Below are 72,089 nucleotides of genomic sequence, written 5' to 3' on the forward strand. Positions count from 1 at the left end.
AAGTAAAAAAGATTGGACTTTTTTTTTTTTTTTAAATCTACCAGAGTGGTCTTTACAGTTCAAGTGACAGCATTGCATATGAAGAGTACGCATTTTCCATGCATGACAGAGCAGCTGTGTTTACTGTGTGCTGTCCTCTATAAGTAGAAAATAAATAGGCTTGCAATGGAATGGAGCTTTCTGGGCAACAGAAATTACAAATCAATGTGAGGATAGACTCACCAGAATGTCAATATATAGGAATAAGCTGTGGTCACATGGCCGGTCTGATCCGATCATTTAAATCTGCTGTATGTTATGTGAACATATAACACTAGTCGGGTGCTATGACTCTTGGTTTACTACCACAGATTTTCATCAGGGCTTTTAATGATACCAATAATGTTCTGAACTCTGCTATGACAGAAATTCATTTCACAAAAGAGAGAAAAAGCCCTGATGGTGTTCCATCCATCTGTTAAGGCAGCCCTTCTCTGTAGTGAGGAATTTATGAAAAAGTCTCTAACAAGTTTGATTTATGTTTATGGGCTTCTAAACAGACAGGTAGTCAGTGGAGCCCGGGGAGCGCTAAACAGAAGTACATAAAAACAATGGAGAAGGGATTGGATCAGCTCAGCTGAAACACATTTGTCCTGGGGGAAAAGCCCCTACGGCAGCAAAAGAGCGGCACGGTGCAGGGACAGTATATCTAGGGAATGGAATCCTTTGACCGTTTATTAATCAATAAACACATTGGGATGCATCAAACCATTACGCATTTTGGTCTGTTTTTAATGTCACTGATTAATTTTACTGGGGGCCTTCGGTGGTGCAGAGGGTGACAGCTAACAAATTGTGTGCGAGCGTGTGTGTGTGTGCTGAAACTGATGTAATAAATACTTTACTGCTGTGCAGAACCAGGATCAGAATGGCTATAGCATTATCACCTTTTCTATTACTGAGACTGAAGACTTTCCTCATTACAGTTTGTCATAACCAAAAAAGATTCTCTAATCTGAGTTAAAGCTGTTTGGACCGGAAGACATTACAGCATGTATGTAGCTCGTATGCTTGCATGCATGTGCACACACAGTACGCGCATTTCTCTCTTGTGCGAGGACCATACTGTGGTGCAGTGCATTATGGGCTAACTTTTACAGATACAGTACAGAGCCAATGCCCATATATGGCGTCTCTGCGTGTTGACATCCAAAGCTCCTCTATCTCCTGAATCTGTTGGCCAAGGCATGTAAGTTGGAGGCTGGATGAGATTGGAAGTGAAAGCCTTCCAGTTTTATTTAACCCTGTCCCTCTGATTCAATATGAAGCCTGCCTGTGTGCAGATGATAACTGAGAGCAAAAGGTTGACATCAATAGGACTGACTGACTGTCTCGGCTTGTGTGTGTCTGTGTGTGTGTGTGTGTGTGTGTACGTGTACCGGTCTGCCTGCGTGTGTGTGTGTGTGCATGTATGATTGCGCACATGTTTGAGGGTGTGTAAGAGTGTGATTACATGTGAGCGTCCATGTGTACAAGCGTGTGTGTGTGTGTGCGTGCAATGAGTTCTTCACACAGACGACAATAGCATCCCAGGCAGACAGAGGAAGACAAGACTGCTGGCAGAGAGCCTGTCTGTCAGCGAGTGATTAGTGAAACCTGCTACACCAATAATCCTCCTGTAATAGTTTTCTCAGAAGATGGCCTATTTGATTATTGGAATTCATTGGGGCCTTTAATTACATGCGCCAGGCATTTCCAGGCTAATTTGTACCTCCGTCCCGTTTAGCATTTCAAAGCGGCAAATCGTTCTCGGCACCTTATTAGACATCTCCGATTCCTAACGCAATATTCTCTCCAGCCTCGGCTACATCAATCAGCAAGTCTTTTGGAGAAAGTTGAAATTAAATAAGCGATTAGGTGCGAGAGGACATTGAGGTAACATGAAGAGGGTGGATCAGCAAACAGTAATCTCTTATTACAAGCCAACCTGCATGGCTAACAAGAATAACATCCTAGTAGCACTGTTGAAAGAATGATTCAGTAGTTTGGATCTGTTTTTACAGTATATTGCACACTGCACAAAAGATAATGCAAGGGTTTTAGAATCATTGAATTTTGAATGTTATTTTTAGGTAGTATTGTTTTGCTAGATTTGTTAGCATACAACTGTTGTAGTCTGCAGTACATAATCCCTGGGAACCTTTTAAACCTTTTCCTTGATCAAACACGTTAAAGCATCATTTGTTCTCAACATATTTAGCATACAAGGGCTGCGAATTGTCCAGCCGGTGTCACGGAGGTTCAAGTTTCTGCTAATCAACCTGGCATTCATGCAAAACTTCAAAAACACTTCCCTCTCAACTGGATTTCTTTTGTTGCTAGATGAAAAAGAACCTCCACTCGTATAAAAATCTAATAACATTCATCTCAAAGGGAGTTATTGAATTTTGATGTTCTCCCTATGAGCGCCATTTATATAACTTAGCAGGAAATCAAAAGCCGTTTGACAATCCAAGGAATCAAACAGCGCCGCGCGAGCTTATCGTCCTCATCTGCTCTTGAAACTTTATAAAAGTCTGCGGTTATTTCTTCATTTCCTCTTCCTTCGTTTTTTTTTTTTTCCCAATCACAAAAGCCTCTCGGGCGTACTTTTGTTGTGTTTTTTTTCTCCCCCGTTTCTCTGACTTTTTCTCTAATTGTTGTACCTCTGCCATTACAGCCATGAATTACTCCCTTTCCTCCCTCCTGGCCGTAGATGCTTGCAGTGATTCCTCTCCCTGCCTACGCTGATAAGGTGTGGGAGCCTATCTGATGTCGCTTGCTGAGGAAGCAAGATTACATCTAAGCTATGAAGTCACTTTAGTCTCTAAAATAGCCATGAGGCAAAAAAGCTCTCACCATACAAAATGTAATCTACAGGACAAAACGGTCACACAATGCTCCATACAATGTTCAGTCTTCCATGAACATGGTATCATTGAAATATGGTGATATTCTTCGAGCAATACAGCTTCGCTACTTGGTAAGGAACATGATCAAATGATTTAGTGCTTAAAGGTGCTATTTTATTCAGTTTTCATGATTTTGTTTTCAAATATGCTCAGGATAAGAATATTCTTTCTGATGTTTTGCAAATAAATGTTAGTTAAAAGTTGAATTAAATTAGTTCAGTCGAATGAATTTGAGGACTATTTGTGCATTCATGTGCTATTGGGTATATAGGAAAAATGTATTTCCTATTTGGAAATTTTACATGAATGCCCTCCAAAGTCGGACGATTAAGTCAGAAATTCTGAGAAAATTTTCAAATTTCCGAATAATTTTCACTCTGAGATATAACAATTTAAACAAAATTAAATTTGAACAATAACTTCATTAAACATCTTTGATCATCTATGTGTATAAATAGAGAAACATTTGAATTCCTATAATATGGGACCTTCAATATACTGGGGAAAGAAATCACAGGAGGCCTACATTCTTGTGATTTTGAAAATGTGATGGCTGAAGCTGCATTGTGAATGAGACATCAGTAAGCATCCATGACATTTTCAAAAGTCAAAGATAGAAGATTGGAGTTTTAGTTGCATAAACATTTCTCTCTGAGACAGTTTTGAGTTATCTATTTTTTTTCATTCATTCACGACCATGGCATTCATGATGTTGGAAGGTCAGCAGCTAGCTAACTAGCTTACCTAGACAGCTATAAACTAGTATGGCTAGTTTGAACTTGGAAGGTCAGCTAGGCTAACTAGCTAACCTAGATAAATTAGTGGGGTTAGCTTGTTTTCAGTTAGCAGCAAGAGTGCTAGGCTTCATAATATTAGCTTCCTCTCCTACCTTATTTTCACTTCAGTCTAGCATGACTTAGCCAGAAAACTGTGGTTTAACACAACCAAAGAGATCATTCTGCCTTCAGAGCAGCTCTGCCTCAGAGAAATGTTTATATAACTAAAACTCCAATCTGCCAAAAATACAATTAAGAAAGTTCATAAATGTAGAGTTTGTAACTTGAGGCTGTGACTCTTTAGAAAGACGGAAAGTCAAAACACTGATATTTTTTTAAGTAACTGGTCATAGTGGTACATTAGCAACCACATATGAAATAGCAATTTTCCAAGCTCAAATAGAGCTTGTCAAAACATGCCTCTCTGTTATTTTAACTTCTCCTTCCACAGTTCTGCTTTAGCCTACCTTAGCACAGGGCTTCACATTAACTTTGGCTATAAGTCCCAACTTGTATTTCAGCAAGTGTACATGATGGTGGTCTATCTTGTGGCCGTGGGGGTAGAGCGGCAAGACTTTGACTTCTGGTTCAAGGTTAATGCCTGTTGGCTCACCTCTGGACACACACGGCTGTGATTGATGCATGCTCAGTCGCTATGCCTGAGGGATTAACACTACCCGAATAACAGCAGCGTTTACATTCAATGACCTCTCGCATCACCTTCCCACTCCGGCATGGATTACTGTCACAAACGTTGGCACTGGCGCTCGCTGTCTACCTTTGTTTTCCAACCAGAATCCAAATGTGTAAAAAAGATAAGGGAGCTTCACAAAGGCTTTGTCTCTGAAGGAAACGTGAACTGAGGAGGAACTTTTTAAGGGCAAAAAATGACCATAGAGTATATATCCATATCCATAATGTTATATCCATTTGAAAACAGAGTAGATGTCTTTATTTTCAAATGGTAGATACCTCATTTTGGAATGAAACTCTTCAATTACAATCGGCATGAGAGCTCTTCACACTTACTGTAAGCGACATCAGATGAGCATCGACTGACCTGTTCGAAAATATGATCCAGGAGGAGTCGTCCATGTGATGCGGCGATTCTATCACCTTATAATGTATGCGAAAGGTAAACCGGGCCTCTGGGCGATGGACATGCTGCGTGTGTATTGCACCATGCGAGAGTCGATCACAGGCCATCTGGTCAGGCCCAACAACAGCACCGCCTCAGGCGTACTGTACAAGCAAGTCATTTATAAGTGTCGCAGGTGGTCCCCCGCGTCCTCAAACACTGTAATGAGTAATGAGGGTTACTCCGTCGAGGATCTGTCTTCCAGCAGAGGCTGCAAATGCAAGGACACCGAATTCACCAGCAGGTATGAATTTGATAATGCAATATGTGAATATGACCGGCAGGCTATGCATTAATGGCACAGTGACCTTCATTTCTATGATTTATAATGCGTGTTGCTGCAGCCGTTTCTGATGTTATTGGAGATGAATATCCAATATTGAACTGATAATCCACAATATTTTCATATAAATGAAATTCCATTTCCAGTCCATTTTGATACCCTCTATTGCCGATTGACACAATAGTGATTCAACCGATACCCAGGTTACGTTTCCGGCAGCAGCAACAGTTTATGCTGTTGCCAACTTATCGACGTTAGATATAGCCACTTTTCCTCAAACGTTTTTTTTTCTCAGAAGTTATAGCGACAAATCTAAGTGATTTTGATCTTTTAAGAAGCCAACAGCTACTTTCCTTGGAAGACACTTGGCAACACTGGTTTGGAATAAACAGAAGAAGAACTGGGTAGTTAGCATGAGCAGTGATAGCCGCCATGGCTGAACAGACAAAGAAAAGAGAAACTCAAACTGCATCAACAGAAAATCCAAGGTGATCTCTGGGAAGTGCAGTGCAGAAACACCACAGCAGAGCTCTGAGCACCAAAGATGCCACCAAAATAAAAGATTTTGGCGATTACCACTACCTTACCGCTACATTACCACTTTAAGATCCGCTGATGATAGAAAACATTGTGCCCCACGGCTGCCCCACCCCCAGAGAGTTCTGCAGCATAGATCACATTATATCACGGGATCGCGATGTCCTTCCTCCCCCCTCTCCCCCCGCCACCATCTCCCACTCTTCCTTTTCTATATCTGAGGACCTAAAGACTGGTGTCCCTGGCTAATAATTGCTGACACGCCAAAGCCAACATAGCCCAGCGAGCCTTTAATAGTTTTCATTTTTCTTCCTTACAGGATGGCCTCTAAGGTGCCATCATGAATGATCAGCGTACAGCCGCCACTGCAGCTCCCCGTGGAGGCTGCAGCTCTCTCTCTCCCTCTGTTTCTCTCTCTCTCTCTCTCTCTGACCCTATCCCCATCCCCAGACATCTCTCGGCTCTGGCCATTACTCCCTCTGTCTCTTCCTCACCTCTCATCTCCACCCCATACAGACAATTTATATAAAAGATTTTCCTGCCCACAGCTTTCATCACAGGGCCCAAGTAGCAGGCCTATTTCGCATTAATTCTCTCCCCCTCTCTCTCTCTCTCTCTCTCTCACCAAAACCATCAAAACACTACTTCATAAACAATTTTTTTATCCAATTTATCAGATCCTGACAGAATTTTGCACAAAAATAAAGAGAGGATGGTGGCTGGTTGGCCTTCCCTACTGCAGCTCCTCAGCACCTCACCTACCAATTGATCACTGTTTAATCCAGAAGTCTCTGACAATATTAATGAATGGAATGAATCACTGGAACACTTTTCTGAATCTTCGGAGCCAGCGAGACCGAAATAATCCATTTGGGTGAAAATGTCTGTGAGGAATTGTACGGTCGGCCTTGCAAGTCATTAGCGGTCCGGTATGCATGGGTGGTGAAGTAGCGGAGCATGGAGTCCCTGCAGACGCCGATATTTCCCTCATCACCACTTGGTTCCCGGAGTGGAGGCGAACCGCAACACTTCCCAACAACTTCACCATCTGAGGCTGCTCCTGTGGTTAGTCATGTTATTACTCACAAACTATTCTTGTAAGCCTTTCGTAAGCATCACCTTCATTGGTATGGAGGGGTGTATGCTGTGTGAGCAGGACCTTAAAGCATAACTCTGGACCCGATTTTCCCATCTTTTTTCCGTCATACCAATCAATTCGGACCAAAATTTCGTCAATTGATTCACTATAGAGCAGCTTCCACCTCGCTTGCCTTGGTGCGCGGCTCTCCAATACAGTCTTATAGGGCCACTGGACAAAATCAACCCCAAAAGCACCCAAAGGATGTCTTTTTTATGCTTTAAAGCCACAATATGCAACTTTTCTCCTTGAGGCAGTAGCTGTATTGTTTGTCCCTAGCCCCAAAGAGTTGCTAGATGGCGTCAATTTTTACACTACCATTGCTAGCATCCCAAACACTTCTATACAAAACAACCTATCATACCTATCATGCGTACCCCTCCTCTCTCACAGGTTTTGGTATATTGCCGAAGGACTTTTATTCTGAAGGGCTTCGTGAACTGTGGGTGCAGCAGTGCAGAATCGATGTCATCAGCGAGCTAGCATTAGCTTTAGCTCTCAGCTCCCGAAAGCTGCGTTTTTGGGAAAACGAAAGGCCACCAGAGGCGTTGCAGAGGCAGACGGTGAATGCAGCCAACCTGCAATAAAAAGAAAAAAATCAACACTTATGTTCACTGTGTTTTGGAACGGGTCTTGTCTGCTGTTGTTGCTGTTATTTTCTTACTTCTTTCCTCCATTGTTGTTGTTGACTTCCCTGCTCTGTCGCTGCTAGCCTCACTTCGGTAGCCACAACCCAGCCCATATGACATGCCCACAGCAAATACACGCTCCAAAACATCATTGAAAAGCCAATTTATTGTTAATTTCATGTCAAAATGTTGCATATTGCAGCTTTAAAACCAAATTTCCTAATACTTCTGAATCGCTATCAATCAAACCCAACTGTCAGCTGTGGGAAAATTTTGATTGTTTATGATGACAATATGCAGCTTGTTTGTCATTATTGATTTGCATCAGCACTCGAACCCTCCAACCCTGACATCTTCCCCATCCTGTGTGTGTCCTCCCCAGTTCCCCTGCCCCTCTTGGGCTTCCGGAGCTCAGCCAGCGCTCGTGCTGCCGGGGCTCCTGGCTCTGTCTTCTCATATGCTGGGGCTCCGTCTGTCAACCAGGGGCAGGCTGGGAGACAAATGCCAATCTGATTAGTCCTTCTCTTCTGACACTATCTATTTTAACATTGGAGGCTGGCTTGTTTGGCTGTACGTCGCTGGTAGGCTTTATGTCAGGCCGGATATAACAGGATGCGGTGTCAATAATAATCCACAGGAATGTTGCTTTTTGATTTATTTGGGAGGAAATGTGAGGGATATCACTGTGATTATTTTGCTTTTTGATTTATTGTGATTGTTGCTCAATGCTTAAAGATATAATTACCACAGAATGGAAGCAGCTTTTTTTAATCTATCTGTGAATGATCACCTGATATTTGTGACTGATTTGGGAAAAGTGCTTCGTCAGGCCTGGTTTAGCTAATGGGACAGGCAGCGATGTACCTAAGATAATTGCTGAGATGAAGTTTTACGTCATTCCGCCGTCTCGAAAACCCATCCGCGGGAATGCTGGGGCGTTTCACGCAGGAGCGGATACTTCTCCGAGATTGATCGCTCTGCTTATAATTTCCTAATTTCCAATCCACTGGGGGACTTAACTGGAAGCAGCCATTTTTCCTGAGCACCGACCACGTTCCTTTTATTTCCGCACAGGGCTAAATGGGAAGAATCTTCCAGCCCATTAAGCAGACTGTCTGTGTCATAAAAGTTTGGTGGCAGAAGCTCTCTCTCTCCTTCCCTCTCTCTCTCTCTCTCTCCTTCCCTCTCTCTCTCTCTCTCTCTCTCTCTCTCTCTCTCTCTCTCACACACTCTCTCCATCTCCCTCTCTCTCAGCAGTAGAATGGAATAGTCTGTTTGATCTGCAGGCTGCAGGTTAATAGAAATCAGCCTGCTCATCAGCAATAGTGGATTGAACTTAACCACCAACCTCCGCCCTGTCAATTCAAATTTGGAGAAAACCCACTAACACCGGCCATACTCTCATTTGCCTCTGTCAGGTAATCAGTATTTCACTACAGTCCTTTTCAGGAGCAAAATTACAATGACCTGTCCCCGATTCCCGAGCCAAAATGGTGGGTCGGATTTTGGGAATGCCAGGTAAAGGGTGCAAACAAAAACCCTGGAAGAAAATCCCCCTATGTGCTGATGGTGTTACTACCTCCACTCCCTATGACACACTGCTATTAACCTCTGTCACAAATCACTCCCATTATCTAACTAATATGGTGTAGATACCTGAAATTTAAACTGCAAAAAGTGGAATGTAGCTGAGGCCTTCATGCTCAGCTGATTGTTTTGGATGCCTGTTTCACCTGGCAGTTGTTTCAGGTGAATGATGTACTTATTGCCATGGCGACGACTAATTCAGATTTGAGCATTCAAATACAAATTACATGTAGGTCTCATGCCTCAGGATCCGATTTCATACCACCAATCCACGTGGTCCAGATTAGAATTGAAAAAGTCTGACTCCATGCAGCTTTTTGCTGTTCACACTGATTACAAAACATTAGATCTGTGTCACATGAGAGGGAAACAATCAGAATTGGGCCTCTTTCAGCTGTATTATGAATGAACTCTGTCACTGAGACCTGGGAAGCCCTGAGTTCTCCATTCTCTGACTGGCAAGTCAATCAATGAGGAAGCATCGCCCGCCTCTCGTCAAGATTATTAGCCCTTAACTTCCTCATATGCAGTGGTCGATAGAGTGATGGAGTGACGCTGGGTAAAGAGAGGGTGAGCAGGTCTGAATAACAAAAAGAGGATATGATAGGTAGCGCGGCATCATTAGCTAAGGAAGGACTCCTTAACATCATTAACCGATTAATTGAAATAAATGGAGAGATGATTGTTGGACGGAGGGAGAGGGAGAAGGGATCACTGTATGTTTGCATGTTATAATCAGCTGTTGATTACTGACTTAGCTGCTGATTGAGAGACTTCAATCAGCAAACTAAATACGTCCCCATGAGCAGTCAGGTGAGGGAAACTTCAATCATCATTTAATCATTAATTAACAGACCCTCGTTCACTGTGTTAGCACTGAGATCGGTGATGAGGAACGGATGCAACTCCACAGTGTCCCACTTTAGATTTGGGGTGAAAAACAAAAAAAGCTGGAACGTCTGCAGCTCGTTTTGTCAAGAGATTAAAAGAATCTCCGGAGTTTTGAATCCGTTACTGTTCGGAGGAGCCGAAGCTAAAAAGTCCAGAGGAAGAACTTGAACTTTTCCTGCTTTGGTCTACCTGACATCTTCCCCTTTCCTATTTTAGGTGTGCACATTTGAGTACATCTCTGAGCTGCTGAGATGGCCGAGGAGGAGGAGGAGGAGGAGGAGGAGGAGGAGGAGGGGGGGAACAGGTTTCCTTAACTCCTGCAAATTCACTTTGAAGGGAAGTCTGGGCCTGTGCAGTATCTGGTCTCTCTTAGTGGGAATCCTACTTCATCCCCTTGCATCTTACAGATTTTTTATCGCTTCTTTTCTTACTTACTCTTCTCCATCAGTGTTTGATACCAGTTCCTGGAGAAACCAAGGGAAATATCATTCTGACTAGTGAGTCAGAATGATATTTTATTGTAATTGTCCGCCCACGCAGTGAAACGACACCATTTGGCCTGATGAGGGCGCTATAAGTAAAAATCAAGTCAAAATGAAGTCAGAATTAAAATCAAAATGAAAGTCAAAATTTTCAACTTAAACGGGATATCTCAGATACCACCAGTCTGATTTTGATGAAATTTGGAGTGATGCATTTTGCCATTCTCCTAATGCATTAAAAAAAAAATCACACATATTGACCAAATGGGGTCAAAATCCTAAACTAAACTGTGATATCTCAGATACCACTGGTGCAATTTTGATAAAACGTGGGGGGATGACAGATTTTGGCACTGTGTTCTGGCATTTAAAGCTTAACACTGATCGGCCTGATGGGGAGCGCTAGAATTAAAGGTAAAAATTTTCCAAAATTAAAACCTCTTACAAACAAATTACACTAATTGGCCTAATGGGGGTGCTGTAAGTAAAGGTCAACATTTTGAACTCAAACAGGATATGACAGACACCACTGGTCTGATTTTGATGGAACTTAGGGATGATGCGTCTTGGCCCTGATTGGCCCAAAGCGGTGCCTGTAGTTTGTATGTAGATTTTGGATCCTGGCAACAACTGACACTAACCGGAAAGATTGCCAGCATCATAACGCAATAACAAACATTTGCAGCATTTGACGTGCGCAGACGATAACAATGTTTCCACTCATGTGCCAGATGTGTGTGTGTGTGTATGTGTGTGTGTGTGTGAGTGTGACATGCTGTAGGGAAACCAGACAGGAACACCAGGTGCTGACAAGTGTGTGTGTGTGGGGGGGGGGGAAACTTTGATGGTTCCAGAAGCTTCTCCAACGAGAAGTCGCGGCAGATGCTGCAGATGACAGAGCAGCGCGGGAACAGGCTGACAGACTTCAGCGCGCGTCACAACTCGGCCGCAGCGCACCGCATCCGACGCCGTCTTGTTTGCAAGCTGTTACCGAGCGAGGCCTCGCGCTTCCTCCGCTCTGCAAATCCTAAGTGTGTTTCGTGTCCTGCTGCAGGAAACTGTCGCGTCAAGGCTTTAGAGCTGCATGGCAAAAAAAAAAAAAAAACAGTAAAACCCCATTACAGCTTCGTTATTACTTGATTTGTATTTTCATTCATATGGAATTCATGATCATTATAACCGATTTGACTGTAGTATATAGTATGAATCACTTCTAAATGAATATATGAATTCAACAGATTCATATAATACATGGAAAAGCCATCATACCTGTCAAATATATCAAGTTTTGTATGTTGTAGGACCAAAAAACACTTCTTGGGGTAAGGAGGAGTCAGTGCCATTTGTTACCTTTCAGTGAGGCTCTACTACTCTCTAGTGGTCTTGTGAATACATTGCAGCAGTACAGAAGTTATATTTTACAAAATCAACTCAAAACCCATACGCTTTCTAACATATTTTTCCCTTCACTTATTACATTTGCCATCAAATAACCCCAAAATGCGGTGGAATGACAATAATCTAATTTTATTTACACCGAGAGGTATTTTCCTCACTGAAAACACCATACTCTGCATATCCAGTATACAAATTAGCAGTATTTTTCCTAAAGCCTGTCTACTGGAGTTGCAGAAACCTTGGAAGGAAAAGGGGGAGCACAGTCTGAGCGAGGCTGCATTCCACACAACACCGGGCATTTTTGCCCATTATCATGTCCTAATAGCTTGCTCAATGGTGCAGTGTGTTCTGTGGGTTCACTGGTCAACCAAGACACACGCCATTAGCCCGCGCAAACGTCGCTTTGCAATGCTACACAAAGCATACCTTATTTGTATCACATTAGCTCTGTGCTGTGGCATAGCATATTACTATATCAACAGCTGCAATATATCAAACAATTTTGGCTCTGCTCTGCTCCACTACCGGCACTACAGCAGCAGCAGTGCCACTTCCACCCGTCTAAAATCCCTTCCTCTGTTCCCTCTTTGAGAAGCTGCGGCAGCAAATAAATTAAACATGTGTCATTGAGCATGCTAAATGGCTTGCAACACATAATCATCTAAATAATTATGAGGCTGCCATTAAAGTGAGCTAGACGGATGGCGCATAAGGCGTTATGGAAAAACTGGAGGTAATGGTGCAAGATTTGATATGGGAGAGAGGGGAGATGAAGAAAAAAAAAAAAAAAGGAAATGCAGTTTTCTGTGTAATTCCTTCTGTTAGACATTGGGCTTCTCTTCTTTGCCGTTAAGACCCAGACTCAAAGTGCTGGGGGGACAATGGGGTGATTAGCCCAATCAGAAACAGCAGCGAGGGATTGTGGGTAGGATGTGCCGCCGCTCAGAGCCGTCTTTTTGTCCTCGCGCATTTCATTAATCAGCGACCTGAAGCCCAAAAAAATCAGCTCAGCGGACTGGCAGCTCGCTCATTTGTTCCTATGTGGCAATCAGAGAGCCGCAGAAATCAGTTCACCACCTCTACGCCGTTACCTGACATTAGAAACTTGCAACATTCCAATCATCTTTCTGCATTCTCACTTTTTTTCCTCACTGCTGAAAATATACGTCCCTGAATCCAAATGTGACCTCTATTAACTCTCAGCCGAGGCCATTTTCTATGCATGTTGGCGACAATATTGTAAGTTTAATTTGCTTGTTAAACAGAAAAAGAACACCGCCTGTTCTTAAAGTTAATAATCACCGCGCTAAGACACACAATGTGTTTTCCCTCCATTTAAAATCAGGAGTAGAAATAAGATATGCCGTCAAGCATCGCAAAGTGAAATATTTTAATGAGTCCCATGCATCAGCCTAAATGATGCATCGCGTCACCGGACGTGGGTGACAAGCACAATAATGTTCCCTTCATGGATAATATGGTTCACAGCTCTGTCGCTGCCACTTTCTACACACCATTACTTTATATGTCTACTGTATACTTTGCATGATCCAGCTTTGGATTGGACAAAACAGCGAGAACTAAACTGCAAATGAGTCTTAACTGCAGAAAAAGAAATTCTCAAATTTGCAGTCAGTGACATCACCTGAAGACCACGCTGTCTTAAAGTATGTATTATGTCCATAAAACAGGACTTTAATGCAGCAACACCATGTGCAAGAATTACAGAAATGCATTTCTCCCGCTAAAAATATTTAGTTGTTCTACCTTGTTAATATTCTGCATAGAGCTTAGACCGGCTAAATCCATGTCATCCTTTAATTGCTTGTCAAGACCCATTTGTACAAAAAAAAGCCTTTTCATAATGTGATTTGCAGTGTTTTAAACTACTAATACATAATTTTGATTTGATTTTAGTTTTATTTCATTTTCCCTCACTATTGCGTTGTGCACCTTGTGTATAATGCCAATTCTTCTTCTTCTTCTTCTTCTTCTTCTTCTTCGTCTTCTTCTTCTTCTTCTTCTTCCTCTTCTTCCATTTAGTTTTTTCTGCACAGGAACAATAATATTTCTCATACACATGATATGATGTCACTATGTGCCATCAATCAATCATTGATCATTTGGAATCATTAATTCCTATAACTTCTAACCTGTGCCACTTTTTTAGGTAACGATGATGAAAGGCTGCGCTCTGAACTTTGATATTAAAAAGTTTTCTGCTCGGCATGAAGTATCAGGTCCATGTGGTGCAGCTATGAGGCATGCAGCCGCTCTCCTGGGCCTGGATAAAGATTGAGCTCCGTCCCTCTGAGAGACAACATCTCCTTACACCTTATCCCAACTAAGGACCGATATGAATGACAACCTCCAGCCAATAAACAAGCAATCAATGTGAGCCGATTCCGCCGGTCCACTCAAATTGGGACATGATTTCCCTTGGGACACAACTAGGAACTGGGCAACGCAATAAGGATGAGGTTTGAGCTGTAACGTTACAAGCAGGAGATGTAATTTGACAGAGAGTGAGGTCGTGTCCTCAGGGAGAGGGCGGCCGCTGGGATATGAAATGGTTTCAGGAGTGACCTCTGCTGGGAGGAGACTGGTATAGGCAACAGTCAGTGATGTCTTAAGATTAGATTGATATTTCACTTATCAAGACGATATTGGCCTTTTATAAAATATGGGATATCAGCCAGTCATGTCATTCTCCTCTGATATGATGGAGGTTCCTCCTTGACCACAGCTGCATAAAAATAGTCTGTAAAACCTGCAGTGAAATGTTATTCTCTTTGCACATTTTATTTATTCATTTAATTGTTCAATATCCCAGAGTTCACCCATTGCTTAATAGGTTTTTTTAGTAGGCGTTTTAGTTTTCCCATGATGGTCTAAATGCTGTTTCAGAGGCTTTTGCATCCTGACAAGAAGAAAACTCTGGGGGTAAAAAACTTGTTTTTGGCATGAAAACAGTAAACATTTATAGCCAAATATTCAAACAAAATATTGGCTATCATCAACTAGTCTAAAAATATCAGTATCAACCTTCAGAAACTTATATTGTTTGAACCCTTTAATGTATCAGCGATGGGTTGGCTGGTCCTTTCTCCTTTAGTTTGATTCTACTCCCATATATAACTTTCAAATGGAAAAATAAGCTTTTTTTTTTTTTTTTTTTTTTTTTTACTGTACTGTTACAAAACATACAGAACCAGTTTATTCAAACATGACCAATACAATTTAATAGAGCTTCTATTATTTCACATGGGGCAAATGATTGACAAACATAAATGTTAAGCATTTCATGTAAGTATAGTAAAATGATTTCAATAATTCAGCCTTTGCAATTTCCTCAAAATTACTTTATATATAATACAAGCTGTCATGTAGCCTCACAACAGACTTGTGTAATTAGTTTTATAAAATAATTAGAGACTGAACAATGTCTGCAATTCTATTATTTATTTTTCTGTGGCAGAGCTTCCCTTCAGATTGTTTTTGGTTATTTGAAGTAATAATCCATGATATTATCATGTACATAAATATCTGTTTTGCTACATTCTATTGCCGATTGCTATTATTATAACACAATATTGATCCAACCTATATCCTGTTCATGAAAGCTTTTACATTTGCTGCTCTTTATCCCAGGTTTTTCCTTCCTCTGGCCCACAGGAAGTGATGCGTTTTACGTGTCCTGTTTTGTTTGAAATGAACAGAAGAAGAACTGGATAGTCAGCATGAGCAGCGATAGCCACCATGACTGAACAGAGAAAGAAAAGAGAAACTCAAACTGCATCAACAGAAAATCCAAGCTCCGCCCACACTGTTTGATTGACAGGTGATCTCTGGGAAGTGCAGTGCAGAAACACCACAGCAGAGCGCTGAGCACCGGGAACTTGAGGATTACCACTTTTTAAGCAGCTACATATTAATGCAGCGGTTTAAAATAATGACACTTCACTCAAACGTCACCGGGTTGGAGTTGTTAAAAGCAGTTTCTCCTGCCTGGGGAGCTTTACCCTCCAGACTCCCACAGCATCTTTTCCTCACACGGCACCATTTGTCAGATGTTTACCTCTGCCCCCGAGGACGCCTGAACACACCGCTGAACCTCGCCGACACCAGACCCAGACATGAATGTATTAATTTCCCTTCAATGCGGCTTATTCAAGCGCTCTCTCCTCAGTGTCAGTGTCATTTCCATTAGAGGCTTCTGAGATGAAGCTGCTGGAGTGGAGCAGGCAGAGACAAAGGCTGCGTTTTCCTGAGCGAGGTGGCTCTTTAAATACGCGCCTGTATTTACTGTAGGTCCCCAGTGGAAACAATGCTGGTGGCAACTTGCCAGACAGTAGATCTCTCTCTCTCTCTCTCTCTCCCTCTCTCTCTCTCTCTCTTTTCCCATGTTTTCTCTTATTTATAGAGTTGTCTCTATACCCGAGAGAATGGTTAGTTCAAATGGAATGCTTAGAAATTCTAGCTGTCACTAAAGGTTGCAATGCATGCTGGGTCATGCTGGGGTATAATATAATAGTGTAACCTTTCATGCAATATATGCACTACACTCAGTACCTCCCTTTCAACTAAAAAGCAAACATGAACTTTGTGTATTTATGCTGCATTCATCTGTCACATACTGTAGGATGTCACGATATGTCATTTAATATTGAACTTGCATGCAGATGCCATAACAGATGGCATCGTTGGACAGATACAGAGCGTTCGTACGCGTAGTCGAAAAGATATTTTTAGGCTAAAATTTGATGAATAAAGATAAAATAGAGATGAACAAACCCTACCTTGAATTTCCAGGCTGGCAGCATGGTTTCTGCCGTTTTTTTTTTCCAGCAGACTCATCTCCTCGGCAGGCCCGGCGGCGTGAAACCATATGATTGCTGTAAACGCCTGAGGGGACGGAGGCGCGCTAATGTAAAGGAAGCAATTCCCTCGCCCAGAAATAGATAAAAAAAAGAATAAGAAGGGAAACAACTGCAAGCACAAATAATAGAGTAGTAGTGGAGGATGGAGAACTCATAAGAACCAGAGACAACAGGAAATTGTGAGCAATGTTTGGTAGGTTTTGATGTGTTTGTGATGTGGCAGTCTTGAAGCCAAACATTTTTGCTCATATTCTTCACATATTTCATTGCATTTGCTATTTTAAGTATAGGTTTTTGCAAAAAATGTATGCATTGAAATCAAATTTGGTGATACTGCAGTGAGTGCTGGTTATACAATTTGCAAGAATGCATAAAAATGACTTCTTGGATGTGCAGTGTCTTCAAAATATCCTGTCACTCTCAGAATTTGAGTTCATAAATCTGAAATATGTTGAGCGGGGACATCCGTGATGCAACAATCCTGATATTCGAGATGGATGTCTTTGCAGAGTGGAGAGACCTTGATGTGTGCCTCCGTGACTGATCCCCAGTGCGGCTGCAGGCAGGTGTATTAAATTTATAGCAGCATGTATATGGGATTTCACTCAGTGTAAGCAGTCAGGTGTGGTGTCCCAGCATCGTCATCACTATAGTTAGTAGAATACGATGGTGGCCTTGCATAGATCAGCCGCCCTGTGCTCCCATTTGAACTGAAGACACTAAAAGAAGAGTTTTATATTTGAGAATAAAGGAGGTTCAGCGTTTTCTCTGCATCTTTTTATGAATTCTATTTTTCTGCTATAGATGGGGGGAATGATGAGCAACACTAACTGTAACCCACTCAATATAACATACTGTATATTATATATTAAGCTTGACCTTGTGTATACCTGTGTGTCCATGTATAAATGAAAATTCTTCTTCTACATATTCTAAATAGATGCAAATATATTGAACTGTGGTTAGTTTTTTGTCTGATTAACAGTTTTCCCTAGATGATGTGCAGGCTTGGTACAGCTTGTTAAGCAAAGTAAATAAATAAAAACAATGGTTTGTAATGGGAAATTGAATATTTTACTATGGTGAGGATGTGTTTCAGTTTTGAGAAATGACATTATGTTGAAATTGATTCATTTATTTTCTCTTTTCATTTCTCTGTCCTTGTGAATTTCCTAAAAAAGATTCTGTCAGGTGATAGCCAGTTGCTCTCAAATGCGTAAAAGGACATTCATCCTAGGTGATGGTGAGTGAGTGTTTGTTCATTAACTAATCTTCTATAAATGGATAACTGAAGTTGCATAGTACCATGATGATGTAATATATTCATACATGGGAAGTTAACCAGGTTTCCTTTGGGCCTTGAAAATCCTTTAAAGTTTGTGGATTTGAGGAAAATAAAATAAGGCTGGAAAGTTTTTGAAAAGGAATGGAGGACCTTGAAAGTATTTAATTTTTTTTTAAATTAAAATATAGCCCCCAAATTCATCAATGTGCCTCAGCTCCCAGGGTCAACACTTCACTTCCCGAGGAAAACCCTGCGATGGATGTTTGTTTTGATAAAGCAACAGTCTTAAAATGAATGATTTCACCAGGATTTCTTGACTTGACAAAACTACAAGGCCTCTATGATGTCTAATTGTAAGCAATGTCATGTCTCACCTTGATTTTCACCAAACAAAACCTTGAAAGTGATTGAAAAGTCCTTGAATTCACTTTTACAAGTCTGTGCCTACATTTCTATTTAAGCAATTTACCTGTGTTTTAATTTTACTCATATTTTACTTAAGTTGTATTTTTAAAACAAGAGTGGAGAAAAGAAAGAGTTCCATTATTTATAGTAGAACATACAGTATATTCTGGACTGTACCTCTCATATCTGATACTGATACTTTTTTAACATGAGCTAAAAGGAATCATCTCCAAACCTCTGGCTGGTAATGACCTAAGTACCAATTTCAGTACTCTTACTCTGTCTTGAGTAAAAATGAACTTAAGTAACAGTACAGCTACTTGAGTATAATATTTCAGTATACCTCTGAGCACCAGTGTATCTTATGTTGTAATTTGTGCTTCAAGCCACAGGATGGAGACAATGGACTATGCTAAATCTACCCCAGTGCTGTGCAATATTATCAAGAGGGATTTGAGCAAATGTACTCATTACTGTCAAATCTGACTTATAAGACAATACAAACACAGCTGATATTGTCTTGTGTGACCAAAGATCCAACTTTTGATTTAAATATCTGAGTTGTAAGGAAATTGGAAGCCACTGGATTCAGCCAAAACACATGAAGTGAAGATGTGAAGATGAAACTTCACTCATCCTCATGGGGAAATTGAAGCATTGCAGATTGCAGCAGCAAATAGTAATAGGATACATCATACTCACAATTTCAATGCTAGAGCGTGTTAAACAGAAATTTATAAATGAAAAGTATGAAAAAAAATTAGCTGCAGCATTATGAGGGTGTGCAAAATATCAGCTGTAGAGCATACTGATACTAAAAAGTATTCTGTGTTAACTAAGTGAAAAAATATTAAAGTATCATGATATATGCAATATAGGCTATAACAAGAAGAATATTGCTGCTATTTTGCACATCCTGTTACTGCTGGAATTTTTGCATATCCAATATATATGCAAGTGTTGGCATTGTTGGTTGAGTATGTCTATCTAACCCTCATTTGCTATATTCTTATTTATATCATATTCTTCTTTGATATAACTATAACTTGCTGCTGCAACAGCCCAGTTTTCCCATGGGGATCATTAAGGTTTCATCTAATCAAATCCATTGTAATTACCTATGAAAAGACATAATATGCGAGTCATACTATCATTAACATTTATGTCAAGCTAAATATATAGGTAGACAATATACCGCAAATAAAAAAGTGGCTCAAACCGAGTTAGGTGGGTTTACACTCCACAGCATCCCTAGTCAGAGAATTTGAATGATCCCTGCTGCGTCTGATGACGATTACTCCCTCCCACGTATCCACCCACAATGCTTCCCATTGGTGGAAACACCAAGGAAGGCTACGTGAACCAAGAGCTCATTGGCCAATAGCAACGCCAATCTTTCGGCCCACTGTCACTCTATGCAAATCGCTGAGTAGATACGGAACAGGGAGAAGGAGAGGATAGCGGGCACCGACTGGAGGGGCTGACGATAGTTGCCCTTCATCATTTTAGCACAATTTCACACTGTTGCGGGCCTACTGTAATATTTTATCGAATTGGATAGGAATATACAGTGAAACGCTGTGAAAATGGCGCAGCCAGACAGCAAGAAGATTTTCTTTGAGAACCTGTCGGGAGCGGGGAAAGCCATCGCAGTGCTGACGAGCGGCGGGGATGCTCAAGGTACCGGGTGACAGTTGACAGAAATGTACTCAGTGACATTGTATTGGTGTGGATAGGCCCGTAGAGGGCGAGAACACGTCCTCAACTATTTGGTGCAGAAGTTGCGATATTGCAGCCAAGCGGCGAGGCATTTATTTTCATCACCATGTATCCACATCATTACGCAGTTAGTAAATGATTAACAGTCGGTGAAAAAAGCACAAGTACCTAGCATCCATCCAGGGATCCCGCCGGTTAGCATGCTAACGTTACCTATCTAGCTAGCCGGCTAACAACATCAACCGCTGTCATTCATTTGGCAGCATTTTTTCACCATTCACATTGACAGCAATTTAATGGGCTGCCAAGGACAAACCGCGTTGTGTTTTGCTTTAAGCTATGACATTCACTGCCAAAATGTGTTATCAGTGGCTGCTGATGATTTTACGTGACCACGTAATTAACATAGCCTCCGGCGTGATGATACATTGTCTCATTGAGTCGTGCAAGTGTGGGCATATTGAAGCCTTAAATCGTGCCACTGCATTGCGGGTGGCCCGTGGTGCTGGTCGCCGTGTAGGCCTAATAGTGTTACATTTGCCAAACAGTATTCATTAAAGTAAAATAAATGGCATGCAGCTAATCGGGATGCGACTGCCCAACCAGGAAGTTGCTGTCAAAATCTTGGCAAGTTGATTGAAAAATTACGATATCATTCTTAACATTTTAATTCTCGGTGAGAGACAAGACTATATCTGTGCTCCATAGTTGAGGTTATCAGTCACAGTATGGGACAGTGCTGCAAGCTTAGGGGATGCCCAGCATCCTGTGTACGTGATGAACTGCATACATTCAGTCATCTCCGCCTCATCTCTCCCAGTCAAGCTTGCGTCAGAGAGGAAACCCTAGTCACATGCTCACTGGCCCTTTCCCTTTATATCACTAAACCAAACGTTATGCACACAGTGGGATGTCTAGCATTAGGTAATCTCATATGGTCTGATAATGAATGAGAAACAAATCTGTTATGTACAGAATACAGCTCAAGTCAATTTCTGTTGCTGAAATCCAGGATAGTACATTGGACCACAGACACATCATCCCTGTTGCCTTTTGTCTCACATGACATTGCAAAGCACTCAAAATCGGGTAGGACTAATATGGATTTCTGGCCGAAAACAATATTTCTTGGACTGAAGCTGCCAATAGCTGATATTTTGTGCCAGTATGACCATTTTCATGTCAAAAAAGTTCAACAAATTCCAAGGATTCACTGTTTCCATCCGAGTTTTATTATTGTCAGGGTGGTGACGCCCTTGAAACAACATTTGCATTGAAACCAATAATAATAATTAGCATTCATTCATTCAATTTCCATACCCACTTACTCCTATTCAGGGTCATGGGGGGACTAGAGCCTATCCCAGCATGCATTGGGTGCAAGGCAGGAAAACACTCAGGACAGGTCGCCTCGCCATCACAAGGCTATAATGATAACAATAATGATACTACTACTACTACTAATAATAATATTAATAATGATAACAATAATAGTAAAATAACATATTCAAGCATACGCGTATCATATGGAATGTAATCAAAATGTTGCTTTAGAATTAATTCCTGTTAAAGGCTTCCCATAGACAACCAATGTACTATTGATCAATTATACAGTAATTATGTAATCATACAAGCTTCATCAAATCCATCATCATGACACTGACTTATCGATCTGGCTTTTAATAAAAAGCCAATATCAGCCTGATGTATTAGTCTAAGCCTACTCAAAACATATAGCCTATTAGTCTATTTAGTGCTCTCAGCTTCATTGAGGAGGGTTATGACTTTGGCAGGCATTCATTTTCACTAACATCATTCTACTGTATTGGAGCCTATAAACCAGTGGTTCTCAAACTTTTTCACGTCAAGGACCCCTAAACTGACACAAATTAGACCATGGACCCCCATTTGATAAGATTTTGTCCCAGGGTCCCCCATCTGATAAGATTTTTGCTTTTAGATGTTTTATTACAGAAAGTGTATGAAACCCATGACCAAAATAGTCATACATTCTGTCATTGTGTTACTTATGGATGGAATTATAGTGAAAATAAATTATTCCCCTTTTTGCTGGGGACCCCCTGGAACCCCCTCAAGGACCCCTGGGGGTCCCCGGACCCCACGTTGAGAACCACTGCTATAAACAACTACACTATTCAAACAGCACACTGCACCTTCAACTATACATGCAATGCCCCTTCCCCAGCTTTAAACAAGATCTTGAGAGGCACTGCAGTTTCCTGCATGATAACCACCAGTCAAGTTATTTACTGTCCTCAGGTCATAAGAAATGAGTTGATCTTTTATGGGTGGCTTTAGAATGAGAGTTCAGTGTTATCTACCTGCTGCTGGGCCCCCACAACTACTACTACTACCCACACACACACACACACACACAGAGTCAGAGAAAAGCATTTAGTTGGCCCCAAAACAAACTAGCTAGTGAAGCTGTGGCATGCGTGACAAGAGCTGAACCTCAGTGTCAGAAAGCATTGTGCAGCCTTGGCTTAGTCCTTTTTCTCACTCTGCATGAGGGGCGCTAGGCAAGTAAGCGTCAGTCATGCATAATGAGAAGGCCAAACTTACTTACTGCCTCCTACGACTAAGATTTGTAAGCCTAGTAATATAAAAAAAATTTATAGATACAGGTCCTGGATGGTCTCACATTCTTGCTCTCTCTCTTTCATCCTGTCTTTCTCTCCTCCCCTCTGTCTTCTCTGAATGTAATTAAAACTAGGCCATTCATCTGAACATTGTTACGTAACCAGAGAATGTGTCATGGGCTGTCAGCCTGGACAGCGATGAGAACGTAGCTGATCCTCTTCAGATGGCCATGGAGGGACTGCTGGTTTCATGGCTTTCTATGTATGAAAGAACAGACTTGTAGACTCATTTTTGAGCGGTTCTCACTTCTCAGTAGAGTTTATTTAGGCAGTTTTTTACACAGTCTTTTCATTTTCTCCTTTTCTTTTGTCGCTTTCTTTCCCACCATCCTAATGGCCAACAGATATCTAGCTTTCTGTTGCTTAGTAACTGCACTTCTAAAGCTCGCCTACCATTAGGGTTGTAGTGTTTGCCAATTTGGAGAGAGCAAGGAAACTAAATCCTTTGTCCTGTTGTTTATACCTCCTCTAGTCGGCCAAGTTCCACCCTGCCTGCCGTGGGTAAAGCATTATCCATTAATCCCACTGTCAGAGTTAGGCTATCCTGGTATTGACATTCAAGGCACAGAACAACATCTTATTGGTTACTGAGTTCACTTGAAGAGCCACTGAGTAACTGATAGAGCCAGGAGGAGGAGCTGAGAAACATTTTGACCAAACATGGCAGTCCAGTCTCGCTGTGGAGGAGAGAAAAATTGGCCAAAGCCACAGATACACACTGTAAACACAGATAATTCCTGTGTGCGCGTGCACACACTCTAACACCCACTAGCACACATACACACTTAGAGAGGAAATTCAAGTTGTAGAGCTGAAGCAGCTTTGTGACAAAATCAAGATTCATGCAAGTTAAAGTGTGGCACAGCCATGCAAATCAAGATTTTACATTGATTTGCTGCAGTGGAATCCCATGTGATCTCCCCATTCAACTCTTACAACTATTAACCTTGCCCAACACATTGTTGTTTTTATTAAAAATATGCAGTATTGGACCAAGCTTATTTTACTTTCTAATATTCAGCTTTTCTTACGTGTTTTCTTTTGATTAGGGATGAATGCTGCTGTTCGTGCCGTGGTTCGAATGGGAATATATGTGGGAGCAAAGGTTTACTTCATTCGTGAGGTGAGTCTCACTACAAAGCGCCAGTGCTTTGTCCACTCCTGCCATTTGGCTTACTGCATTATTATTTAGGCTTTCCTGTCACAGTTCTTAGTTTCATGAAATCCTACAGTGGGCCTAGAGTAGAGAAAGATTATCTGCAACACGCCATTTTTAAAGATGTTTTAAGACATTTTTCATGCATAACATTCTGTTAGGTAAAGCGTTTAACTGTGAACATCTCATTTCCCACATTTCTTTATTTGTGAAAGGTAGAGATAGAGAAAATTAAATTTCTTATTGGAGAGCAAACTAACAATTCTATATCCTTTTTAACAAGTAACAGTTCCAAGCTTCGTAATAGAATGTTGAAGATGTCTGCCGCGGTGACAAGTCTTAAATTAACGGTTATATTTCACGGAGGGATGTGCACTTTTGCTGCATACAGACTTACAAAAACAGCATGCCTCAGTCTGTACCTAAGGAGCACTAGTCTGTGCTATTTATTCTCACACAGCAGATGTTAGCAGAGCTTTGGGGGGGGGGGGGGGGGGGGCGTATTATGCTTGCTCATTCTGTGATCCCTGCACATCTGTACATGGTGGTCCTCATGCAGTGTGCTGTTACATAACTGGCTTGAGGCTTTAGCAGACGCCTCGCATGCAGCTCCCCTCCCACTCAGGTACCACAGCACTCTGGCTGTGCTTTTGCGTGCTTCAGCACCATGAGCTGATGGACAAAGATACAACCTTAAGTTTCACAATGACAGGTTTGCAGTGTATTGTGGTTTAGCAGTTATTTGTGTTAGGCTATGTGTTTAATTCTCGACAATGATGACCCACTGATGCGGTTTTTCAATTCACTGTTTGGTGTATTTGTTTTGTTTGGAAAGCTTGTATTTAGTATGTAAGAAGCTTATTGTTTTCTTTCCAGGGATATCAGGGCATGGTGGATGGTGGGGACAACATAAAGGAAGCCTCATGGGAAAGTGTCTCCAGCATGCTGCAAGTGGTGAGTAATGATCATGGGAAGCACACCACACAATTAGTCTAATATGGGGCTTGAAACAGTTGCACTTTCTTGGTGCCTCCATTGCTTTTCTATTCGGGGGTGAAATGATTTCACAAAAATACCTACAAATACAGATACTTTCAAACGTTTTACTTTACAATAACTGAAACTACAGCCTACAAAGCCATTATAACAGAGAGCAGAATGTAAAAGAGAGACATGAAAGTGAAATAGAATATAATAAGATTAGGTTGGCCTTGTGGTTAGAGAGACTATCCCCTAACGTCCCCATAACAGCCAATGTGTGTCCATCAGCAGCCTTTAATCTTGTCAAAGTGTCCTTTAGCAAGATACTGAACCCCTAACTGCTTACTCATTGTCTATTGCTCTGAACAAGAATATCATCTAAATGGCTAAAATGTAATGAAAAGAGAAAACATTTAACATTTTATAAGTGAATAACTGAAATGAAGATACTAATTTGGCTCACCTGATCTCCTGTAAGATGTACAAAAATAACGAGTCCAGCAGTGCAACTTTTCATCCTGTCTTTCCTTTTGCACGCTTGCCTCGTCGTCATTAGGGCGGCACTGTCATCGGCAGCGCCCGCTGCAAAGAGTTCCGCTCCCATGAGGGGCGCCTGAAGGCGGCCCACAACCTGGTGCAGCGCGGCATCACCAACCTGTGTGTGATCGGCGGAGACGGCAGCCTGACTGGAGCCAACCTCTTCAGGGAGGAATGGAGCGGACTGCTGGGGGAGCTGGTGCAGCAAGGTATGGAGAAAGCACTGGAAGTTAGCCTCCTTTCCTCTTCACCCTGACACTATTCTCCTCAAAGCAGTAGCTGCCACTACAGTACTGTTTGTAGGTACAACTCTCAGACACTCACCAGAAACTTCCACACAGCCAATATGCTCCCATACTAACTCTTGATGATCAGAGACAACTTTCTACCAGCTTTTCTGTCTCTACTTTCTCCATTTGAATCCAGATTGATCCATGTCATATTAGGGCTGGGCAATATATCAATATTATATCGATATCGTGATATGAGACTAGATATCGTCTTAGATTTCGGATATCGTAATATCGTGATATGGCATAAGTGTTGTCTTTTCCTGGTTTTAAAGGCTGCATTACAGTAAAGTGATGTAATTTTCTGAACTTACCAGACTGTTCTAAAATAGGGAAGGAAACCCTGTCTTTGCATTGTATTTTGATCACAGTCTTGTTTTAATAAAAGTGCTTGTGACATCTCACATGTGGCTTTGACTTACAACTGAATATTTAGCCCACTTCACAGAAAATACCGAGATATATATCGTGTATCGCCATTCAGCCTAAAAATGCAGAGATATGATTTTTGGTCCATATCGCCCAGCCCTATGTCATATGTAATCCTCTAAGAAGTTAAACTGTTATTAATTTAAGAAAGTGCTGCATTCTACCTAAAAAGAAGCCAGGTGGAGTGCTTCTTCAAAACCGGCTGCTTTCTGACAGCCTTGCAGCTGCTCCCCATTAACATTAATATAAAAAAGGCACTCGCAGTTTAAAAATTGAATGGTGTAAATGCAACTTTAGGCATGCACAGGGGATGTGGACCCTTATGAAACACCCTTATGATACTAGGTACATCAACATATTTGAAATGTTCAGATTAAACATTCACACCTAAAAGTGACCTGAGGAAAAGACTTTACACCTGAAAAGCTGCACAGTGGAGATAATCCACTCAGATCGGGCAGAAACAGAACATAAAACAATCATTCAAAATACAAGGATGTAATCTGGTGGGATTTGTATTGTAAATCAAAACCTCTGCTGTCAACATGATGTTTATCACAATACAAAGGACTATTTTGGATTGTCCCTGACCTAGCAGTTTCCAGTTGTCAAAGCCATGCTGCTCATCTTGTGACCACGCCGAATAGCACTGAACTTCATGGCAAATATTATGGTTGACAACATGCTCCTGGAAACCAAGACGTTTTTACAAGGCGAGGTCTGTCTTCACAAAGAGATCTTATAGTGGGACTAAAGTGGCTGAGTTGGATCGATAAAGAAATAGAAGACACCGTTTGATCCCTGAATTCCTGATCCTCTCAGATTTGATCGATGCCGATGCCGCTCAGAGATACTCAGCCCTTCACATTGTCGGCATGGTGGGCTCCATCGACAACGACTTCTGCGGAACTGACATGACAATCGGCACCGATTCGGCCCTGCACAGAATCATCGAGGTGGTGGACGCAATCATGACAACTGCACAGAGGTGAGGAAGAGGAGGGTGGGAAAACGGCCATGTTGTTGAAATTGGTACATCCTAAAGTACCATGTAAAGGTTGAATAATGCTGCATTGTAATTACAACATCCGTGTGTTACAATGCTGAAAGTCATCAAACTTAAATGACTCTTGAGGATTATAAACATGTTAAAAGTAATACTGTGTAGTGTTATACAGTATGTCACCATGTTGATGTGACTTCAGATATCTGCATCAAAGAAAATTCGCAAATTGAGAAATCCTGCTTGGAATTCCGACTTGAAGGCAAAGGAAGATGTACAAAGAAGTGATATTGTAATGATGTTGATGTAACAGAATACATTTGAAATTGAAATGGTACACTGGCCATATCACTATGTCGAGGCTAATTTCAGCTCCATTCAGCGTTATCTTTCAAATGTCTCTTCTTGAGTAGCTCAAGAAGTGCTGTCATATTTTCTGTTCTTCTCTTTCAGTCACCAGAGAACATTTGTGTTAGAGGTCATGGGCAGACACTGTGGGTAAGAGCGCACTTGATAAACTTTATAGCCGATTCACAAACATATGATTCGGATGGTATAAACAGACACCAGTATCACCCCTGTTTATATACATGGTGTTCTGTGTATATGTGTGTGTGTGTGTGTGTGCAGCTACCTGGCCTTGGTGAGTGCTCTGGCCTGCGGGGCAGACTGGGTGCTGATCCCTGAAATGCCCCCCGAGGACGGCTGGGAGGATAAGATGTGTCAGAAACTGTCTGCGGTAACGTGATCTTTTTTTTTTGCTCCCCTACAATAAACCCAATGAACTCTATACTGCGCCAGTCTCAAATGCTGTATAATGTTTCTCTTCATGTATTGACAATGAATCCGGACAAGCAGAATGAACTAAACCCAAGCATTTTTTTTATCAGAGAAGATTTGCGCGAAGGATGAAGGTTGCGCGAAGAAGACTGTTTTAGTGTACTGTGATGCTTTCTGCTTTGGAAACATGCTTCTTGTTCTGTGGTCCAGACCCGCTCCAGGGGCACAAGGCTGAATATAATCATAGTCGCTGAGGGAGCCATTGACAGACATGGGAAGCCTATAACCTCTAGTATAGTCAAGGATGTGAGTACATGAGTGCAGAAAGGGGAAGCCAGAAGCACGGAGGCCCGACTGTTGAAATCAGTCCACTGAGCCCAAACAGCATGTAAATATGTCATAATTATTGGCACCAATATAATCAACAGGACGTCTATGAGAGAAAGTAACAAACCTTGCTTCAGATAAGGTAGTCACGCCATATGGATCTGCTCAGCTCACGATAAGGCAGCGATGATAAGTAATAAGGTAGTCAGGATATTGCTGATTACAGCGCGCAAACATGAGCTGTCAATGACATTCAGGCTTTATTATGAAAGGACCGTCTCCCCGCTCCCGGGCTGCTAATCATGGTCTGGCCCCCGTGCTTCTGAAAGCCCATGTCAAAGCCGTTGTCTCAATTTTTCTGTCATGTCGTCTCTCCACCAACCCCTCCCCCACGTAGAACCGAGCAGGGATGAAAAGGCTGAATATCATAATTGTAGCCGAGGGGGCGATTGATCATAACAACAAGCCCATAACCACTGACTATGTTAAGAATGTAAGTACAGCGCTTTTTGTGAAGTGTGGCGGGTTCCACTGTTAAAAGTCCAGCTCCGACTGCCTCCTGTATGACCTCTACTACTGTACTGCTGCCCTGGTGTGGCTTTGACTCTGTCGCTGTGCCTTCTGGAATGCTCTCTCAGACACACTGGCTGGTTTGGTAAGGCAGCTTTCACCTACACTACTAAAGCTGCAAGACCCTGACTAGATGTTGTCCCCTCTGGTTTGATTCTCTGTCACACCTTAACTAAACCTGACACATAGACATCTAGTGTTATTTATCTGTAACTTTCTCACAGTAAATATTTCTAAATATTTATCACAGTGTAGATATCCACCATGACCCCACACTACTGATTATGATCCTGATGTTAACTTCACGGCAAACATGTAAAGCATTTTGTTTGCCTTGTGCCTGGATATCTCCACTTAATGTAGCATTTACCAGCTTTTGGATCTAATGTGTTGCTGTGCTCAGTACAAGCTTAAAGCAACCCCACTAACATGACCGAAAAATAAGAATGGTTTGCATGTGCTTTGCTGATTCCCTTTCTCTTCAGCTTCTCTACTGTGTTTGTGTTTCTGTGTTTGTGTTGTTGGGTGTATTAAGTGTGTGTGCACATGTTTGTATTTGCATCGTCATGTTACTTCTTAGTGTACTATCACTGCAGACATAATTCTACATTCAGTAATGTACATAAAATGCATTAGATTCATTAGTATCATTTCATTATTTCATGTACAGTAGTATTTCCCATTACCATATTGCTCCTCATAGCTTAACATTGCTAAGATCTGAACTTTTCATCCTCCTAGCTTGTTGTCAAATGCTTGGGTTTCGACACTCGAGTGACAATCCTGGGTCACGTCCAGAGAGGAGGGACCCCATCTGCTTTTGACCGCATCCTGGTAGGTGCACTAATTTAATAGCAAACAGACTTAATGTGCTTGGTATCCTGAGTATTGTGCAGTTATATATGATTATTATAGAGTTGATCACAAATTTTAAAAAAAACTCAAAAGAGGCAGACATTTCACACATCACCAAGACATTGTATGATCAGTTTTTGCCTACAATTTAGTGTGTGAACTTTATACATAAAAGTACATACATATTGATACATATTTAACCTAATGTAGATCAATGCAGTGAACTCCCTATTGCAACAATTTGACTTCATTTGGTAGCATAAGTCCAGAGCGCTCCCTGTGTAATCCCGTATATGCCATGTACCCTGTAGGTCTGAGGAGAAATGGCCACTGGTTTTAGGTTAAGCACATTAACAGATTTATTCCTCAGCACACGCCGCCATGAAGCGCTCCATCACAGACACCGAGGGGAAAATCTCTCCAGTTATACCGCAATCCACTAAAACTGAAGCGGAGAGAAAGACTGACGCAGAGGAGAATTTACTGTCCAATGAGAAAGCAGAATTTATGGCCCAGTGATGAAGTGGAATTTAGGGTCCAATAACAAAGTAGAATTTAGGACAAGATCATAGGAGCGGGGCAGGAATGCGTTAGAAGAAAAGACTTTGCCTGTGTACAGAAGAAACAAATGAGGTGTTGATAATGATGATGATGCAATATAATCTGTGTGTGTGTGTGTGTGTGTGTGCAGGCCAGTCGTATGGGTGTGGAGGCCGTCCTCGCCCTTCTGGAGACCACAGCCAACACGCCAGCCTGTGTGGTCTCTCTGAGCGGTAACCAATCGGTGCGTCTGCCTCTGATGGAGTGTGTACAGATGGTAGGTACTGGACTGGGCTGGAAACAGGCCAAGACGTCCACACGCACACACACACACACACACACATGCATGCACGCACACAAAAGGAGGAAAGCAGAATTGAAGGGAAACTGCAAACACAAACACTCGGAAATGACTCTGCAAGACTCGAAGGGGCAGAATCAGAGGAAATGGGGAGGAAGAGCTTAAGTAACGATGACAAACAGCACAGTCCATTGGGCCTGGAGTGGCCCTCGTGTCCACAAGAGAGAGCTGTATTGTTGTGTGCGTCAGTTGTTTCTGGTTAATGATTATCTAAAGCATTTGGCAGGGTTGGCGATTCCCGTCTGCAGGATGGTGATGTAATATCAGCCCGCCTCCATACAAACGCACAAAGAAGCTTTGTTGTTGTGCTAGCTTTTCATGTTTGTCTCCACGCCGTTCCCCGCTGATTGAATGTTGACTTGGGGGGGGGGGGGGGGGGGTGATGCATCTCACCACTGTGTTGTGGTATTTTTAAAATGACACTGATTGGCCCAAAGGGAGCCCTTTATTGTTTGTTTGTTCGTTTGTCTATGTGTCATGCGCAATATCTCAGACGACTTGGGGAAATGCCGCACTCACCACTGCATTCTGATGTTTTCAAAATGATATTGATTGACTCCAGGGAGGGCGCTTCAATTACAGGTCAAAACAAGGTTACATATTTGATACTGATTGGCCCAGAGGAGGACACCATCATTCACAGGGGACGACATGTTTACTGTTGTGTTGTTCTCTTTGGTTTCTACACTTGAAGGCATTTGTTCCTACTGCATTTCACCACTAGATGCAGTGTTGGTTGCGCTCATAATAGAGACACTTGAAAGATCACAGAATGAACTTGGCCCTGTTTTTATACATAAAGTAGTAATGCAGTGTATGAAACAATGTCGCAATTCAAACAGTGAAGTACTCCCCTGTTCTCCCTCTCCTTCATAGACTCAAGAGGTCCAGAAGGCCATGGACGAGAAGAAGTTTGAGGACGCGGTGAAGCTTCGGGGCAGGTATGATTGACAGCCTGCTGCGACCAATCCGATACACCGAAGCCATCAGTTCCTTGAAGATCAAGACATGGCAATTGGTTTGATGTTGCTTACTGTGGACAGGTGTAGTAAGAAATGCAAAGTGGATCAGAGTGCTATTTCAGGACGCCACCAGTCAGTTGTTTTTATTCACGAGACAGTCAACAATCAACATGAATAGCAAATTGGGTATGAATCACCATCATATAGAGAATACTTTACTGTGCTGCAGTTCAAATTCAAAATACAGCCCTCAATTTTGACTTTGTATATTGTAAAATTTCAGGAATTTGCCCATTTAGCCCTGCCTGTTTTTAACATATTGAATTTTCCATGTGTTAATGCAGGAGTTTTGAAAACAACCTGAGGACATACAAACTGCTGGCTCATCGTAAACCGGAATCCGAATTGCCAAGCGTAAGTCACCTAAGGACATGCTGACACTCCTCTGGGACTTGTGAACCTGATAGTGACAGTGTTGTTAACTGGTTTCTTGCTCATCCCCAGCACACACACACACACACACACACACACACACACACACACACACACACACAGGCACGCCAAGCGGGAGTTGTTTATTTCACACATAGCAATCACCACCATATCTGGAGTGCAGTGTGTCCTTAGCAAAGAGTCGCATTAGCTTCTCCAGATTGCTCCCAAAATAGAAAACCCACTGGGATGTTTAATTTTTAATTCCACTGTTCTTGGCCCCAGGATCTGCCTGCAAATAATGGCTTGGGTGACTCAGCTGCTGCAGGCAGTAGGAGACAGTGATAACGCATTGTGCTGCTGCTATTTTCAGAGCTATCCTTGAAAAGACAAGACTCAATTATTGAGTAAATTATCCCTGTAAATGAGCGGTTTGGCCCATGAGGCAAATTGAGTAATGTGAGTATATTTCTCTGGGGCCTAGGTGCGTTAAAGCATGTTAGTACTCTGGTCATACTGGGACCCGCCAGAGACGGTGTCAGTCATTTCCTGAGTGATGACTAGGCAATAATAAACGGTTTCTATCTGCCTGCTGTGTTACCCGAAGTCAGTTTGGAGTTTGTCGCCTCCAGTTGCTGTGAAACTCTACCTATCGTTGTTGTCACTGGTCACCGTTTTGGGTTCAGGTAGCCTAGAGGTGGTCTATCCCGCTGTGATATCGGCGAACACCTGGCTCCCCACTGAGGGATGACCGTTCAACCCCGCCAGGAGCTCTTTTCAGCCTGCTTGTCTGTCTCCAGAGGAGGTAGCACTGACTGAAGACCGATGAAGTGTAGAGCCAGCATGGCGGGCTCCATGCTGTGGAGCTAGCCTTAGGGCCTGGCTCTCACTGCATCTGAGATAATGACCACTGCAGGCCCAGCATGTGTCCGTGAGCAGACCAGAAACCAACTATTGAGCCTCTCTCTGCGGGTGAACCTGCTTCTCACACCCACAGCTTGGTCTGCCTTCCCCCAAAACATCTACAACATATCCCTGTTTTATTTGGTGTCATTACTTATGCTGTCAAGGCAATGATTAAGCACTCTGGGTGGAGCAAGGTTTGCTTGTGTAGCACAGTTAACCTGTTGCTGTGTGTTTTCCCCCTCAGAGCAACTTCAACGTGGCAGTGCTGAACGTGGGCGCCCCCGCAGCGGGCATGAATGCTGCCGTCCGCTCAGCCGTCAGGGTGGGCATCTCCGAGGGACACAAGATGTTTGCTGTCAATGACGGCTTTGAGGGGTTCTACAAAGGACAGGTGGGTACTACAGCGCTGTATCACGATGCTGTTCTTGGATGATGTATGCAGTACACACCTTCCATCCTCATTCCCCTCTGATCAAATAAAATCTCTTTATGACCTTTAAGATACAATTTTTCCTGGGAAGGTATCACTGTAAAGAGAAATTTAAGGCATACTAAAAAAAATTCTACATGAAAAAATTGAAAGTATCTTGCAATTTTTTGTGTACCACTATCATGTTTTAATCAGAAACCTGAGCAGGAATTGGCTTACACTGATGAGAGTCCAACAGTAGACAATCACCTAGACTGAAGAAGAGTCAGGAAGACCAAGGAGATAATCCGCCCAGATTACTATAAACCAATTTCCCTCACTGACGCTCCCTCCTCTGCCCCGCTTGGCCAAAGTTGGTGCGATACCACAATAAACCAATAGAGGGCAGCAGCAATTGCTCACAACCCGCCTTTGGCAGGCGATGGAAAATACAGCTTTGGAAGAGGATTACTGATGAATCAGTCGGTGCGACAATTCTCACCTGATATAACTATGGGAGGGGTCTGTGTTTTGAATTAGAAAGGTAAAAGGAGAAACTCTGAGTAAATTGAAGGTGTAAACCTGTATTGTGTGAGTATTTAGACTGTAATCTGACACATTTCCAGCTTTCTTTTCAGTGATAGGTGAAACTGGTTTGACAGGCCTCTCCTATATCCTCTGCTGCCCTTTTCCCAGTGAATATTTTGAAATCCTCTTAGTCCTGCATTGGCTCAAATAAAGAACAAAGAAAATATAATAATACAACCGCCCGGCCATGGCATATATACCGTATATACACTTAATGAAACATTTCAGCATTTATCTTAATCAAATGGTCTGCAGCATCACTGGTTAGCTGAGCATCCTCTGTGTGCCAGCAGCCACTAGCCCACTGGGCAGCTGAAATCAGGCTGCGCCAACTGACCCTAAGAAGATTAGACCAGCAGGAGTAATGGATTTTTTATACTTCAGTGCCCTTGGACTTTCACGCTACACACCTCCCTCTCTCTCCTTTCCACTGGTGGAGTTCCTCTGTTATATAAGAGAGTGTATCCAGCACTTTAACTCTCCTCCTCACGGTCTCTCATCCCTCTGACTCCAGGAGGACGTGACAGATAACACAGAGCTGTAGATAACACAGACGATGCAATATTGACTGTTCCTATATGTATGTAATAGGCATAAACCTCATTCATTTGTAAGCAAGTAGAGCATCGTCTATTTTTAGTCTTCTGAACCAACCGAACAGGCATAGATGCATAGAGAACTTCCTATGTGCACACATCTTTTTATATTCTGAACACGCTTTTGTATGCAATTTAGATATTTTTCATTCTCCCAAGTACTCCGCTCCCAAAGGCTTTAGAGGAACAAGATCCTCCTGTATTCATTTCATTGTAAATGTGTTGATGTTAAGCAGCTATTCAGCATGTATTCAGGATGCTTGAATAAAGTAAGGTTGAATACGTGTGAGGTGAAAAGTGCAGCTCTTCTTACATGTGCTGTTGTCTTCCCCTCAGATCAAGGAGATTAAATGGGCCGATGTCGGAGGATGGACAGGCCAGGGTGGATCTCTGCTGGGAACCAAACGGTAAAATCCTCAAGTTTTTTCTCCAATAGGGACTGTTCAGCATTAAAGACTAGAATGAATGTTGTTAATATAACCGTTACAATATTTTTTACATGCACTCAAACTATTCATATCTATAAGTAAGTAAGGTTTATTCACAAATAACACTTTTGTTTTCTTTCTGTTTTCCTTCTTCAGAACGCTTCCCGCAAAGCACGTTGACAAAATTGCTGAGCAGATGCGACAGCATAACATAAATGCACTGTTAGTTATTGGGGGATTTGAGGTACGTTTACAACTTTTTTTGTCCCTATTAGTAAGGCTAATTTTGCTTAATGATGCTACATTCTCATCTATGATTTTGTCCATTAGCTTGTCAGCTCTTGAGCGTTGAAAATTCATGGCAGTCACTCTAATGCTATACTTCATAGCTGCCAATGTTATGTGGGGAGGATGAATATGTTGTTAGCTCTTAGAATTAAAACATCGGATTTGTTGAAGCATTGCTAATTATAATGTCAGATGTTCATATGTAGATTATAGTAAACACTGTTATGCTGATTATGCTGATGTTGCCCATCCTTTCTTATCCCATTTGATGTTAGCATACCCCCACATGCTTCCATGCATAGTCCCACACATAATCATGCTTTAGAGTCATTTCTCTGGAAAAAAACAAGAGCAGATGAATTGCATATGGAAGATAATTTGGTTCACTGTCGATTTTCAGTGCTTTGAATGCCTTGTTAGTATGGGCAAACATACATCACATCCTTAAGCTGAGGCATTTAAACTACCGAAATGACAAATGAACCAACACTGAAGTTAAATATAAAGACTGCAGTGATTTGGTCTTAGTTAGAAACAGAGAAAACCTGCTTTTCTCCAGCCATTTCACGCTCTACTGTTTAGACGCTCACCAGCTTAATTTTCCTATGATGTATGCAAGTAAATGGGTTTCATGTTATGTGTATGGATGCGTGCGTGTATGTGTGTGTGTGCGTGGACGATTGTGAGAGCGTATGTTCAGTGTATGTGGAGTGGTACCTGTCTGTTTCACGCTGCTGTCCGATGTGATAGACCTGGCTCTTCCCTTGGCACCCTCCTCTTATGTCTCTCCTTCCCCCTTTGGCAAGTTATACCACTCAACCCAACCGACCTGCCAACCTGTCAACCACTAAAGCCCTTGGCTCTGCCCTGCAGGCCTACCTGTCACTGCTGGAATTGTTAACGGCGCGCGGGAAATATGACGAGTTCTGTGTGCCCATGGTCATGGTCCCAGCCACTGTCTCCAACAATGTGCCGGGCTCAGACCTCAGCATTGGCGCTGACACGGCTCTGAACGCCATCACTACTGTAAGTGATGGGGGCTGGCAACCGCAAAAGTTGGAACATCACACGGACAGACATATATAAAGCACACAACTGCACGCAGACACACACCTCAAACACGCTCATGCTAATGTGGCCAGCCAATCGCGTTGCAAGAAGGGAGAAATCGCTCATTCAGTTGCCCAATCACTCGGCGTGATATTTACCAGCATCAGCCATTGAGACATTGAAACCCAATTAACATATATTGGTTTCAGGGTCAAGATAACGCTTTTTGCAATGATCCTAGAATACTAGTGCACCATTGGCTCATAACATGGCTCCTGTTTGCCACATCCTGAAAAATACCTCCATTGAAAACGTAGGCAGGCAGACACAGCGAGTCCGAAGTGTCTGGACTGCGAGGCGTGGCTGGTAAAGGTAAAGCCGAGCTTGCACAGTAGCGTCCCTCCCTTCCCCCGTCAGGTAAGTGAGTGACAACATGGAGGCATGCTGTGACGTACCCATGTGTCGTGGCCGCCATGTTTGCTCCGCCTGCCCTTCTCCCTGACTGTGTGTTTGTGTGTGTGTGTCCACCCACTTCATTCACATCAAGATGAGTGGTCAACAGCTAGCGGGTTTAACACCTTAGTAGCTCACACTAACAGCACAAACTAATAGCCTATAGTGTAAGAGGTACTTCTTATGGTGAGTATCTCCTCTACAAAAAGTAGATAGTAAAATAAACTTCACTCCATGATATCACGTGGTCACATGTGGTACTGTGAAATTGTATGTTCTTTATGCCAGTCAAGAATATATTTTATTATCTGTTTTGTCGCAAGCTTCCAGATACCTCTAATGAACTTGGCCAGTTTCTTGGTGTTTATACTTTTAGACAGCAACTGCACCCTCTGTTTCAGAGAGCATAAACAAGTACTGAGATTTTACATGTAAATATGTAAACAAATGATGAGCCTGAGTCTTGGCTTGGCCACCATCTTCATCTCAGTTCCCCCATCATCCTCCTGTGTGTGCAGACTTGACCGGTGCTTGTCCTGCCTGTGTATAACCTTCCTCAGCAAATATGGCCGTCGCACGGTTTCTGATTGCTCCTCACTGTTTACCCTACTGCAGTGTCACTGCATAGAGCTGCTGACACACACAGACAGACAGATAGCCCTCTGCCTGCCCAGCTATTTTCTGTCCCCTCTCTTCCTTCTTTCTTTCATTCCTTCCTTATCTCCTTCCCTGTCTTTTTCCCGCCTGTCTTTCTTTCCTTGTTCGTTCCTTGTTCTTTCTATGTTTCCTTTTCTCCCACCTTCTCTGGCTCTTCTCTGCCCACTCTTCCTTCTTTCAGTCTGCCTCCACCCACTCTTCACTTTCTTCTCCATTCCTCCGGTCCTTTCCCTCCTCCTCCCCTCTCCACCCTGCCAAAGGGAAGCCATAGCCGCTATCACACGGAAAGAGCCGGAATGGCAGGTCACGCTCTAGCAACCCGAGAGAGATTCACGTCTTTCTCGGCGGCTGGCCCCCAAGCGGCTCTAATGCGTTTTGTGTATACTGCCGCTTCAGGCGTTTGAGTGTCTGCTGCAGCTGTATGAGGCTCGGGCTACCTATGAGGAGTTTTGCATCCCGATGTGTATGCTGCCTGCCACCATAAGTAACAATGTGCCGGGCACCGATCTTAGTATCGGGGCAGACACGGCCCTCAATGCCATCGTGGAGGTAAGGCAGTCCAACCGGCCGCTGAATTCTGCCTCAGTCATATAAGCTTAAATTGTTAGTTTTGTACTTTAAACATAATTTCAGTAAACACTGTTTGAACTGTGAATGATGTGTAAAGTTTACCAGTTGATGTGCTCTCTCATCCTTATGCAGGACTCCAGTCTTATCTGTTGAAAGTAACATTTTAGCCTGAATCTGCCTGAGTTGTTTTAAATGTAGCAAGCTGACTCTTTTGTGCAGTTTTGGGAATGAGCATGCTGGCTTTGAAAGTTGACGCACAAGTGTTACGCTGTCGTTTTTCTGTGGTGGAATGTATTACTCTAACAGTTCCTGACTTATTAGAACTCGTCACACTTCTAACACAAACATTGCTTGAGTTCTGTACACACTTATATAGTAAAACGTAGCTCAAAGTAGCTCAGAGATGTAGACAGAGCTTTTTAATGCTTAGCTTGTAGTAATCAATGAATGTGTACTGACATTAAGAGCATGTGTGCATGTATGTGTCAGACTTGTGACCGCATCAAGCAGTCGGCCAGTGGGACCAAGAGGCGTGTGTTCATCATTGAGACCATGGGGGGCTACTGTGGCTACCTGGCCAGTGTTGGAGGCCTGGCCGCCGGAGCCGACGCTGCCTACATCTATGAAGAGCCATTTGACATCAGAGACCTGCAGGTGACACGCCCTCTTTCACACACACACCTGAACTCTTACATTAAAGGAATATGCTACACATGATTGCCTATAGCTCTGTTGTTTTTATGTCTACTCTTGGTTTACACATTATTCCTTCTTTATGTCTCCCTCAAATTAATAGAGAATCATATCATCTCTCACTTTGTCCACTAGAGGGCATTTGGACTTGATTCTGAGACAATGTTAACACAGAAATGCCTCCACGATGCCATCTGCTGGTCAGCATTATTAATTTTTACTATTAATTCCCACAGGCCAATGTTGAACATTTGACAGAGAAGATGAAGACCAGCATACAAAGAGGACTTGTCCTCAGGTAATCCAACTATGTCAGTATAGATCAGACACACAACTGATGATGTTCTCTACTGCAACTTTTTGAAGGTGTGCTAGTGATAGGTCGGTAGATCCGGTATTTCTAGTCCACAGTTTAAGTCTTTGTACAGTAAATAGATTTTACCCAGTTTGTACAGTAAACACATCCACTGCTGATGTCATGAGTTTAAAACCTGAACCTTTGCAGTCCTGCTGTCATTTTGGTGTCAATATAACATGAACCCAAGAACCCAATGTGGGGCAAAGCTGACAAAACAGCAACAGAGACGCCTCCAGCAGCACAGAGGAATAATAGGTAATTCTACACTCCAAAGCCTAACTGTTCTGTTTTACTGTGTGTGTGTGTGTGTGTGTGTGTGCATAGGAATGAGAACAGTAATGAGAACTACACAACAGACTTCATCTACCAGCTGTACTCTGAAGAAGGGAAGGGAGTGTTTGACTGCAGGAAGAATGTACTGGGACACATGCAACAGGTAGGCATGGCCGCACTGGTTCCCATTTACCACAGACTGGCTGCTGCTGGAAATCCTACTGTAGCAATGTCAGTGTTAATGCTTCCTCTAATGAAAGATATACACAATTTATCTATATTTGTGTTGTTGAATTAATGGCATTTTTAGAAAATACATAGATGGATGGGCTGTATTGTGCTTTGGCCTAGTGTGTTTTGAGATTAGATCAGATTAAATTAGAGATTAAAGAAATGAAAGATTAAATTAGATTAGATGAAATTTTAATGATCCCCATAGCAGAAGTGATAGGATAAAGCAAAGAAAATATGGATATGGATAGAAAAAAAAAGAGGGTTTTAAACATAACACAATCAACGTTTCAATACTAGAACATATTAAGAAAAAAATTATAAATGAAAAGTATGTATATGTGTGTAAAATAACAGCAGTAGAACATACTGAGACAAAGCCAAATGAATGAAAAATATGTATGTGTGAATGAAAACGAAAGAAATTCAAATGTAACAAACGAGATAAAAATGAGAAAAGGAAGGTGCGGGAAATAGTTTATTTACAGCATATATGCAGGATGTGCAAAACAAGCAACGCATTCACGTCGGATTGCGTCGGAAAAGCGACAGAGTGATGCCTCTCGGTTCTTTCTGAAAGGGAGGAGCTCCGTCTCCGTTTGACCGTAACTTTGGGACCAAGATCTCCGCCAAGGCGATGCAGTGGGTCTCCAAGAAGCTGGTGGAGACGTTCAGGCAAGGTACGGTGACAGTACGGTAGCACAGGTCGAAACGAGCCGTGGTAGTAGATCCTCCCGCTCCCCTCAGAGGTGTGGTGGTTGTGACGCAGACCTTTACCCAGATCTGTCATGGAGTCACTCAGTCTGGCACTTTGATGTTATTTTTTCTCCTCTCAAATTCAAATTAATTACCGATAATTTACATTCTGCTGCAAACCTCCATCAATGTAACAAAGCACCTTGAAATCTACTTTAATGTACTTAAACTTCATTTATTTTTTTTGCTTAATTACTGACCGACTTTAATGAACACTTGACACATTTAACAATTGCAAGCAATGTTGGATCACAGTTGTAGTCTCATATATCCTGAACCCACACTACACTCAATCTGCCTAAAGGCTAAGGTCAAAGTTGAAATTCCTCTTTGTTTTTTGTATGTCTATTTGCCGTACTCATGGATGACATAAGATGAAGGTAAATCTTTCATGTTTTTTTTTTTCATGCTGGCTCCATGACCATCTACATCTTTATATTCAGCTCCATCTCCCTCTCTGCCATTTCCACTCTCCTGCCATATCCTATAGATGCACACAGCCTGTCTAGACACTTGTGGGGTACAGCTAACTGGCAAGCGTTGTTACTATACCTGATAGTCATACAAAGTAAAAAAATTCCTACTGTTTTACACTATTTTTGGTTCACCAATTATCTAAAATGATGCGTTTTGGATGAGAATCAACGAGCATGAGCTGACAACCCCGCTAGTGTGTTTTTCCTGCTTTGCCCCACATTTTCCTTGTGTATCTATGGCTCTTCATGTTGCTTCAATTACTTCTTAGTATAGATTTCTATCCATAACAGGTGCACCACCCCATTCTAGTGCTCCCTTAGATCTCTACAGACCATAACTAGAAGCTAGAAGATGAAAGACCAATCATCACTTCATAAACCACTAGTAAATGTCTAGGCCAAGCTACTGCATGCTTGTCAGCAGAGAGAGAGAGAGCGACAGCTACAGCATGTTCCCTTGTTTCCACCCCTGACTGCTGTGGTGTCTCCCGCAGGCCGAGTGTTTGCTAACACCGAGGACTCCTGCTGCCTGCTGGGGATGCGCCGCAGGGCTCTGGTCTTCCAGCCCGTGGTACAGCTCAAGGAGGAGACTGACTTTGTGTGCGTATCACTTAACCAGATTGTCTCATAGGCTTATGGCTGCTTACAGTATCCAAACATTGTATGCAGTTTGATTAGATGGAACTTTAATGATCTCCGTAGGGAAATCGGGTCGTTGCAATAAGCCAAATTGTGAGTACTCAAAATACAAAAATGGATAATTTCAATGAAAAATTAAGTCATATTGAAGATGATACAGCAAATCAATAAGATAAATAAGAGATAATGATACAGCATCCTCAGCCTCAGACAGATTCATAGGTTGAAATGGGCGTACAAGTGTGCATCTCAAACGCAAATCTATATCAATTATTGTCACCAAAACCTGATTTCCACCATAGTCCTGCATCATTTTAACCTTTCAATACTCTCTTAGGCTACATTCACACTGCAGGCCTTCATGCTCAATTCCAAATTGCCGCTCATATTTTTTTGGATGATGGTTATTATCCATTCTTGGATGTAACCCATATCCAATGTCAATATGAACTGGCAATGATGTCTGAAAGACACGTGTGCGCAGAGTCATGATAACAAAAGACGTCAATTTTTGTTACAAACACATTTTGGTTACAATATCAGTCTTAGAGTTTTGACTGAATTGAATCTACATCTCTTCAAATACCAATCAAAATCAAAATACCAAGTCAGCTATTTCACTTTCTTTTATTGTGTCACTTAGGTTGCATGCCTAGATCCAGTTTTGTAGGACATATCCATGTAGTCCAAATAAGAATAAAAAAAAAAAAGCGAATCCATGCAGCTTTTCCCTGTGTCCAGAAAAAAAAAATCAGAATTAGGACAGTTTGAGCTGCAGTGCGGACGCAGCCTTTTGCCATCCTGCTGAAATCTCCCCCGTCTGTCCGCAGCCACAGGATCCCCAAGGAGCAGTGGTGGCTGAAGCTGCGTCCTCTGATGAAGATCCTGGCCAAGTACAAGACCAGCTACGACGTGTCCGACTCCGGGCAGCTGGAGCACGTCGTCCGCAACCGGCCCAAGGAGTCGGACGCCTCCGCGGCCATGTGAAAAAAAAAAACCCACGTCGAAGGCTAACTACGGTGGCCCGCGCGGCCCGGTCCCGCGTGTACGGCCGCCGGTCCCGCGAGGCGTCGGTCCGCATTGTAAAAGAGCACCAGTAACCGCTTGAAAAGACCTCTCTGTTTGGCCATGTACTGTGTTCATTCTGTCTCCGTCAGTACCTTGTATGATACAGTAAACGTCACCCTTCCCTTTTTTTTTGTTGCATTCTCGACAAACTCACGTACTGTATAGCTACTAAGGACTGTAACCTAGCCTCTGCAGTGCTCCTGATGTCAGATACACACACACACACACACACACACACACACATACACACACTGACATAGCTTCCCCCGCGCTAATGACAACCTCTCATCTGTGTGTCTTCGTCGGATTCGTCGTCACCGTTGTTTAAATTTGCACTTTCTCTGTCTCCGATCCCCGAAGCAGGCTCGAGTCCCGAGAGCCACGCGAAGACAGAACACACACCGTTATCTGCTGTAGAGCCAGTGTGTGTGTGTGTGAGTCTGCCCGGAACCAGTGAGGTTCAGCATATTTATGTGAGACTGACGCAATACAGCTCTACTACTGTCGAGTCATGAAGTCAAGAGCACTGCTTGCTGTGCTTTACATCGAAAAAAACATATTTTACTTTTTAACATTTTAACACATTGTTTTTGCTTGAAAACATGGATATAATATTATGAACTGTAGGCACTGCTGTACTAAGTAGGCGTCTATTGTATTGCACCATTAATTTAAATGTGTAAGACACTGTTTCCCATAAAATAAAAATCAGACATGAGAAATATATCCTACTGATAGTGTGCGTGTGTTTGTTTTTGTGCATAATCTAAGAAAAGATGCAGCTTGATGATGGTATATTGCCATTGAGCATGCAAACACTATAAATACACTTTCTAAAAATAATGTGCTGAATAATTTTGGGACATAAGTTAAGAATCATCTCAACTACGGTCTCATTTGTTTACAGTAATTATACCAAATTAAGGTGACAATAATATATTGATATTTAGAAAATGATACACCTATGAGTTTATTTTATAGGTTGTAGGAAAGACTATATTCTGGTGTCTTTATGCTTGTGTCTAGGTTCACCCAACAGCCAGCAGATGGCGCCAAAGTACTATGCTTTCCTTCCGGTCCGGGTTCACCAAGTCCACTATGACACAAATTCCCTCCATCACTTGCAGTCCAGCTCTGCTCTTGACAATTTCAGTGTATGGCGGCTTATTACCAAAGTAGATTAACTGTGCGAGTGTGTTTGTGTGCACGCGATTGTGCATGTGTGTGTGTGTTGCCATAATTAGGAATTAATCTTATCATTTGAAAGGAAATTTCAATTTCCCATGGATGTATTAAATGTGTATACATGTAATTGGGCCGCTATTTCCCGTCTAAATGGACCTTTTTTTCTTTTTTTTCCACCCACAAGCAATTCCATGCATATATGGCGAGGCTGCGGCCATTGCTCGGTGACATGAAATGTAACGTGAAGAAAAGCCACCTGAATCACCCAGATTCCCCACGGACCCTCCTACTGTAATTATCATCCTTTAACTCAAAGCGGTACGGTTAATTTCACTTCACACCCACGCCTCCGCACCGAAAGATGCCTCTTCTCCCGTCACTATCATTTCCTCGGACCCCGGCGGGCTCGCGGTTCGCGGTTCGAGGCGTTTTCATGTTGCCGGCTCCTTCTCTCTGAGCATGAAATTAGCAAATCCAATAATTTGGGCTGATTTAAGAATGCAAGGGGAGCCCATGGGGTCATATGCACATAGGTAATCAATACTAATTACCATTTCATTTCTCCCCTCCTCCTCCTTTTCTTTTAGAAATCGCATGCACATCTGATCTCATTGGACTGATTAAAGGTTGCAAATGAAGGGCCCTCACTCCCCGGTTCCCCATCAAAGGCCAACCACATGCTCAGTAACTTTGTCTTCATTTAATTCTACATTGTCTTCAGACAAGGCCCCAATTATAAGCTCGCAGTGAATCTCCCAAATAGCTCCCGCAAATTTACCTTTTTAGATTAAAAGCACATTCTCTGTCTCTCTCCTCGAGTCCCATGCACTCCAATTTCGGCGCAGAGGAACAACAGGATTTCTTGCGGCATAATAAATGGCGAATAGCGGCAATGCAAAAATAAGATTACTATAAAGGTATTGTGATAACAACAGTAACGAGAGACAATAAATCCTAGCTCGCCGTTATTGAAAAAGCAATATTTTTCTTTCAAATGAATCATGTATATGTGACACGCGGAATGAATATTTATGAATGAATAAATGCAAAAATAAACAAGCATATAATACATTTCAGGGGAGGCTGCACAATGAAAACGCACAGACGTAGCAGAAGTTATGGATTTTAGATATGGATCCGTTTTGCTGCTCCATTCCCCATTGGCAGCATTGAAAACGTATACTTTGCCCGGCGCCGGTTGCCAAAGAAACAAGAGTGAATCACAGGAGCCGCTTCCCGACACCGGGCGAGGGGATTTGATGCACCTCGCACACACGAGAGACGCTGTGGCTTAAAACGAGTCCGGCGAGTCGCACTCCAATTTGGGCTTCCCACAATCCACCGGGGCGCGCGCCGAACACTCATCTGTGAATCTCCTTTTGACAATTAAGACGACCACGGAGGCATGGAAAGCTCTCTATTCCATTAGCCTCTGCGCTGTTTCACTCTATCTGTCCACTCAGCCTGAACTTACTTATTACGACGAGTCTGCCGTATTTTGTTAGGGAAGCGATTAGTGAAATCTACATGAAAAGGCAATTTCCCCCTCTTCTTTTCTTTGCCTTTCGCTCTCGCACACTTCACTGGGATCAGACAGATCTAAAGAATGGCGTTCGAGCGCTAATGAAATTCGCTCCGCATCATTTCGAATGTTAATCTCTGGACGGAAGTGACTTGTGTCTTTATTTACTCGTTTCTGCGTGACAAATGGGCAGAGTTGGGCAAAATTACATCGGTGCTGGTGCGCTCCCCTATTTAACCAAAGGCTAGGAGCGTCGGCTGGCAGTCGGCTTAGAGACTGCAGCTCCACTTTGATGTATTGGAGTTAATATCTTCCTGACATTTCTCGGGACAGATTTTCATCACTGGATTCATCTGTACTTTTGGGGCTGCGTGATAAATGACTCAGGACATTCATTTTCCTCCCCTCGCCTCTCGCTCCTCTGTGGAAGAATCTAAGCCGCCTGTGTGTGTGTGTGTGTGTAGGTGTGCAGGTGTAAATATGTGTGTCAGTGTGTTCGATGTCTGAGTTGTGGGGGTGTGAATCGTTGCATATGTAACTCTCGTGTGTGTGTGTGTATGTGTGTGTGTGTGTGTGGGGGGGTTGCAGTATGTTTGCCCGCCCGCACCCGAGTCCCGGCCGGAGCCCGTCCTCGTGACAAGAAATAGACGGCGGCGTTAATGGAAGTGACGCTAATTTGACAGAGCGCCCGCTAACATGCGAAGTCACTCGCGGTTCATAAGAATAATATTAACTCGGCATTAACATGCGAGGCTGTCTGTCGCGCCAGATGCCCGAGCCGGGGGTTTTTATTTCGGAGAGGCCCGGGCTTTCTGGGGGAACCGGTAACCTCCTCCTCAAAAGCCTCGTTTCTTACTGTCTGAGGCCGTATTATTATATCGGGCTCCGCCGACACCGCCGGAGCTCCCGGTGCTGCGGGCCGGACGGAGACGCTCTGCGGCCCCGTCCAGCAGCATTCTCTAAATAGCTCAAAGCGACAGACGGCGTTGAGCTAATGGTTTAGAAGCAGGTTTAGGGCTAAAGCTAGTACCTATCCATCACCGCAAAGAGGATACAAGCCGCCCTTTTCAACTTGATGCATTGCTAGCATGCCCTTGAGCAGGGCAGCACACACACACACACACACACTCAGGTATAGGTGGTGTAACCGCTGAAGGCTATTAAGTCCCCGCCATTATCACTAATCAAAAACCACTTCACCCGATAAGAACCGCGGGGGTCGTCTACCGACTAGCGGCGACCGCATCCCTCTTCGGCTGGTATTGACCGGGCTTAAACAAGGTGCCAGCAGTAGGAGCCATTGAAGGTGATGAAGAGGAGCGGTTGAGGCTGCTAATTCTCGTTAAAAGCCGGAGGGACTAAGACACAAGGAGAGGTTCACGGGTTCATGACTCAATGCAACCACGATACAACGCAATATCTTTCTAGCGATGTCATCGGCTCGCTAGAATGTAAACAATTTAAAAATGTCATTACAAAGAGAAAATAATATAATGTGGATGGAGAGCTTGTGAAATAGTGATGGTCAAGTCTCATTTGTGATTACTACAGCAGAATAAAATGTCGCAATTCATTTTTCTACGATACCTACTGTCACATTTTTGTATCATGATATATTGAATTTCAGTATATCATCCCATGCCTAACACACACACACACACATACAGTATATGCCCTCACATGTACACACACACACATTGAGAATCATTTATTTATGTCCACATCAATACAAGAAAAAAACAAACAAAACAGGTGCTTCGTTTTGCCGGACTCGCCGGGTTCAACCTCCTGGAACACAGCAAATAAAATGCAGGCTTGCACTCTCACCTTCACACACACAAACACACACACACACACACACACACACACACACAGGCCTCTCCGATATGGATTGGGCATTGACCATACCTCATGAAAGATGCAGTTATGCAGATGGGGTTCAGGCTGAGTGAGTGAACGCCAGCCATAGTGGGGGGCTGGCGTGGAGCAGCCAGAAGGCCTCCCACTCTGCTGAACGGTCAGCCGGTCCCCCCCCCCCCCCCACCCCCGTGACAGAAGTCCTCTGGTGTCCGAATGAATCACCGGAACACTATGGGACAAGATGCTATCGCCATGACAGCGTGGCCGTAACTCACCGACGCCTTTGAAAAGGAAAACCGAGAGAGAACATCGTTTTCACCGAAAGAAAAGCCGGCTATTTGTTTCTAAAAGCGCTCCTTCTGTATTCCGGTTGTTTTATGCTTCAGGTTGTGTCGGCTTCACCTCCTACGCAAAAGTCTGTCTGCGTCTGGGATGTTTTTGATGTTTCTATAGACTCTTCGGTGAGGAATACCATCATTTAGTACACATACAAACGCCCACGTGTGTTTTAGCGGGGAGAGAGAGAGGTCATCTGGACGTGTATGACGCTCAGAACTGAGAGTCGGATTGAACGGTGAGACGAAGATCATGTTGCAGACAGAGACACAAGAACAACCGCAGTGTCCTAATCCAGATTTACATCTCTTCACACATACATAATTCAATTTAATATTTCCCATTTTACGGCCCTAAATATTCATGAATGGTAAGGGCTCAGGGCGAACTTGTTCAGAACTTCTGTAAAACTAGCTTCCCGCCACGCATTTTTTTTTTCTTTTTGGCCGGAGTTGTTTTCGTCGCCCCCCCCCCCCTCCTCCCCCCCCTTTTTTTTCTCTTCACTTTAACAAGATCAATAGTGCAACATCGCCGTACCCCCGCATTGTGTTACGTTACACCATCGTCGGGCAAATGAAATAATGAATTCACGGCTTGACACAAAGGCAGATGAAGGCATATTTGAACATTCAAAGAGAGAGCGAGGGGGAGAAAGAGAGAGGAGAGAGAGAGAGAGAGAGAGAACATTCCCAAAATTAATTTTCATCTCCAGGGTTCATGCATATTTAATAGAGAGCGCTTGAATATCATAGGGTAATACTAGCCCGGCGTGCATACAGAGGCCGGGGCTGCGGAGAGAAAATAAACGACCGTGATCGTTGTCATGAGCAATAACTCTCTGTAGAGCTGGGAAACAAAATAGCCAGAAATGCTTTGATGAAGGAGAGTAGGAGAGAGAGAGAGAGAGGAGGAGAAGGGGGGGGGGTGTTAGAGAGAGAGAGAGAGGGGAAAGTGAGAGAGACAGAAAAGACGCTGTAGCAGAGGTTAAATACTGGAGGAGTGATGGTCCCTTTGGACGCCGCTGCTGTGGCTGCCGCTGTCTTTGTTTTGCAGAGGGACCGGCGCCGGGGAGTATGGGATATGGGGATTGGGGGGTGGGGGGGGGATGATGACTGAGTGACAGTAGTTGACAAGCCCCGTGGACGCCGTCCCAGGAGGCCCTCCGTTGCTCCCTCGCTCCCTCCCCCCTCCCTCAATGAGTAAACACATGCACACACACACACACACACGCATGTATAGGCCTGTACATGCTTGTGATACGCATTCACACACAGATACAAGTTTTGGGTTGTCGGTGAGGGGAGGGGGGGGAGGGGGAACGAATACAAAGCTCTCGCCTTTTTTTTTTTTTTTTTTTTTCTCTCCTCCACCGCACATTAAACATTAAAGCCTCTGCTATTACTGAACATAACATATGCACCGGTATTGCCGATAAGCTTGCAGGGGCCCGGGTCTATTTTTCCACCTGTGTGCTCGAGGTGCCACAGTGCGCACTCCAAGCTCATACCGGCAGTGTCTATTTACCTATTAAAGCCTCCGCGCCTATCCGGCATTCATCCCACGTGTGGAGAGAAAAAATGAGGCATGAAACAGCGTTGTCATGCTGAACAGAATTTTAATTACCGACCCCTCTCTCCTCCCCTCCGCTTCCCCCCCCGATTGTGCGCTCTCTCTCCCCGACTGGTCTGAAATAACAGCGGAGGAGAGGAGGGGGGATAAAAAAAGAAAAGAACGAAAGAAGAGGAGGCCTTTTCTGAGGGGGGAAGACAGTGCCATTAACGCGCCCGCGCTATCGGAGCATGCTGGGGGAAAAAAAAAAAGACATAAAAAGCCAATATTGGGAGCATAATATTAGCGGGCAGGCGGGGCGTGCCGTTTCAGCCACCTGCATGTGGAAGAGGAAGAGAAACAAAAAATGTGTCAGTCGTTTTCTATTCTATCTATTGAAGGTGATTCCTTGGCAATGTTATGGAGAATTTGGTGACAATGTTAAAGATTAGCAGTTAGCCCGAGTCCCGCGTTTCCTTCCTCGCCGTCTTCAAGTTCCCGAAGCTAAAGACTGATGCTGATCTGTATAAACTTGCTTGATTAGGGCTGCCTCTGCCTCTGCCCCCCCCTTCCCTTCCCTTCCCTCCCTCTGATCCCCAACCCCCCCCCCACCAACACCACCGCCAACGCCGTGCTCCCTGACAGCTCAGGGAGCCCCACTAACTCATCTCAGCCCCCCCCCCCCGGAGCTTCCGACACCCCGCTTGTTTTATTTCCCGCCTCCGCTAAATTGAGTCGTAAAGACTTGTAAAAATAACGACGGCAGCGGACGGGGCCGCGTTTCCCCCCTTTTTTTTGTATCCCCCCCCCCCACCCCCTTTCTCTTTCCCAGCAGTCCCAGGTGGGCTGTTTGTCGACGCGTTTAAAAAAGCCGTGACACGTTAACAAGAGCGGGGGGGATATTTTACGGAAAGGCCGACCTCCGGCTTTTCGGCTGAGTTTGGCGGTTTGATGTCGCTAAACTTCAATCCCCCCCCCCCCTCCCCCCCGATCACTCATGGCGACCTGTCGGGGAGAATCTGGAGAGGTCGGAGACAGACGTGTGGGATCTGTTCAAGCATCGTCCTCCTGGGCCGGAGACGGAACAACATATGGGACGGTGATATGAACCTGGAGCAGAGCGCGGGGGTTAATCTTTAGGCCCGGCCGTGAAAAACACACACTATAAATCCCACTTAGGGCAAGAGTAAATCAATCTTTCATATTTTCTCGCTCGCCCCGTTTACTCATTAACCCTCGCAATTCGCAGCGCCATTGATTGGTATACCGAGGCAGTTAACCCATGTTTAACAAAGGCAGTAAAACGAAGGGGGGTGTTAAATTCAGTCGGTAGCGATACAATTCATTAGGTGTAATTTGGTGAACAGTGTAGCTCATAAATCATACTGTTGGGTGGTAGTACTGCACTGCTGTATGTGGCATGGGCACGGTAGAGTAATGCAACCCAATCTGCAAAATCCCTTTTCCCCGAAGCTATGCAGTCGCTCTATGAGACCGAAATACAATAGAGCCACATGAAGGAGCTATACGACCCTGTTAACGTGCATAAAAAATGTATGCGTGGAAAAAATGTGTAAGTCCCGCAGCATTTAATCGCACCTACTGAAGGATTTCCACACGGCTACGACTTCTTCACTTTGAGGGGACGCACTCACAAAGGGAAACTCAATGCCCATTAAATATATTGTTCATGGAAGAGAAATTCCACAAGAGCAGTATGGCGAGTTTGACGGTGAGGTAAGGTAGACTGCTTCTATTGAAATTGTCCCCTTGTGGACTGGTGGAGCGTGCTTCCCCAGCTAAATCCTCCTGCCTGTGTCCTCACTTTTACTTCTCTCCCGGGATTAAGCCGTGTATGTGTGCGTGTGTGTGTGTGTGTTGTGTGTGTGCATGCGTGTGTCCGTGTACATGCGGGCATGCGTCCCCCCCCCCCCCCCAGTCGGGTAACACACGTCGTTTCATCTCCTTCAGGACTCGGCCATGTGTGAAGGAGGGACACACTCACTCTGCCGCCGGTAAAAGCTTTACCTGCTACCAATGTCACTATGGATATTCCTCTCTTCCCGTTCACTCATCTGCACCGTCTCCACTAAACGGATTGGACAACAGAGGCTTGTTTCTATAGACTGTTTTCAGGTGACGTAATGCCTGGAAACCTCATGGCAGCCATATTGGAGGTCCTCAGCTCTTGGTGAACAGCTAGTTGCGTATCTAAATGTAAACACAGTTAATTTCTGTGCTGTTTTTGACTGGGAACTGATCATTTCGCCACTGATACATTTAGAAAATGTCAACTTGTTAACTAGCTAACCATAGCACTTGGTGAGCTATCACTATCTTGTTACATATCTGATTTGTGCACTAGCTAATGTATCTCTTCGATGCTAGTGTTAATGGTAGCTGTTGCATGTTAGCATTAACATCATTTGCTCTGCTAAATAAGCCTGCTGGCTAGTTAGCAAGCTAACAAAGCCAAAAACAACTGTTTGTTTAAGCTAACTGAGCTTTTCAAGCTACAACTTGAAGCAGTGACTAAAGACAAGATAGTTTACTGTGTTTACTGTAACCTACATTTGGAAACAAATATACCTTATCAGACTATTCATCTTTACTTAGTGTTACTGAATTGTCCTACATCCACATCACAACATTCATTTTTAGGTACCTTCCATTTTTCTAGACTGGTTAATTGCTCACACAATTCTCCTCTGGACCTTAATGATGGCACCAGCTGTGGTTGATGGATTGGTTGGAGAGATTCGTGGTGCAACTGGCTCTATTTACAAAGAAAGAGGAAGGAAGAAAAACAGTCAACTCTCTCAAAGACATTCAGTGGTCCCATAGAGAGAAAGAGAGAGAGAGAGAGAGAGAGAGAGAGAGAGGTCTTATACTTTGCGTCAGTGAGTGAATACAGCTGAACTGCTGTATACGCCTGTGTTGTTCTGTCTTTCCATTCAGCAAGGAAAGGGGAACACATCCAGTATGTGGAAGGAGAAAACACAGTATCATCCCAAAATCGAGGAACGCGATTCAAAGGAGCTTGTAACATTTTCGGTACTTCAAAATCTTTGATTTAATGTAGCAGTAACTCTTTTTTATCTGGCGTTTCCATGGAAACAAGTGAAGTTGGGGCAGGCGAGGAGAGGCAGGGGGGCTGATAAGGGGAGGGAGAGGGAGGAGTGGAAGGGGAGGAGTGAGGAGGGAGGGTTGCGTTTAGGAATGGAGGGGAGGGATGAAGGGATGAGGATTAGCTGTCAGAATGAAGAAAAGGTGTCTGTCCCGTGGCTTTCTCTCCCCCGTCTCGCTCGCTCCCGTCTCTCAGACTCCCTCCCGTCACCTCCGTGTCCTTGACAAGCCTACTCACAAAGGTATTTATCGGTCTCCATTCCATTAATTACCATCCAATTAGCGACTCCCACAGTGGAACTGCTGCAATTCTGCACAGTGTCAAGTCGGTTCACTCGGCGAAGTCTTGACACCTTTGCGTTTTCCGCCGGCTTTCCTTGAAACTCTCGCAATGGAAGCAGGGGGAAGAGAGGGGAGAAAGTTTTTCACAAAGAATCCCCCAGCGCGCTAATGCGTCCATTAAAAAAAAAAAAAAAAAATCAGTTTGTATTCAACTGTTCACTCGTACACTGGATGGAGCTTCATTCGCGGGTTAGAAGATTTGTCACTAAATTGCTATTTTAGCTAATTGGCAAGGCGGCTTAGCCTTGTATATTTGATGTTTCTTGCCAGACGTCTTTCATGTCAGTGATACAAGCTTATTAATGCACAGCCCCTTTACACTCCTCATGGACCTCCTTCATTCAAAAGGCTCCAGGGAGGGGGAAAAAAAAAGAAAAAAGTTTGCGATGACTTTTCGGGGGGGGGGGGGGGGTTGACAGACCCAGAGAGAGACGGGCTAATTGGTTTGCTTTGAGACTCGCCCACTGGGCTGTGGGCAAGGACGAGAACGCGGCATCGCTGACTTGTTTGCATGGAATTAGGCTCTGAGAGTGAATTAGACCGACCGCCTCCAGCCACTCGCCATCAAATAAGTACATTACACTTACAGGGAGTGCTTCTTTTGACGAGTGCAGGCACACAAAACAAACACACACACACACACACACACACACACACAGGCCCTGGGATCCACACATGAAAATGCTGACACAGATACATACTCGCACATGCATCACAGCAATTCATGCGGAACACACATGCAGATCCTCAAGCATGACCAGGCGCACACACACACACACACACACACAAACTCATTAAGCCTATAGCCGGAGACTAAATACCCCCAGAGCTTTTTAGCTGTGTGCGCTTTGCATTCATATCAAATCAAATTCTGGTTTCTCATAACAAGCTCTAACACTCCCAAATCTTTACCCCCCCCCCCCGTTAAAAATTACCCATCCTCGTGGGTAACAAGCACATTTGCTGGATGAGTGCCGACAGTAAGCATGTTAATGTGTGTACAGGCGGGTCCATGATTAGGGGAGGAGGGGGGGTGGGGGGTGGGGGGGTCGTATTCTGGGCCGAGAGGCTGAGTCTGCAGCGCGTCGTCCCACACACCAAACACTGTGCCTGGGGTTGTTGATGAGTTCTTTAGCCATGCAGTGCGGACCCCCCCTGGACTGGGAGTGTGCTGACAGAGCAGCTACTGAGATGGACTCACACACACACACACACACACACACACACACTGGAGTCTGCGCTTTCCCTCTTTGATCAGGCAGGCATACGGTGCGTGAGTTCAGGAAAGATAAGAGGTTGATGTTTAGGGGTGATTATGAGTGTGTGTGCGTGCGTGTGTGTGTGTGTGTGTGTGTGTGTGTGAGAGTAGTCTGTCGGCTTTCATTCTGATGTAGGTCAGTGTTGGTGAGCCTGCCAGTAGCAATCACACTTTACATCAGTGTATCAGGCCGATCAGCATCAGCCCCAACACACGATGAATGAACTCTACCCTAAGGTTCTGCCTTTAATAATAATAATTTAATGTGCAAAATAAGTCTTTGGAGTCAAATGTGTCATATCTATAGCTATTTAGCAGATGATTTACCATTTATATACTGTAGTAAGTGGTAGCCTAAAGCTTGGAAACCCTTACAAAAAAGTCACATGTGAAAACCCATGTGAATTCAAAGTGTGAACACACCACACACCACACCCACGTGAATTTTTTTTCACATTTTCACGTGCCATTAGATATGTCAATATTTGTTTCACATGTGAAAACTTCATTTCACATGCAAAGAGACAATTCACAGGTGAAAGTGTCAATGGTAAATGTCACATGTTCACGTATAAAAAAACAACATGTCCAAAAAGTACATGTGGATTGACTTCACATGTGAGTTTTCACACATGACTTTTTCATAAGGAGAGGTATACGCTTGTAACCGGAAGTTTGCCAGCTTGAATTTCAAACTGTGGGAATCTGGAAAGTGAACCACCGAGGTGCCTTTGAGCAAGGGACTTGTCCCCCAGCTACATCAGCTGAACTGCTCAGTGTCCAACAGTAGAAGATGGTGCTGAGCAGCTCCACTGTGTGAATATACAGCATGCAACTATATGAATGTGAAGTGATAAAAGACCATGTGTGCTCAGCAAAACCTTTTTCCTAGATAAAGAGAAGTTAAATAAAAGAAATCTGACCAAAGGAAACATCTTTTAATAGTATTCCGGGATTTCAAACCACATACATTTGATAATACACAATATGAAATGTCTGTCACTGAGCACATTAGCATGTACACCTACAGCCACCACAGCCTGGAGCTTGAACATTGCACATCATTTGCAGTAGGCTTGAGTCAATCCAATCCAGTTGTAAGATTGAGGGACTAAAATGAATCGTTAAATTAAATGAGGGGATGCGGTTCTGATAAAGCATCTGAAGGGTGTTGTTACTACAGCGGAGAGGCCTCGCCAATCTCTGCGCCGTTCCCATTGATTTTGTATGAAGTGAACTATGACTGAACTGGCCTCGCCGGTGGCAGCGGACACGCACCCGTTGCCGTGGCTACCAGGTTAGCGGGAGCGTTCGAGTCGTCTCGGTCACCAAATGGGAAAAAGCGAGGTCATTAGCCCTCCTGAGATGTAAAGCGTGGGGGGGAACACAGTCGAGTCGATGAGGGAAAGCACAAAAAAGCAGAGAGAAAAAACATGTTCTCAAAGGACTGATTACGGCGGTGACCTTTTATCTGATGGCTCACTAATTGAATCATGTAGTAAATAGATGATGATGGTGGCGGTGGCGATGACGATGATAATGAAGAAAATTGCTTTTTTTCCCCTTTTTTTTTACCAGAGCAGTGTAGAAGAGGTAATAGTAGTAATTGCGGTTTAAATGGAGGCCGCTGTAAGAAAAGTCAAAGACACGAGGATGACATGAATAATACAAGAAGTAGTGAGATAAAACCAGAAGCCCTGAGCTTGCACTAAAATAGAACTAACCTCGCAATTATTACTGACACAGAGCGAAAATGATCATTATGGGGACCATATACAGGCCGTTAGTAATTTAGAATGAGCTACCGAGCTCAAAGGTAATAGCGCTAGAGGCGAACAGAGCATGAATTTTTAAAAAGTTTTTCTACTGTAAAAAAAAAAAAAAAAAAAAAAAAAAGAGAATATACCTCAAACAACCATCAGACACATGAGCGGGGTGGTGGTGGTGGGGGGGGGGGATAGAAAGCGAGAGGTTCCAGCTAGTTGTATTTGACGCCATGGAGCAGAGAGTGAAATGATTGACATAATCAGAATCACAATAATTGCCACGGAAATAACACTGCCAATCAGGCAATCACGTTGGCGTGCACGCCACGGTAATTGGAAAACATGGTGACTGACAGTATCAGAGCGCGAGCCGTCCCCGCCGACACCTGCTGTACTGCGACTGGCACAGCAGAGGGACGGGGCGAGAGAGTCGAGTCACGCAAGGCGGGCCGGGCCGTCTCCTGACCCCCGGATCAAATGGCAGCAAAAAGCGTCGCATTGTTTCCTCAAGACTGTGAGCAAAGCGCGGGGACAGACAGGACTGTGTGCAGCGCGTGATGTCATGAGACGTGCAGATGCGTTCTTTCTTTCTTTCCATCTGTCTGTCTTTCAATCAAAGCTCATTTTGCGTCTCTAGTATCAGTTTGTGTAGCTGCCTTGATCTTCAAATCAAAAACTGTCCCACCAAAGTGATGTTTAACATTGCAAAGACCAAACCGGTGTCAGTTGGTGTCTTTTGGGGATTTTAGAACTGAAATATCTCAGCTTTCAAATTGTCCCTCCGTGACTTTTCCTTGCCCACTTTCTGTCCAATGTCATGCCAGAAAAAATAGTTCCAATTGACAGCTTTCTAGCCTCTTAGATCCCTAAAATTCATTGGTTTTTCTAGTGTAAAAAGGAAGTGAAAGCATCTACTTTGGACAGTATTAAGACAATTTAGCTTGTGCCATGTACAGTATATCCCATGACCTTTTCATTCTGTTGTTATTTTGCCTGTGTCGCATGTTATTCCAAGGACCATAATGGAAATAAGTCTCTTAAGTAGCACTTTCTTGTCCCATCCCCTGGAGCCAAATGAGGCTTTTTAATCATGTATTTTTCTATTTCCCAAATAAACTCCAATCCAAATTTCTTTCTCTCTTTCTCCACCATAATCACCCCCCCCCTCCCTCTCAGCCCCTCTCCGCTCCGCGCTTAAAAGCCTGGCTGGAACCCGTCCCTCCGCGGCGGGCCCCCGCTGTGGCCTCGGGTTGACTCAACCTTAAGTTCACCCCTCTTTACGCGCGCCCCGGCTTCCTCGCCCGCGCTAATCTCCCGGGTGCATTTTACTGCGCGAGTGGCTTCGCTGTTTGTCTCAGGCTTCAACTTCCAACCCCGGGGCAGGTAGCAGTAATGGGCTATACAGGAAACAACATTGAACCGGGGGCCCCGTAGTGTGTAGATCCTAATGAGAACAGGAACGAACACAGGCGCAGGCACACACACACACACACACACAACACAACACACACAAAGACATATTTCTTACTCGAGCCACGGGGGAATTTGATTATTAAAAATGGGTCTTGTGCAGCAACATGCCAGTCACCGGATTCTCAAGGCTTTTATGTAAAGTGGCACTCTCAGCCCACCCGTCACTGTGGAACATTCAGCCGACAGTCCGGGGCGTCTAAATATAAACACAGTGCCTTTCTTTCCCTCTAAATTAAAGTAATAGCTACAAAGGGTGCTGATCAATATGCAATAATAGAAGAGGATAATAAACAGCTAGTCACTGTACAAAAAAAGCCCATTTTTATAGGTTAGTGTGTTTGTTTTTGTGTGTAAAGTGAGTCCTCTGGGTTTTTTTTAATACCGCCTAATTGAAGTATAAACTGGGAATCCAATGGCGCTAAAAAAAAACACATTAGCTGCAGGTTTGTATCACAGATTTCACACCGTGTTTCTCTATTCCAGGCAGGTACTTGTAACAAAATTTAAGTGTCTCCATCTGCTGTGACAGCCTGCAGTGAGTGTGCATTTGTGAGTGTGAATTTGTGCGTGTGTGTGTGTGTGTGTGTGTGTGTGCGCCCATGAGTGATTGAGTGTGTGCACCAGACTCTGTCATCACATGCTTTCATGGCTTCGTGGAGCTCTTGAAGAAACCCACATTTTTCCAGTCAGCAGTTTCACGCACAAACACACACACACGTGCATGCGCGCGCACACACACACACACTTTGTTTAAAAAGCTGGCGGTTTTGTCTCCTCCACCGATGGCTGGCAGGCTGTTCCACTACCTCACTGAGTCCACAAAGAGCCCTAGCTGGCACACTTTTTTTTTTTTTTTTTTCGTTCAAACACGTTTTCTTTTTCTATTCCCACGTTGCCATGACGATCTGACACACTGCATGAAAATGGCCCCCGTCTCCCGTTTCCCAACGAGCAGAAATGACTTGGCACTTGAAAGAGATGTGTAAGCCTCCTGATATGTGGTAAGAGTGGACACAGCCTACTGTATGAAGTCACGGCTTTGTTCTCCTTGTTACTGGAGCTATCTTCATCATCAAGACAGTCATACAGTACAGTGTGCCTGTTGTCCAATTATGATCCCATTACAGCTGCTCACACCCACTGCTCATTTCTACATCGCCTGAGAAAACAACCCAAAACAAAACAAAAACTATTTGGCATTTAAGCTGTCAAGTTGTAATAGCGTTGCGCATGCAGTTCTTGATAATTGCCCAAGTTCCAGTATTTTTCTCAGCAATGTCATCGCACCGGAACACAATAATGTATTACACTGACGAAGAAAAAAAGAAGAAGTTTTAAAAAAGTTTCCTAAATTCGTGAGCAGAAGGGATTGTGGGAATAGAATATTAATGAGTGTCTTATGCTAACTTTGGGGGATGTTTTTCCAAACAGGACAGTCGATTAAGAAGGAGGGGAAATACACAGCAGACATTTCCCTGTGTTTTTTTTCTCCAGTGATCAGTGGCCTAAATGTAATTTATGTGAATAATTACAGATAATCACATTCAATTATGCACTTAATGCTAATATGACTAATAATACGATTTAAATGAAGACAGCCTTGACAATTTATAATTTACCAAACCACACTGAATAGCATTGCTTGGTAATTGAAAAGCTGCTTCTGCTGTAAATGTATGAAAGAGTGTTGGTTTAATCCTTCATCCTGCCCCAACCCCCCAAACTCCATTCACCCCAGATGTTGATAGCGCACTAAATATGCAGGTGGTCTTTTTCAGATGAAGAGGGTAATAACAGACTTAGAGGTTATTATCATAAATATTGATGTTGTAATATAACCTAGACCTCCTGCACATACATTTCAGGGTCTATAAAGGTCACGTCGTCATCAAATTCACCATGAAACCGGAGTATTACACACATCGCGTTCCTCTTCATCACATCGCAGCACATGATTATGTGCGCATTGAGTTAGCCACAACTTTTACATACGTACCTGTGTTTCATTCAGTCACCAGTGGGTAGGCAGTTAAGGCGATGAGCAGTGATTGGTTGAAATGTAGAATGTGACCTTTGCTAAGGAGTGGCAACACCATTAGCTAAAGGTCAAACCAGATGACACATTAAACATTACCGACAGCTCCACCGGCACTGACATGTAACCACACACGACCACAGGCTGGCCGGTGGTCACGGTTTAAATGGACTGATGGTTGTGCAGCCCATGTGTGGTTCAATTCGATAAGGGACGCTGACAGTGATGGACTGTTTCTCTATGCCTGTATTACGTCAGGCACATAGTTGATAGTACTGCACAAACAGGAGACTGCTATGAAAAAGATTCTCATGGCTGTTGAGCAATAGACCTTACTCCCACAGTGGCCATTTTGAACTTTCGTCACACTCGGGGTGGGAAATTCCAGCCGGTAGAGCAAGTCCCAGCTATGTCCTGTTGTGTGCCAACATGCATCACACAAACATCACCAATCAGATGAGCATTTGGCATTTCACAGATTCCCCACTGAAAAGAAACAGAAACAAATGGATCTCAACAATCCAAAGGGATGTAGGTTCACATTTTAATGTAATATATTTGGCCCACTATAGCTAGCGACCAGAATCTAGCCTAGGTATAGCTAGTAGCTAACTAGCTAGTAAGCTAGCTAACTTCCCTGCTAAATTCAAGCAGTTGTAGTTGTTGTTCCTGAGATTGCCAGCTAATGTGATAAATGTTGAAGCTGAAGTCCTCACGTGTTGAATATAATTTCCCGCCATGTGTGGCGTAAATTCAAAATGCTCACCATGGGAATAAGGTCAATGGCATGCAAATTGTTATTGGTTATAATACAATTCTAACCCACTCCCAGACCTGCCAAAATATTAACATTTCAAAGGGCCCCATTAATTATACACAAATATAATTCCCCAGCAATTCTGACTGTAAGTTCTTGACCCAGACTTGTCCTCTGGAGTGTGTGCAGCGTATGTCTGCGTCTGGGGCGGTGTTTGACCCGAAGGCCGAGCTAACACTCGTGACATTGCCATGCCTCAGACCGGTGTGGATAATGGAGGAAAGGGCCGACCTTTATGATGAATTAATAATTGATAGAGTAATTGGGTTGGCCTCTTGCTAGGCCGAAGGAGCCCAGCGTTTTGCCTCTCGCCACTCAAAGGGAGCCATTATTCAGCTCTGTGTGGCCAGCAAAGGGCAAACAGCAGATCAAATATTCACCATGGAGAACACACACACAATTATCCCCGACTTAATGGGGCTCACTTAAAAAAAAAGGGCTTTGCTAAATGCAGTGGACTGGAGCTGACCACAGTCGGCGGTCACCTTGGAGGAGTCGGTCAACAGCGCTGCTAATATGGAGCGTAGAAGCGACGGTGTTGGAGATGATGTTCATCTGGCTTTGTCAACAGAGTAGCCGGGATGTGATTAAATATAAAACGGCCGGGGAGAGATATTTCCACTGCGATTAGAGTCGATAGCGCTCGACGCCGAGCCGCCCGACGGGAGACGACGATCTCGCATGTCACTCCTCCGTCTCTGTCTTTCTCTCTCTCTCTCTCTCTCTGTCTCTCTTTGACGGGGAGATAAATGCGCTCTGCCATCTTGCCTTTAAATGCTGCCGAGGTCTGCATATCAACTTTTGACAGCGCGGCTTCGCCATCCATTAAGACGTAATTATGTTAAAGATCCTCTATCTATTATTCGGTGCTTAGCTGTGCACGCAAATCGCGGCGAGGTCAAGCTCTAATCGAAGCCCGGCGTTTTGTGACTCTGAGTGCCTTGAAGGCTTTGTAATTGGCCTTTTGAACGCTAATGGTACGTCATGATTGATGGGGCTCTTCAAATTGAGGCCCGACGTATGCTTTTTGCCTATCAAGAAAAGCATTAAAGGAGGTAGAGAGAGAGAGAGATTCTCAGCTTTTCAGCGCATAAAAATGTATCTCTTGCTGAGTGTTTTTCTGGGCTGAAATTGGGCACACGCCTGGCCATTACTGACAAGTCGGTATGCTAATGATAAAATATAGTATTTGTGTTGTTTCTATCCACTGTGAGGATGGAGACTGAAGGGGTGGAGGGGTGGGGGTCAAAGACAGAAAGATCCAAACAGAAAGGTGGGTTCAGCGGGTTGTCCCAGGCACCAAAGGTGAGCGGCCCTGCCTGACTTATGGAAAACACTGCATATTAACCGGCTTCATCGCGCCGGCTCGCACACACTCGGCGAACAGCGCGTGTATGATGAATAATTCCTATTTGTGTCGGCTCGGCGCCCCCCCCCCCCTCCGCTGGCCCCTCATGCATTATTTGTTGTGGTATTGTTTTCCAGCTGTGAGAGTACTCAGCGCTTCGCCTCTCCAGACACATCAGGAGAGGCGCGGGGTGTTTTTGGGGCTGTTTGCGGCTTCGCGCAAGGCCGACTTAACACGCTGCTTTTGTTTTTTTTTATTTATATATTTCAGTCATTGCACCTCCCCCCCCCGTGCATTAACAAAACCTGGAATAATAGCTAAAAATGGATCGCTTTTAACAAAAGTGGAACAAAACACCTCACAGCCGAGACACGTTCTTTGAAGTGTACTTCCAGACGCTCAAAGCGGCGTCGAGCGCTCAGCCGATCACCTTGCGAATACTCTCTCAACGACGGGTTCAAACCGAAGCGGAGACGAGCGGAGAACAGGCCGCTCGTTTACAAAAACCATTTTGTTGTCCCAGTCCGCCGCCCCCCCCCCTCCCTCCCCCCTCCCCTCCTCCCTCCCAGTGTGGGACCGCAGTTGAAAAGCGGTGCGGTGCGACGCGCACAGCGGGCGGCTGCAAACTCGAGTGAAAGTCTGTTAAACAAACCGAAAAAAAACGCTCCCCGCTCTCCTCTGTCGGCGAGTGACGAGGGATCAAACGCGGGAACGCTGACACGCGCCGCACAACAAGGCTCGGTGACGAGATCAAGTGGAATTTTTTACGGTACGGGTTGGGTTCGGTGTCCCGCGCTGGATGTGCCGGAGTGGCGTTGTCTCATTAGCTATTCCACACCGGCTCTGAGACGGCGCTCAGGGCAGGTGGGCTGAAAGAGGCCGTCTGGACCCCTGCTGTGATGAAAGGCGTCTGCTTGTCACACAAATCTGATTGGACGGTGTTTAATTGCTCAGCGCTGGTTGGATGGAGCACTGGTTAATTGTAACCAAAGCTGGTGTGGGAGCTTGGTTTATGTGCATATATCAGTGTAAAAGCATGCGGACATGTTAACATATGGCAAGGGAGCCATAAATGAGATTTGTATAGGGCGCCGTGTGCATGGCCAGTAGATTTCAGCATCAGAATGAGCATCCTCTGTTTACCCCGACTTGACAACCCAGAACTGCAGCATCCACAAGACGAATGCCTCAGAGAACCATTTGATAGCCTCGTCTTTTTGTTTTTTTTAAGCTCGACGTTCTGTTTCAGCGCCTCCACACCGAAGTATAGGATGCAACGCGGCTTCAAATTGAATTGAAGAGCAGAGAGGCGTGAGCGATCAGAAAGCAAAATCATAAAAGCGGGAGGAGGGTGGGGGGGGGGGACCCAGAGACAATTGACTAATCCAGTGCAAACCCAGGATCTGGGTCTTATTGACTTACTGTCAGCGTAATCCATATCATAACCATCTGCTCTAGTGCTGTGAAACACCAAGGGCATATTAGCTGTACGTCTCCTGCGAGGGTTTCGGCTGACAGTAGCCTGAAGGGCTACTGTCAGCGGGAGTCATTTGGAAGAGTACCTGTAAAGCCACGCCACGTGAATCCTAATTCTGCTATTCTGTCTGCCTGCTCGAAAGCTCAATGCTTGTCTTACCTCGGCGTGCGCACAAAAGCTCCGCAGCTAATGCGGCAGGATTGTGCCGCCTGCGGACTGACGTCAAGCGCGGTCTGCCGAGGCCCATCTTCATCTTTTCATAGAGAAGACAATTCGAGAACGTATTGCTTTTACCGTTCGAAGGGGAAGTTATTCTAGCAATGAAATATCTACTAAAGCAAATTGAGAATGAAGATCCAGAAGCAAAGCATTGACGTTGATGCTGATAAAGTATTGTTTTCAGTCACGGTTGCCCATCGGGTCTGGATGGGTCCTAAGCGTTATTTTGACTGGCAGTTGTCCATGGGTTTCTCTGAGCCTCTGGATGGCTCTGTTTACATCAGCCCGGTTCATAATAAAAGGATAGACAGTCCAGACGGTCCCTTTGTGAGCCCTCGGTGCAACCGCATATAATAACCTGTGTGGGCCAAAGCACACAGAGGTCATTTACTGTCAACCACCTCCAATAACCCTCTATTCAGCGCTGCCCGGAATCCAGAGACGGACCAGTCGACCGGACAACCGGCCGGCCGACCGACCGACCGACCGGAGGGATTTTAATGAAACCTGCTGAGTTCTCCCATTCCACTGTGACACGGACCGGAATAATGAGCAATGCAACAAACCGCCTGTCTGTCTGTCCATCAGTCTGTCTCCCCGCTCGTCTTCGGCCTTGACCCCCGACCCGTCTTTGGAACTCTCGAGTGACGCTTCGCGCGGTTCCCGCCGGATACGTCTCGCTTCCGCCGGCTACCGTTTATTATGTTCGCAGAGGAAAAGACGCGATGTCAGTTTGACGCGTCGGCTCCGGCGGCGCGGGGACGGCGGTGATAGGAAGGCAGTCCTAATCTACTGTTTGTCACTAAATACCAAGTAGACTGCGGGGATAACAGAGCGTGACAATGCAGGATAAAGCGCTCCGGAGTGGCTGTTCATTCCACGTCTATTCCTGTTCCCCCTGTCTTGTTCTCTCTCTCTCTCTCCCCCTTGCTCACCTTCCCTCTCTTGTTACTTTGTGTTATCCAAGGACTGATCCCTGTGCTTAGTTTTAATATCTTTCTCTCCACCAGGTGAATCTCAGAAAATGAAACATTGTGAGCACACCAAGGACTTCTTGTGTCTGTGTGTGTGTGTTTTTCCCTTTGGATGTGTGTCTGTGCGCGCGCGCGTGTGTGTGTGTACGTGCCTCCCTGGGCTATTGCTGTGGTCTCAACTGCCCGCCTGATGAGTCAATACATGCAGCACAATCCGTAGCTTTTAGCAGAAAACCAATATGCTGCCTTATCGACTCGTCTAAAGATAAAACAACGTTATATTTTGGTGGCTTAAGCATCTGAGAAGCTGTAAATAGTGTTGGGTCCGGGGAGAGCGGGACGGAGACAGAGAATTAGGGTGTAAGGAGAGGAGGGCTGCTTAGAAAGATGTTACAGTGCTTCTGCTGGCACATTTAGGCCAAGGTTTCCTGATGATTTATAGACTCGCGCGAGGCCTGGTTTTATTGAGTGCTACGGCAACATAAGGATGTCGCGGACGCTGCCCTTATAATTGGGCTCTGCCTATTTATTTGTTTACTGCGCCGGATAGCTCACAGCTAATCCTATGCAAAGCCAGATAATAGAAGGATTTCGGGGCAACAGAGCTGTCAGCCGCCCCGGAATCAAACTAAAAAGGCAAATATGTTACATCAGCGTCAAGTTGACAGAATACACACATACACACACACACACACACACACACACAGGCACATTCGGGGTCTACGCCTCGGAGGGCAATTAATTTGGCTCTCTTACAGGGCCAAGAGAAAAGACAATCCCGCAGAGTTAAAGAGAGATGATGGCCAACATATGGAGATGGACCCTGAGAGACACGCAGAATGAAGATGAAGCTGTTTTCCAGCCGCCGCGAGGACTAATGTTATCGGGTTAGCTAGACAGATGAACAGCGGCTCTGGAGAGGGGGGTGGGGGGTGGGGTGGGGTGGGGGGGGCGCCCCGTATAAATAAAAGTTAAGAGGGATCCTCCTTGTTGTGAGTCATTATGGATCGGCTCCCTAAACAGTCAACACCAGCTCCAAACTGCCCCCCCCCCCCCACTATCCATCTCCCCGACCTCTCCATAAATGCCAGCAGCCGATAATTAATGACAGATCGGCGGCTAATGAAAGATTTACGGCGCGTCGAGGACACTTGGCAAAGCCAGGTAGAGGCGTCTGAGCCGTGACAGCCAACTGGCGCATCAATCGCGGCCCCCTCGGAGACAAGCCCCCCCCCTCCCCCCAACGGTCAATGACAATGACAATTCTAGGTGAGGCTGAAAACAACAAAAACGAAAAAAAAAAAAAAAGAAAGCAGTCCGGGGCGTCCGGCGGTCAGTGCTCGTGACACGCAGCAGAAGGCGGCGGCAGACAGACCGCTTAACCTCCACCACCACCCACCCCCCTCCCCCTCCAGGCGTGTGTGTGTGTGTGGGGGGGGGGGGGGGGGGGGGGGGTGAAACAGTTCAGAGCCACACTCTCTTGACAAAATATTTAATTCCGACTTAAAAGGTTATTTCACAATAACACACACAGTCCCCCCCTCGCCTCCTCTTTTCCTCCCCTCTCTCTCTCTCTCTCTCTCTCTCTCTCTCTCGTCTTCCCCTCCGCAGCATTCAATTTATTTCCTTTAGAAGCACGGTTCACTGGGTACTGTAGTTGACTCCCTCTCCCTCTCTACAGCTGCTGGCTTATTAAGTTTCCATGGCAACTTGCTGCATCCACTTGTGTTTTTTTTTTTTTTTTTTTTATTCCAGCCTGTTGGGACCCCACGGGGTAAAGCTTTAAGCCGGGACACCAGGAAGCGATGGGTTTAAAGGAGGGGAGGGGGGGGGGGGGGGGAGACGACCTGCGGCAAACGCCAAGGAGAGGGATTGTTGGGAGAATTGCTCATTGCCCTCCGCTCCATTTAACCTGCTACGAGGCAGCGGAACTGAAGCGCAGGTTTTTGATGTCATTGTGCCTCGTTGCATCAGGCCAAATATGAAAAATATATTGACGAACCGCTAGGAAGGAAAGCACCTGTGGGGATCTTTGTTTGAGCTACCTTGAGCCCATTAGAGCCCTAGACGCTAATAAATAACCACTGTAACTCAAATCTTGCATTTTTTGGATGGAATTGTACCTCCTTGCATCAGGCTGAATATTAAAATATACTGACAAACCACTAGGAATGAAGAGTTGACCATGAAAAGTACCTGCAAGGATCAAACCATCTTTGTTTGAGCCCATTACAATAGCATACTATGCTAATAAATTGCCATTGTAACTCAATTCTTCCATTCTTCTCTGTCATTTTCAGGGGTTAAAGCCCCCTCCTCACAGCTGTCTGTAACCTTAGAATGACTACTGCCAAGCTAATATGGACTGCCATTGATTAGATCATACATTTTCATTTCATTACTTAATTATCAATTCAACTCTGTGGGACCTTTGGAAACAGAATAGATGTAATCTAACGCAGTATAAGTTAATAATGCTAATTTGATTTTACAATTCCAAATTTTATATGCATACTAAGTAGCCTTGTTAAGATATTTCTTCCAAAGAGATAATTAAGTATTTCGTATGCCAAATGAGAAATTGTCTTATCTTTAAATTGCTCTTCAAGGTATTACACCAGATTTCGAATTTCAGTTCTAATTTGATGCCGTGCTTTCAAGACGTCCGCACCCACATTATAGTCTTCATTAACTGTCAATTCTATGAAAGACCACAGATTTCATTAACATAAGGCCCACATAATCAAGGCTCCTTTGAAATTTATTCCTCTTGTAATGTATGCTCAGTGCAGAAAGGGGATCTTTACTTTACGAAAACGGCACACATTTTGGCTCATTTCATTGACAAATTACCATTAGATGTACTTTGACCACACCTGCCCACAGTCAGTGCTCAGTCGTAGTGCGGGTCAAGTTCACAGTGAAACGGCTGTAAAAGGTGCTTAGATGAGACGCTAACTGCGCTTATTAAATAATATTGATGCATTCTGCTCCACAGTGCGCTGTTGAGATGATAATAAGAACAGTTACTGATGTTGTTTCCGAATGCGGACAGATCTGATGCCCATATATGGAGGGGATTTGGCTCATTAGAAGCCAAACTTATGAAAACACTTAATCTGCGCTTAGGAAGGATAATTAGCGACAATGAATATGTCTCCTCCTAATTGTTTATCCCAACGGCCGGCGTGAAAGCATTACAAACGCGACTCAAAGCAATCAATTTCTCTTCCTTGTGAGGACGATATTAAATACGACCTCGTCACTTTGGAAAACTTGTCGGACGGAAATTAAAAGAGTGTAACGAGAGGGAGGGGAGAGACGACAGAATGAATCAAACGCAAAATGAATAATAAGAATGAGGAGGTTTTTCTGTTTTTTTTCCACATTGTGACTGGGGTTTAAAAAAAAGAAGAAGAAGAAGAAGAAGAAGCGCCACAGGGATTTACAGCTCTGCAAGTTGGGGCTGCTTTAATAGAGTGAAGGTCATTGGGGGCCAGATAGGAGATCATGAATGGTCTCACTGTGTCTCAGGCTTGCTGAACTCAACTCCAAACCTTGCACACACACACACACACACACACACACACAGACGCATACGCACACTGGGACCCAATGCACACCTCACTGGTCCAATCCTTTCATTGCCTCGGTGTCACTATGGAAACCCCCACACCACCAGCACCATCACTCTCACAACTAGCCTCTCCTCCGTAATCCTCGGGCCATAAGGAAATGATACTGAAGCATGACTGAAGGGAATGGATTGTTGGGGTGGCTGGTGGAAAACCTTTAAAGGGTTCGGACGTGTGTGTCACGGTTCTAGTTAAACCTCAACACCTGGGTGTGTGTGTGTGTGTGTGGTGTGAGGACAGCAGAGCAGGATGCAGGTACAGAATCAATATGGAGCCACAGATTACTGGAAGCAGAAGTACAGCCCAGTCAACCGGGCAGGCTGCTGGTGTGTGTGTGTGGGTGTGTGGGTGTGTGTGTGTTTGTGTGTGTGCGTGTTTATGCACATGATTGCCTGTATGTGCCTTTAAGGGAATTGCTTCTGATTAGCCACAGTTTATCAGCAGCCACGGTGTAAATACCACATGTAATGCATTCACTGCCTACCATCGGGCTCGGGCACAAAGGGATCATTCTGTCAGCGAGGTGATCTCATCGCTAAGCCATCTCTCTCCCTGTTAGTGCCACGGCCTTGGTAGCCTATTGGCTGCTAGGCGCCTCTATAAACACAAGATTGTCCACTCTTATTTTTTTCCTGCTCCTTTTGTACTACTGAACTGGAGTCATTCCTGACAGGAATAAATCCAATTTTTGGGTAGATTGCCCTGTTTGTTCAGTTTACCTGTTTAAAGACAGACAGCAAAATCATGCATGTGTCCCCAGTAGATCTTTGGCTCCATGCTAACTCTTTAGCAGACACTATGTTGAGTGATAGTAGGCGACTAGCATTATCTCTAAAGTGAGAAAAGAAGAACTTGTAGCAGCTCTAAAGCTAAATAGTAAGTAATCTTAAATGATATGTGGTCAAGTCTGTCGGTTTTGAGTAGGAGATTAGTCAAATTTATGCAAAATATAATATGAATACGAAATAAGCTACTGTTTTGAACTAGTGTCTCTGTTGGAAGGTTTCTCTTCCTGCAAGACTTGGAGCGTGACTTGTTTTGTTTCCATAGGAAGTGAAGGTGGTGGGTGATAGGAAACTGTGTACAGCTATAAATCAGCAGCAGATGAATACAGGGTTGCTCACCTGAAATAGTTCCAAAAATAAAGCTGGCTACATCAGCTATATTGAGTTAATGATATTGCATTTTTTTTTTTTTATGAAGCTACAGGCCATATATTAAGAACTTTTTATTACTAAAAGGTCAGACTTCTTATTTTGGATGATGCTAGTGCTACTATCACTCAACATAGTGTATGCTAAAGTGTTAGCATGGAGCACTGAATGATCTTCCGGGGACACATGGATGATATTAGTGTCTATGTTCTCATTAATTCTTAACAAGTACAACAACATGGTGTATTCCTTTAACACAGCCGTTCAGCGCTGTACATATGATTTCACAACCCCCCCCCCTCGCTCCCAACCAGACAGCCTTTTATGGAGTTTCCACTACTCTGTTTGTTTGCCATACGGAGAGCAGGCGGAGATGGGAAGAGATATGATATAGGATAGACGGAAGAGGAGAGGGAGGGGGGGGGGGGGGAGATGAGAAAAGGGAGCGGAGGACAGGATGATAGGGAAAACAAAACAAAGCAGGAGAGTGCAAGGGGAGTAAAGGAAGTAGAAGATAGGGATGATAGGGAGGGATAGATAGAGAAGAAGGACAGAAGATGATAGGGGGTGAAAGAGAGAGAAGGGAGGGGGGGGGGTAGTAACAAGTCCCTCTTCCAATCTGGTGTTGTTGAGCAGGGGTAGTAGCAGAGCACACATTCCATTAGGCGGTAAATATTGACTCAGCAGCGAACAACTGGTTTCTATTGCATGGCAAACAAAGCCATTGTGTGCCCGGCAGCCCAGAAAGGCCTCTGTTTGCACATCGCGCTCGCCGCGGCTGATAAGTGGGCAGTCTCATTCACTGCGGGGGTCTTGCGTGTCTCTCTCTATTCTCTGTTCGTCTCGCTGTCTTTTCTTCTCTCTCTCTCTCTGTCCTTGTCTCCCAGTCCTGGCCCCGAGCCAACGGGCCGACAACCTTGACTGTAATCCTCCTTCGCGCGGTATTTCCAACGAGCAGGTGTTCCCGTCTCAAACAGTTCCTCCTAGACCGTAATCGTCATAAACCGGACAGTCATCAACATTCATTAAAGGTATATTGAAGCAACACCGGCTACCAGAGACTCGGCGAGACGAATGCATGCAGTAATATTTACCTTGATGACTGTACTAAGGGCTCGGCTGTTTGTCTGCAGATTACATTGTGCATTTACATAGTGACCTCTGAACCGTGCAGCTCTGAGGGATTTGCGGCCTGGGAGGGGACTACACCTTATCATCCACCTCTGGCTACAAATGTGTGGTCCACACCCTCTTCCTGTCCCGGTGAAATGATGCATGACATACGCTCCACTATTGCACCATGTGGGCTGACTCAGGCTATTAGGGCGCTGGGTTGTGTAACATCAGCCAAGAGCTATTGCTTGTTGTCTTAGGTTTCGGTAGCGTGGATGCGTGGTTTGAGATGCAGCAGAACGCCACGTGCTAGAATGTATGGTGTCATCGATGTGAAACAGGCAATTAGGATAGGTGCAAAGTCAGAGTCTGTATGGGGTTTCCATGACTGAGCTTCATTATTGCTTCATGTAGGATTTTCTCTTTAATATATCACTAGGGAATTAGATGTGAGGATGTACATTGGTGGCTCCAAACGGCAGCAAGAGAAAATTTTGAACTTTTGAGCTACCCAGAAATCGTGTAATGTGATAAATTCATGTAGTAAACCGCACACATCACGCTCATGTTTACCAACCAACGATACCAAAGAGATGGAGCTCTCGCTTGCTGCTGTTTAGGAGACAGTTTGTATTTCGCTCGTAAGTTTTGACTCATCACTTCCTGTGGGTGAAGTGTACATACTTGAATGAGGGCAAATGGGGTGAACCTGTGGGGTTTCACTTAGGGGGGATGGGTCGTTCCTCTCTATCGCAGCCTCACTTTGTGATTTAAGCTGATTAACTGAGTGAATTTTACATTAAAATCTTGCCTAGTGCTGTTTTAATTTGGGTTCTTAAGTTCTTAGGCTCAATTTCCAACGGCAAAATCTTGGAAATCCTTAGAAGAATCCTTTAGTAGAATGAAACTTATTAATAAAACTTGACAACAGAGAGAAGCGGCTCATTGGATGTTTACAGTATGTAATGGTTATTATTTCAATGATATAAAATCCTATGTGTGATATATTTAAAATGACACTTTGATGAAGTGTCCTACCTGATACTACGGTGTGCAAAGCGGCACGGAGCTGTCGAAACACCACAAAGCCCCATTGTGTAACATCATGTGTGTGTTAACATCAATTGTGATTCAACCCGCTTGAATGTGGAGAACAGTGCTGTAATTCTGTGGTACAACATGTAAAACCTGAACTGTTAACTGTGATTTCGACAGTGCCTGAAACACAGACTCACCCACACACACACGCACACACGCCAGCCTGACTGCGCTTCTACCGAAATGACACCTACTTTAAAGTATCCGGCGAGGTCCTGTGTGGTATGTAGGTGTGCGTGGTACATTGTAATTACATTGCTTTTGTCACCGTGTGATGTTCCACCAGATGTTCATGGAGGGACTGCCCAGGAAGGCGCTGCGCTGTTTATCACAATCTGCCGTGAGTCCTGTAATATCAGCCAAAGATTGAAGACTTTAATACCGCTCCTCCACAGCAAAGAAAAACGGCAGTAAAAATGAAAGCCAACCCATCAAAGCACAATATGTCCTGGCAGACAGCCTTGCAGAATGCTTCCCCCCCCGAACCCCCCCTCACACACACACACACACACACACACACACTCCTCATCACCCCCCCCATCCCCCTCCTGTTCCCCCATATCTTACTCTCCCTCCTCTCTTCTCCCCCATCCATTTTTCCCCCTCATCCCTTCTATCTCCCCACCATCCGCTTCATCCTCTCCCTCCTCTCTCTCTCTCTTTCTCTCTCATCTCTCTCTCCCTCCCTCCTCTCTCTCCCTCCCTCTTTCTCTCTCTCTCCCACAGTACCACCAGTAGCGCCCGGGCCCAGCAGGCCGCCGGTGGACAGGCGCAGTCGGACCGATAAGCCGGATTCACCGTGACCTTTCCATTGTTCGGGACGGCACTCGGCGACGGCGGGGACTCGGGAGTCCTTCCAAATCAAATATTTGATTCATAAACACCGGGGCCCCTGAGTCGAGGAGGGCCGAGGTGCGTGTAATCCCGCCGGAGGACCGGGGGGACCTTCGATTCTGAAGAGCGGAAAAAGACGGCGGCGGCGGGAAAGAATCCTCACTCTCTCGCTGCGACTAAATGTCAGGTTTTAGTATGCAGCTAGGAGAAGAAGAAAAAAAGAAAAAACAGAGAAGCATCATTTGAATAATGTTTCTGTCAGCTTCTCAGCTAGCACCCGCCCCCCCCAACCCCACTCCACTCTCCCCCCCCGGTTCATCCACACGTCCCCCTGGGAGGAATCTGCTGCGATTTACTGCAACACACTGCTGTACCGCACGCACACACACACACTTGCACAACATGCATGTAAGCACACACACACACACACACACACACGCACACACATGCCAGATCACCATCATACCAGGGGAATGAGGCAAAGTAGAAATTTTACTGGGTTGGATTTCAAAGTGAACATCGATTGAATTCCCCACTGTTTTCCTCTGTGATATAGTGTTTCCTAA

At 44.2% G+C, this 72,089-nt stretch overlaps 1 protein-coding gene across 9 annotated transcripts; it reads left to right on the top strand.

Annotated features, from left to right (window-relative positions):
- The first annotated feature begins 19,803 nt into the window (after positions 1-19,803).
- Positions 19,804-43,116, top strand: LOC139646911 (ATP-dependent 6-phosphofructokinase, platelet type-like). 9 transcript variants are annotated; one of them, XM_071522701.1, is made up of 23 exons: positions 19,804-20,039; positions 23,791-23,864; positions 24,774-24,851; positions 25,435-25,624; positions 26,957-27,122; positions 27,591-27,635; positions 27,768-27,876; positions 28,642-28,737; positions 29,556-29,648; positions 30,361-30,486; positions 31,447-31,511; positions 31,877-31,946; positions 33,115-33,261; positions 34,800-34,870; positions 35,048-35,135; positions 36,053-36,205; positions 37,736-37,888; positions 38,399-38,563; positions 38,839-38,900; positions 39,285-39,396; positions 40,045-40,144; positions 41,191-41,296; positions 42,166-43,116. In XM_071522701.1, exons 1-23 carry the CDS (start codon positions 19,946-19,948, stop codon positions 42,320-42,322), a joined length of 2,520 nt encoding a protein of 839 aa, XP_071378802.1. In that variant the 5' UTR covers positions 19,804-19,945; the 3' UTR covers positions 42,323-43,116. The 9 variants fall into 9 exon arrangements, with proteins under 9 accessions (XP_071378802.1, XP_071378797.1, XP_071378796.1 ...); XM_071522696.1 differs by lacking the exons at positions 28,642-28,737; positions 37,736-37,888 and adding an exon at positions 28,128-28,223; XM_071522695.1 differs by lacking the exons at positions 28,642-28,737; positions 36,053-36,205 and adding an exon at positions 28,128-28,223.
- Positions 43,117-72,089: the final 28,973 nt, after the last annotated feature.

This window comes from Centroberyx affinis, unplaced genomic scaffold, assembly GCF_046629955.1.
Source record: "Centroberyx affinis isolate AG114_WGS23_722 - 3 ecotype Tasmania unplaced genomic scaffold, CSIRO-AGI_Caff_v1 ptg001015l_1, whole genome shotgun sequence".
NCBI classification, from domain to species: domain Eukaryota; kingdom Metazoa; phylum Chordata; class Actinopteri; order Beryciformes; family Berycidae; genus Centroberyx; species Centroberyx affinis.

Coding starts and splice junctions, on each gene's coding strand:
- LOC139646911 (XM_071522701.1), top strand. CDS start 19,946: ATGGCGCAGCCAGACAGCAAGAAGATTTTCTTTGAGAACCTGTCGGGA. Junction 20,040..23,790: donor GAGCGGCGGGGATGCTCAAG/GTACCGGGTGAC, acceptor TCTTTTGATTAG/GGATGAATGCTGCTGTTCGT. Junction 36,206..37,735: donor CTCTGAACGCCATCACTACT/GTAAGTGATGGG, acceptor CTGCCGCTTCAG/GCGTTTGAGTGTCTGCTGCA.